This window comes from Jaculus jaculus, chromosome 18, assembly GCF_020740685.1.
Source record: "Jaculus jaculus isolate mJacJac1 chromosome 18, mJacJac1.mat.Y.cur, whole genome shotgun sequence".
Taxonomy (NCBI): domain Eukaryota; kingdom Metazoa; phylum Chordata; class Mammalia; order Rodentia; family Dipodidae; genus Jaculus; species Jaculus jaculus.
In genome coordinates, this window is record NC_059119.1 from 13,367,959 (window position 1) to 13,428,906 (window position 60,948).

Below are 60,948 nucleotides of genomic sequence, written 5' to 3' on the forward strand. Positions count from 1 at the left end.
TGAACATTTGGGGCTTGGTTATTACTGTAGCACAGTAACATGCTGACTTCTAATACATACCTCATGGATTGCTTTGAAGATCAAATGAGTCCATGGATGTATGATAAATAAAGCAGTATCTGGCACATACTAAGGGAGCAATAACTGCCAGTAAACTAGCTGTGTGATCGTAGACACATGCTTGACTTTCCTGAGCTCCATCTTCAAAACAGGATTATCAATAAGGTATATAGCTACAATCCCAGCACCCTGGAGGCTGAGGTGAGAAGTTGGAGAGCTTGAGGGTCCACTCAAAAAAAAAAAAGGGAAGTGTTGGGGTGGAGAGATGGCTCAGTGGTTAAGGTGCGTGCCTGCAAAGCCTGACAACCCTTGCCTCAGTCCTCATGTAGCCAGTAAGCAGAACAGCGTGAACCCAGGTCTGACGGACTCCTGTGGACTGGGTGACCATGACCCCCTGGGTGGTCTGGAGCCTTGCTCATGAGGAGAAACAGACAACCACTCAGCATCCAATAGACCAGGATCCAAAGTGCTTGTTGAAACCTCGGAGGAATTAAAGTGCCTCCCTTTCTCCACTTCCTCTCCCCAGACAGGACTCAGCACTTGCTTTGGGAGAGCCAGTGGGGCACCCCTTTGCTCGTGTGGTTCCACCGCAGGCCTGGCCCAGAAAGGAGAGAATTCTGCTCCGCCCAGCTTTGCTGGTTGTGTGGAAGGGGTGACTGGCTGCTGGCTTCCTCTGCCCCCTGCTGCGGGCAATGAGCAAGCGAGGCCGGGGGCGGGGTGGCGCCCGCCTTTCATCCCAGCACTCAGGAGGCAGGCGTAGGAGGATCACTGGGAGTTTGAGGCCAGCCTGGGATTACAGAGGGAGTTCCAGGTCGGCCTGGGCTACAGTGCGACCCCCTCACCTCAACATAAATAAATAAATAATAACTGAACAAGCAGAGCTGGAGAAGCATGTGTGTACATGCGTGTGCATGCGTGTACACACACTCACGCATGTGCACTCACACGCCTCTCCTCCCCCCATCCCTGCTCTTCCCCACCTCGCCACATCGTGTTGTCTCAGTGTTCATCTTTTTTTTTGTTTATTTTTATTTATTTATTTGAGACAGACAGAGAGAGAGAGAAAGAGGCAGAGAGAGAGACAGAGAGACAGAGAGAATGGGCGCACCAGGGCCTCCAGCCACTGCAAACGAACTCCAGACGCATGCGCCACCTTGTGCATCTGGCTAACGTGGGTCCTGGGGAATCGAGCCTTGAACCAGGGTCCTTAGGCTTCACAGGCAAGCGTTTAACCACTAAGCCATCACTTCAGCCCTCAGTCTTCATCTTTATGCTCGAAGGTTGAGGTGGGCAGGGTCCTCTTAGCCCCAGAGGAGGAGATTAGTCAGGAAGTTCTGTGGTCAGCGTGTCATGAGTCCAGGGTATCGCTTTCCGAGCCCCAGTTTTCCCATGTTTAATGTTCACACAATAGGAGAGAGGAGGGCATCTGGTCACATTTGTTTCCCATCCTTGCTTTGAGAGTCCCATTGTTCCAGAAATAGCAACAATGGGTAAAATGGTTTTAAAAAAAATTAAGCCCCTTCCCTCAACAACAAAATAAATAAATAAATAAAGGAAAAAGAGAAAAAAAAAAGAGATGATCACACTGAAAGCCTTGGGAACCAGCTCCGAGTATAAAAATGGCTGGAACACCAAGGCTGGCTGGGCCCATGGTCAAAAGCCAGCTGCAAGTTCGTTCAGCTGCTGTAACAAATGTGCCCTAGGCCAGGCATGGTGGCCTTGAATCCCAGCACTCAGGAAGCTGCGGCAGGAGGATCACAGTGAGTTAGTCACAGGTCAGTTCCACGGCAGCCTGAGCTAGAGTGAGACACTGCCTTCAAAAGGCCAAGGAATTAAATCAAAAAACAAAACACCCTCAAACTATAAGGTGGTATGATTATAAAGCAGAAACGTGCATTACTCTTGGCTCTGGAGGCTGAGAGCAAGAGCAAAGTGTCCCCACAGATGAGCTGTGTCTTCACATGGGGGAGGGACAGACGAGCTCTGGCGCTTCTCTGGCAGGAGCCACAATCATGAAGACTCGATCCTCATGACATAACCACGTCCCCAAAGTCTCCCTCTTAATACCACCAAGTTGGGGGGTCACATTTCAGCCTATGACGTCGGAGGCTCGAACATTCAGACCAGGCATCGGGTGTTTGCTGCCAGTGCCAGAGCCAGGCGCCTCTCCGCTCAGAACCCACGTCTGCCTTCAGTCCGTGAACCTCCCGGGTCCTCTGGTCTCACAACCAGGAGCCCCAGGGTGGCGACAGAACGCCTGAATGGTGAGCTCCTCAGAGAACAAAGCCCAAGCCTGGTCTAACAATGGAGAGGGAGAACGAAATACAAACCAGCTTCCTGTTCACAGTTAGTCTAGAAGCTACCATTCCAAATCAAATGAAGAAACGTGATGCTAAGACACCTGGCAAATTCAGCAAAAACAGATTTACTGGGGGGAAAAATAAATAAATAAAAGAAGTATGTTAGGTGGGCGTGGTGGCGCACGCCTTTAATCCCAGCACTCGGGGAGGCAGAGGTAGGAGGATCGCTGTGAGTTCAAGGCCACCCTGAGACTCTATAGTGAATTCTAGGTCAGCCTGGGCTAGAGTGAGACCATCTTGGCAAAATAAAGTGATAATAATAAATAAAACTTTAAAAGGAAGTATGTTTATTCTCTTCAGAGATCAATGAGGCATCATTAAAGAAAAAGAAGAGGCAGAAGCTACGACGCCTAAGTGGGAAGGAATGAAATTAAAAGAACAGTGAATGGGGGAGAAGAGGATCTTTGAGGTAGAAATATCCATTGAATCTAATGGACTTAATGAATTTTTTTGTTCGAGGTAGGCTCTCACTCTAGCTTTCATTCTATGGGCCCAGGATGGCCTCGAACTCATGGCAATCCTCCTGCCTTAGCCTCCCGGGTGCTGGGATTAAGCGTGTGCCACCAGTAATGCATGCTCTGGCTTAGACTCTCTTTTTCAAAATGCTTACCGTTTCGATGTATGTATATGTGTGTGACGTGTGTCCATATGTGTGACTGTGGGCACACGTGTGCCCACAGCCTGCACGTGGAGGTCCGAGGATGACTTTCAGGAGTCGGTCCTTATCTCCCACTTTTTTTTTCTTTCTTTTTAAAAATTTTATTACTTTTTATTTATTTGAGAGAAAGAGAGAAAGGCAGATAGAGAATGGGCGTGCTAGCCGGGCGTGGTGGCGCACGCCTTTAATCCCAGCACTCGGGAGGCAGAGGTAGGAGGATCGCCGTGAGTTCAAGGCCACCCTGAGACTACAGAGTTAATTCCAGGTTAGCCTGGACCAGAGTGAGACCCTACCTCAAAAAAATAAAAAAAAAAAAGAGAATGGGCGTGCCAGGGCCACCAGCTGCTGCAAATGAACTCCAGATGCATGTACCTCTTGGTGCACCTGGCTTTACGTGGGTACTGGGCAACCAAACCAGGGTCACCCAGGTCATTGCGCTTTGCAGACAAGTGCCTCAACCACCAGGGCATCTCTCCAGCCAGCCCCCTTCTTTATTTTTTGCTGTTTGTTTAAGACAAGATCTCACCACTAAATAACTGAGGCTGGGATCACAATCAAACTCCTTCTGCCTCAGCTTCCTGGGATTACAGTTGTAACTCAATATATCTGGCTCATGTGATGGGTTTCGTGTAGCCCAGGCTGGCCTTAAACTCGGAATGTAGCTAAAGATAATCCTATCTTCCCAATCCCCCTGTCGGAGCTTCCTGAGTATTGGGGTTACAGGCATGTGCCACCATAGCAGGCTGAGTTAGACTCCTGGGCTCAACTAAGTCTCCCGCTCTCAGCCTCCATTTCCAGCTGAGAACAGCTCTATGGGGCACTGGCCGAGACATGGTCTCTGGCGTCCCCCACGCCATGCCCGTGGTGCCAAGTTTCAGCTCGCCCCACCTGGTTAGGGTCTGTTCATTCACAGCCCCACCTCACCCGAAGGGCTCAGGGCTCCCCCCACAAGGGGACAGTGGCCATCTATGGGGGGTGGGTGAGGTGGTGGGGAGCATGGCTTTGACCATGTTCTTTGAACTCCTTTTCCCTGGTTTCTGGGGACTCGGGGGCCTCACTTTCAGAGACCTCATTTGGGAGCAAAAAACAGCCGTGCCTGTAACAGTGCACCAGGTCTCCCCCACGGTCGCTGTTTTCTTACCCAAGCCCTGGCACCACGAGTGAGGTCCAGGGCTAGATCAGGGGTGATGGGGTGCGGGGAGATAGCGAAGGGGAAACCTCTGCAGACAGAGCATTCTTTCTCAGCCCCAGATCCACGAGGGGCCAGGCTGGAGCCATGGGCGTAGACCCCAGAATCTGTGACCACCCACAGTGAGGGACATTACACACACACACACACAATTCTCTGGGTTGTGAATATTGTGAGATAATGGAGGCAAAGAGCTTAGAAGAGAGCTGAGTATTCAGAGAGAGCCCTCGGAACGGCTCGCTGATGGGGTCGGGGAGATGGCTCGGTCAGCAAAGCGCTTGCTGCACAAGTGTGAGGGCCCGGGTGTGGGTTCCCAGCACCCACATACAATCCAGGCATGGTGGTGAGTGCCTGGAATCCCAGCACTGAGGAAGCGGACCATAGGATAATCCCTCAGACTTGCTGGCTATGCAGTGTAGCCAAATCGATGAGCTCTGGGTTAAGTGAGGGACCTTTTCGAAAAACACAAGGTAGGGAACTGCTGGGTGTGGTGGTGCACACCTTTAATCCCAGCACTGGGGAGGCAGAGGTAGGAGGATCACCATGAGTTCGAGGCCACCCTGAGACTACATAGAGAATTCCAGGTCAGCTTGAGCTAGAGTGAGACCCTACACTGAAAAACAAAATAACAATAATGATAATAATCATAGGCTAGAGAAAGGGCTTAGCAGTTAAGGTGCTTGTCTACAAAGCCTAAGAATTCATTTTGAATCTCCAGGTCCTATGTAAGCCACACGCACAGTGATGTAAGCACAATGTCACACATGCGCACAAGGGGGCGCACGCCTCTGGAGTTTGTTCACAGCAGCTGAAGGCCCTGGTGTGCCCATTCTCTCTCTCTGCCTCTTTGTCTTTCTCAAAATAAATAATAACAATAAACATTTAAAATAATAATAATGTAGAGAGAAAGACCTCCAGTTTCTATCTCCAGCACACACACACTCACATACACGCACACTTGCACACACACACACACACACACACACACACACACATGCATGCACTTACCAAACAAAAAAGGCTAGCTAAACCAGGTGCAGTGGTGCATGCCTTTAATCCCAGCACTGGAGAGGTTGAGGGAGGGAGAGGGAGATCACTGTGAGTTTGATGCCAGCCTGGGTTCAGGTTAACCTCTGCTAGAGTGAGACCCTTCTTCAAGAAACCAAAAAACAAAAACAAAATATTTAATTAATTTATTTATTTCGGTTTTTCGAGATAGGGTCTCACTCTAGCCCAGGCTGACCTGGAATTCACTCTGTAGTCTCAGGGTGGCCTCGAACTCACAGAGATCCTCCTACCTCTGCCTCCTGAGTGCTGGGATTAAAGGCTTAAAAATATTTTTTAAATGTTAGTGCAGGGATGGGTTTCGAGAGTATAAAATTCTCACAGACTGCAGGAGGCCTTCCTTGTCCAGGCATGACCATCTCTCTCATAGTGGAGTGAATCAGTAGATAATGACACATGAGCCCCCCACCCAGGTCCCGTAAAGCCCAGGCCAGGAGTGGAGAGCCGGGGAACTCCGAGTCCCTGGGGCCGCAGCATGAAAGCCTCATTCCAGAAGCCCCTGCCCGCTTCCTCTGGCCTGGCACAGCCTGTGCTGCCCTGTGCCAGGGCACGGCTCACAAACGTTGGGAAGGGCCTCCGTGAGACTTGGGGGAGGCTAGGAGCGGAGACCAGCGGCTGTTGTGTCTGATACACAAAGGCTTCCTTTGTTGTTACTGAAAAGAAAACAGAGGAAGAGGAAGGGAGGGATTGGAAGGGAAGGGAAGGGATGGAAGGAAAAAACAAAAGAGAATGGAAGAAAGGGGAGGAGAGAGAAGAAAAGAAGTTCTTGTCTACGCCCTCCCCCTTCAGAGAGCTCCAGTCACAGACTAGCAGTCGGGGTGCTCTGGGCACTCCATGCCCCTGTCTGAAGGGTGCCCAGCTCTCACCTCACATCTCTCTATGGGGCACTTTTCATCAAAGCACCAAGGCACCAGCCCATTGTTAGCTACAGTGGGCATCTCCTTCACTCCTCCAGTGCTATCTGAAATGGAGCCTTTCTTGATTGAAAAAAATAAACAGGCAGGCTGGAGAGATGGCTTAGCGGTTAAGGCATTTGCCTGTGAAGCCTAAGGACCCAGGTTTGAGTCGCCAGGACCCCTGTAAGCCAGATGCACAAGGTGACACATGCATCTGGAGTTTGTTTGCAGTGGCTGGAGGCCCTGGCACACCCATTCTCTCTCTCTCTCTCTTTCTCTCTCTCTGACTCTCTTTCTCTCAAGTAAATAAATGAATAAAATATTTTTTAAAAAAGTTGTCCTCATAGGAGCTTGCTCCATCCACTCCACTCCACACATCGACCTGGTGTTGCAGTACCTCCGGGAATGGTGCACCCCCTCTGGGGAACTTACTGCTGGTCTAAAGATGGGCCAAGTGCACACCTTTAATCCCAGCACCAGGAAGGCAGAAGAAGGAGGATCACGTGAGTTCAAGGCCATCCTGAAACTACATAGTGAGTTCCTGATCAGCCTGGGATAACGTAGGACCATACCTCAAAATAAATTAAAAAATAAGACATAGATTATCTGGGGCTGGGGAGGTGGCTTAGCAGTTAAGCGCTTGCCTGGAAAGCCTAAGGACCCCCGTTCAAGGCTTGATTCCCCAGGACCCATGTTAGCCAGATGTACAAGGGGGCGCACACATGTGGAGTTTGTTTGCAGTGGCTTAGAGGCCCTGGCGTGCCCATTCTCTCTGCCTCTTTCTCTCTCTGTCTGTCGCTTTCAAATAAATAAATAAAAATAAACAAGAAACATGTTTAGAAGAACAAAAAGGTTCTTCTGGGCATGGTGGCACACACCTTTAACCCCAGCACTCAGGAGGCAAAGGTAGGAGGATCACTGTGAGTTTGAGGCCAGCCTGAGGCCATAAAGTGAATACCAGGTCGGCCTGGGCTAGACAGAGTCTCTACCTTGGGGGAAAAAAAAAATCCTAAGACACACAGAAGTGCCAAGAGCCCCGTGAGCCTCTTCCAGATCACCAGTAAGTGAGGTGCTAAGGAGCCGAGTCTCCTTCGCAGGGTCACACAGCGAGGACTAAGCCGACTCCAGTGCCTTTCTGTCTTCACAGTGGTCTAACCCACAAACCAAAAGACCCAGGAGCAACAACAAAACCAGCCGGGCGTGGTGGCACACGCCTTTAATCCCAGCACTGGGGAGGCAGAGAGGTAAGAGGTTCTCCATGAGTTCGAGGCCCCCTGAGACTACATAGTGAACTCTAGGTCAGCCTGGGCCAGAGTGAGAAGACTTTATGTCGAAAAAACAAACAAACAAAAAACCCTGATGTATTGCTTCAGAGGGAAACCCAGTGTGGGTTGGCAGCAGGGAACTTCAGGAGAATCGTGGCCCGCAGCCTGCCCAGGGCTTCTCTGCCTGGCCCCCAGCGCCACCATCCGAGAAGGACAAACTCCTTCCAGGCCTTTCCCCAGGGACTCCCAGAGGCGCTGGGAATGGAGAAGGAGTTTCTGGAGATGGATAAATGTCCTTTTCTTCTCCAGAAGGAAAAAAAAAAAAAAGAAAAAAGAACATGCTGTGTTGGTCTATATTTACTTAAATATGAAATTTATTTATGGAGCAAAACAGAGTTGGCGTTGGTGTTCGGTGCCCAGCAGGAAATAGTCTGGCTTGTTTTTGTCTCTTCAGAGTGCCACGTCCCTCAGTGACCTGAGCTGAGTTTTCAGAGATGGCAACCCAACCCACCATCCGGGGCACTTCATCCTCGACACTGGACGGTGTGCCCCGAGAGTGTGAGGTTGGCACTGCCCTCTCTGTCATCTCTATGGGCAAAATGGGGGCTCACACCAGCCTCACACCTCCCTCATAGATTAAAAAAAAAAGCTAGGTGGGGGCTGGGGAGACGGCTCAGTGGGTAAAGTGCCCGTCTCGCAAGCATGAGGCCCTGAGTTCGAGCTGCAAAGCCCGCGTACCAGTGCCAGGCGTGACGGCGTGCACCTGTGATCCCAGGGCTGGAGAGGCAGAGACTGCGGATCTCTGTGTCTTGCTGGCCCGATTGGTGAGCTCTAAGCTAATGAACGACTTGTTTCAAGAAAGGAGGACAGTGGGGCTGGAGAGATGGCTCAGCTGTTAAAGGCACTTGCTTGCAAAGCCTGCCGGCCTGGGTTCGATTCCCAAGTACCCATGGAAATCCAAATGCACAAAGTGGCAGTTGGGTCTGGAGTCCATTAGCAGTGGCAAGAGGCCCTGGTATGCCCATTCTTTCTCTCACTCTCATTCTCTCTCTCAACCTGCTTGCATATAAATAAATGTCTTTTTTTTTTTTTTTTTTTTTTGGTTTTTCGAGGTAGGGTCTCACTCTGGCTCAGGCTGACCTGGAATTCACTATGTAGTCTCAGGGTGGTCTTGAACTCACGGCGATCCTCCTACCTCTGCCTCCCGAGTGCTGGGATTAAAGGCGTGCGCCACCACGCCCGGCTTTTTTTTTTTTTTTTTTTGGTAGATGTCATTTTTTTTTAACCCTATTTTTTAGCTGGGCGTGGCAATACATACCTTTAATCACAGCAGTCAGGAAGCAGAGGTAGGAGGATCACTGTGAGCTCGAGGCCACCCTGAGACTACACAGTGAATTCCGGGTCAATCTGGGTCAGAGTGAGACTCTACCTTGAACAACCAAAAACAAAAAATTTGTTTTTTTTTGTCATTGTTTGTTTTGTTTTGTTTTTGGTTGTTCAAGGTAGGGTCCCACTTTAGTTCAAGCGGACCTGGAATTCACTATGTAGTCTCAGGGTGGCCTCAAACTCACGGTGATCCTCCTACCTCTGCCTCCCAAATGCTGGGATTAAAGGTATGCACCATCATGCCTGGCTAAAAACACTACTAATAAAAAGAAAAGGGGCTGGAGAGATGGCTTAGAGGTTAAGTGCTTGCTTGTGAAGCCTAAGGACCCCAGTTCAAGGCTTGATTACCCAGGACCCACATTAGCCAGATACACAAGGGGGCACACGCGTCTGGAGTTTGTTTGCAGTGGCTGGAGGCCCTGGCACACCCATTCTCTCTCACTCTCTCTCTATCTGCCCCTTTCTCTCTCTGTCTGTTGCTCTCAAGTAAATAAATAAAAATGAACAAAAAAATTTTTAGGGGATTACCATGGGATATTTTTTTATAATCATGGAAAATGCTAAAAAAATTTTAAAAAAATTAAAAGGAAGAAAGGGAAAAGGCCAGTCTGTAGGCCTTGCCTCAAAAATAAATAAATAAATAAATAAATAAATAAATAAATAAATAAAGATGGATAGTGCCTGAGGAATGACACCAAAGGTCTACACACACACACACACACACACACACACTTAAAAAGCAATGTAAAAAATTGGGAGTTTTCAACTTACAAAAAGTACCAAGGTAGCCTGGCGTGGTGGTGCACACCTTTAATCCCAGCACTTGGGAGGCAGAGGTAGGAGGATCACTGAGAGTTCGAGGCCACCCTGAGACTCCACAGTGAATTCCAGGTCAGCCTGGGCTAGAGTGAGACCCTACCTCGAAAAACCAAAAAGAAAGAAAAAAAAAATACCAATGTATGAATCTGTACCCATAGGTACAGAAAGAAACTATAATTTCCCTACCTGTAAAGCTAGCCACTGTCACATAGAAGCCAGTGAAGGGGTCAGTCCCCATCAAATCATCTCTTCTACTTCGAGCTGCCCGCTGAGGAGGATGTGCCTCCTGCCTCAGGCTCCCGTGTGCAGAAGCTGAGCAGGGCTCAGGCCCGAGACTCATACCACAGACAGCATGACCCTTGACCCAGGAAGTGTTCTATGCAAGGCCTCTAAATGTCATTTCTCTCCTTTGAACTTTACAACACCCTCAGGAAAGACAGCTTTAGCTCCATTTTGTGGATGGGGAAACTGAGGCTCTGAAGGTCATCCATGGGCAAGTCTCATAGCTGAGAGAGGTCAGAGATGGGACTAGAACACAGGTCTTCAGCTGTAGACTTGGTGTTGCAGTCTGGTTTGCATTGCTGTTAGAAATCACCCAACCAAGAGCAGCCTCTGGGAAAAAGAGATTTATTTTGGCTTACAGGCTCGAGGGGAAGCTCCATGATGGCAGGGAAAAACAATGGCATGAGCAGAGGGTGGACATCACCCCCTGGCCAACAGAAGGTGGACCACAGCAACAGGAGGGTGTGCCAAACACTGGCATGGGGAAACTGGCTATAAAGCCCATAAGCCCGCCCCCAACAATACACTCCCTCCAGGAGGCATTAATTCCCAAATATCCATCAGCTGGGAACCTAGCATTCAGAACACCTAAGTTTATGGGGGACACCTGAATCAAACCACCACACTTGGCTTGTCCCCGTGCCATGAAGCTTCTGAACTGGACACGAGGGTGACAGCCTCACCCCAAGGCCATCTCTGAAGCCCTCACAGGTTCTGACACAGCCTCAGTCTCCCCTTCCAGCAGCATGGGACAAATCCAGGCCCCTTGTCATTCGAGATTTCCAGGGAGGTTCTAATTTCCCTTCAATTGAACTCTGTACTACTATCAGTGTGGGAAGAGCCAAGAAAGGGGGCTGGAGGGACGGCTCAGAGGGTAAGAGTGCTTGCTGTACCTGCGTAAGGATCTGAGTTTGATCCCCCAGCACCCTCATCAAAAGCCAGGTGTGGGGCTAGAGAGATGGCTTAGTGGTTAAGGTGCTTGCCTGCAAAGCCTAAGGTCCCAGGATCGACTCTCCAGATCCCACATAAGCCAGATGCACAAAGGTGAGGCAAGCACAAGGTTTCACATGGCCACTAGGTGGCACAAGCGTCTGGAGTTAGATTTCAGTGGCTGAGGCCCTGGTGCTCCAATTCTCTCTCTCTCTCTCTAAAATAAAAACAAATTTTTAAAAAGCCTGGTGTGCCTATAATTACAGGAGGACTGCTGGAGCTCACTGGCAAGGAGATCTAAGGGAAAATGATGAGCTCCAGGTTCAGTGATTTTGACTCGATAAGACAAAGTAGAGGCCATGTGACATCCTGCTGTGGCCTCCCCACCCACCCCACATGTGTGCATATGACATGCATACGTGCACACACACACACACACACACACACAATTTATACACACACCAAAAATTAAGTTTTAGGGCTGGGACTAGAGAGATGGCTTAGCAGTTAATGCACTTGCCTACAAAGCCTAAGAACTCTTGCGTACAAGGGGGCGCACACATCTGGAGTTCGTTTGCAGCAGCGGAAGGCCCTGGTGCACCCATTCTCTCTCTTTCTCTCTCTAATAAATAAATTTTTAAAAAATAGGGCTGGAGAGATGGCTTAGCAGTTAAAGTGCTTGCCTGCAAAGCCTAAGGACCCAGGTTTAATTCTCCAGGACCCACGTAAGCACATAGCAGCACATGTATCCGGAGTTCATGTGCAGTGGCTGGAAGCCCTGGCACATCCATTCTCTCTCTCTCTCTCTCTCAGTCTCTCAAATAAATAAATAAAAATAAAATATTAAAAATTTAAAAGCCCCAGAGAGGATCAGGAATGTGCCTGGAGTCCCCTAATAATACACAGCAGGCAAAGTCTGGGTCCCCTGCCTTTGATCCAAGGCTTTCTCATCCGCACCTCCATGGCCCAGGCCTCAAAAGGAAGTGATGGCTGTGGGCAGGCTGCCACTCTGTCTTGAGGAAAAGCTGAGGACTGTGTTCTTCCCCCTAGGGAAGACCATTTCTGGTTAGGTTTCAAATGAGCTCTCAGAGAGGACAGGAAAATTACAGGGTGGAGTGGCCGGACGGGCCCAGCTGCCCACTCTGTCCCACGGGAGGAGATGGCGGCCAGCAAGCGGGCAACTACTAGCCGCAGGTGTACCTGGGGTCCTCAGAGCGGGCTGGCGGCAGTGAGATGATTCTAGAGAGATCTGTCACCCTGAAGGTGGTGACCTTCAGCTACCATCTCCTCTGCCTGGGAGCCCTCCTGCCCCTCCCTGTCAGGTCAAAGCCAAAGGTCACCTTCCTGGGCTGGAGAGATAGCTTAGCGGTTAAGCTGCTTGCCGGCCAAGCCAAAGGACCCGGGTTCCATTTCCCAGTGCCCACGGAAAGCCAGACGCACAGAGTGTGCCTGGAGTTCATTTGCAATGCTGGAGGTCCTGGTGTGTCCCGTTCTCTCTCTCTCTGCATTGATCTATCTGCTTCTTTCTCTCTTAAATAAATAAATAAAATATTTTTTAAATAAATAAAAAGTCACCATCGCCAGATGGCCTCCCTGACCTGTCCCATGGAGCAGGGCTGAGGGTCCCCTGGGCCCTTCTCCCCTGCCAGGCACTGATCATGTCTGGTGAAGTTGTTCTAAAAAGAATAGATGGGAGCCAGCCTCTCCATGGAAGGAAGGGGGCATATGGCTAAGGTTTTTTCTTCGCAATTTTTTTTTCTTTTTTTGGTTTTCTTTTTTTTTTTGAGTTTTCGAGGTAGGGTCTCACTCTAGCCCAGGCTGACCTGGAATTCACTATGGAGTCTCAGGGTGGCCTCGAACTCATGGCAATCCTCCTACCTCTGCCTCCTGAGTGCTGGGATTAAAGGCGTGCGCCACCATGCCCGGCCTTCAATATTTTTTTTATTAACTTCTATGGTTGTAAACAATATCCATGGTAATACCCTCCCTGCCACCCCCTACACTTTCCCCATTGAAACTCCACTCTCCATCATATCCCCTCCCCCCTCAATCAGTCTCTTTTATTTTGATGTTATGATCTTTTCCTCCTATCATGATGGCCTTGTGTAGGTAGTGTCAGGCACGGTGAGGTTGTGGATATCCAGGCCATTTTGTGTCTGGAGGAGCACGTTGTAAGGAGTCCTACCCTTCCTTTGGCTCTTACATTCTTTCCGCCACCTCTTCCGCAATGAACCCTGAGCCTTGGAAGGTGTGATAGAGACATTGCAGTGCTGAGCACTCCTGTCACTTCTTCCCAGCACCATGATGTCTCCTGAGTCATCCCAAGGCCGCTGCCATCTGAAAAGAGAAGGTTCTCTACCAGAAGTGAGAGCATGTGGCTGCATTTGAAAGGCGCTCTGTAAGGTTGGAGCACTGTGGGAACTGCAGGCAGGACATTTGCTGGTGACTGTCCCCCACGTTGCAGGTTTAACATCCCTGGCCCTTCTAGTGGTAGAACGCTTCTGCACCCAGTGGTGGCGGCAGCCAAGAAAGCAGCACATCTACAATCCTAGCACTCCGAAGGGGGAGGCAGGAGGATCAGGAGTTCAAGATCAGCCTCCGCTACATAGTGAGTTAGAGCTACCTGAGATCTCTAAAAAGAAAAAACATAGGGTTTTTTCGTGAAGGATGGCTTACTGGTTAAGGTCGCTTTTTGGCATATTTATGCATGCATGTCTGTGTGTGTGATGTGTGTGTTCACGTGTGTGACTGTGGGTGTGTACGTGCCACAATATGCATGTAAAGGTCAAAGGACAGCTTCGAGAGATGGAGGCCAGTGACGACGGAACCTCCGTTCTGCCTCCAAGCTTGCAGGACACACCGGTGAATGCGCATGTGCGGCTCTTATAACCAGCAAAAATAATCAACGGAAGATCCTCTTACATGAAACAGTGGTGCTGGAGAGATGGCTCAGTGGTTAAGGTGCTTGCCTGTGAAGCCTAAGGACCGAGGTTCGATTCCCTAGCACCCACGGAAAGGCAGCTGCACGAAGCAGTGCATGCGTCTGGAGTTCCTTTGAGGCCGCTGGTGGACCTGGCGCTCCCATTCTCTCTCTCTCCCTCTTTCTCTCCTCTCCTCTCCTTGCGAATAAAAAAATGCAATTTTAAATTAAAGAAAGAAAAATAGCATAAGAGTAAAAAACCTGAGAAGAGGCAGAGAGGTGAGGAGGGAAGAAGAAAAGAGAGAAGAGGAGGGATAAAGGAGGGAGGAAAGGGGCTGGGGAAATGGCTCAGTGGTCAAGGCGTTTGCCCCGGTTCGATTCCCCAGGACCTGCGTTAGCCAAACGCACAAGGGGGTGAATACGTCTGGAGTTCGTTCGCAGCGATTGGAGGACTAGAGGGCCTGGCACGTCCATTCTCTCTCTCTCTCTCAAATAAATAAATAAATAAGATATTTAAAAAAAAAAAAAAAACACCAAAACTCAGTTTAAAAAGAGGGAGGAAAGAAGGAAGAGAGGGAAGGATTGTCTGGTGAGACGAGCCCCCATCCCTAGCCTAATACCCAGCTTCGCCAAAACCCCTCTCAGGCCCACACCAGGGAGCATTGGCACAGCCCAGCACCTGCCTGCCACCTCCCCAGCCACATGGAGCTGGCACCCCCTGGCAGTCTGGCAGTCGTCCTCCATGGCCTATGAAGGCCCCCTTTTTTTTTCTGGTGGCTGTTTGTGTTGGGCCCTGTTCACTGCCAGGGCAGACTGTAGCCACTGTTGGTGGACACAGGAGAGGCCAGGGCTGCTGGCCATGGCTAAAGGGCTCTCTTTGTGGGTGGAAAGATGAGCAGTCCGGGCCCAGGGTCCTGGAAGCCAGCTGTTTCCAGTCTCCTGCTCATTCGGGAGGTAAACAAGACCCAGAGGAGCCTGGGATGGGGCCCCCCTGCCCCCCACCCTCCCCTGACCAGCCACATTCCAGAAGTGAACACACAGCCCCGGTTCTTTCTCCACCCACGACGTAAATCAGCGCTCCTTAGGCCGGCCACAGCCAGAGCCCCACAGCCTGCATCATGGGCACTGCGGGCACCGCGGGCACCCTGCTGCCTGGAAGTGTGGTCAACCTCTGCTCCCAAAGGCCCTGGGCATGGGGAGATGGACGCTGGGTCCCTGTCCAGTGCCACAGCTGGGGGCAGTTCCAGTGATGAAGCTGTCACTTTTTTGGTTTTTTTCCTATTTATTTATTTTGAGAGAGGAGAATAGGCACACCAGGGCCTCTAGCCACTACAAATGAACTCCAGGCATATGGGCCCCTTTTGTGTATTTGGCTTATGTGGCTACTGGGAATGGAACCTGGGTCCTTAGGCTTTGCAGGCAAATGAATTAACCACTAAGCCATCTCTCCCCAGCCAAAAGCTGCCATTTCTTTTTTTTTTTTACATAATTTATTTATTTGAAAGGGGAAAGAGCAAGAGTGAGTGAGAGAGAGAGAGAGAGAGAGAGAGAGAGAGAATGGGCGCACCAAGGCCTCCAGCCACTGCAGACGAGCTCCAGATGCATGTGACACCTTGTGCATCTGGCTTACGTGGGTTCTGGAGAATTGAATCGAGGTCCTTTGGTTTTGCATGCAAACACCTTAGCCATCTTGCTAAATTCCAGGTCAGCCTGAGCTACAGTGAGACCTTACCTTGAAAAATGAAAAAACAACAACAAACAGTAATCTGATAATTGCATTTAAGAGCTGGAGAGATGGTCCAGTGGCTAAAGTGATTGCTTTAAAAAAAAGAAAAAGCCTGATGGCCCAAGGTAAAGCCTGTTGTACAAAATGGCACATGCATCTGGAGTTCATTTGCATTGACAGGAGGCCCTGGTGTGCCCATTCTCACTCTCCTTGAAAATAAATAGTAAAGTTAAATTTAAAAAATAGGGCTAGAGAGATGGCTTGGCAGATAAGGCACTTGCCTAAGGACCCAGGTTCGATTCCCCAGGACCCATGCCCCTGTGGTTTCACATGTTGGAGAATTAACTCTTGGGTGGGTGGGGGGGCTGCTGCAGCTTTCTGCAGCTTTGCTGAGGCTGACCCAAGGGGGAAGGCATAGCCAGGCTTCACTATGACTCCACGAGAGGTGCAGAGGGGAAAAGAAGCCTGGCACGTAGCAGCAGTCCCAGCACTTGGCAAGTAGAGGTGGGGAGGAGTGATGAGGAGTTCAAAGCCATTCTCAGCTACACCGTGAGTTCAAGGCCAGCCTGGGTTACAAGAGATCCTGACTCAGGGGGAAAACAAAGACAAAAAGAACTTCTTTGTCACCTTGTGCATTTGGCTTACATGGGATCTGGGGAGTTAAACATGGGTCCTTAGGCTTCACAAGCAAGCACCTTGATCATTAAGCCATCTTCCCAGCCCTAAAACTTTTTTTAAAAATTTATTTGTTTGAGAGGCACAAACAGAGAGAAAGAGACAAAGTGAGTATGGACGTACCGGGGCCTCCATTCAGTGCAAATGAACTCTAGACACACGCACCACTTAGTGCATCTGGCTTCACTTGGGTACTGGGAAATCAAACCCGGGCCATTAGGCTTTGCAAACAAGTGCCTTTAACTCTTGAGCCATCACTGCAGCTCACATCTGTAAATATTTTAATATATATTTTTATTATTATTTATTTATTTGACAGAGAAAGAGGGAGAGAGCAAGAGAGAATGGGTGCACCAGGGCCTTCAGCCACTGAAAATGAACTCCAGATGCTTGCGCCCCCTTGTGCAACTGGCTAACAGTAATGGAGAATTGAACCTGGGTCCTTTGGCTTTGCAGGCAAGTTCCTTAACCGGTAAACCTTCCCCTCAGCCCTGTAACTATTTTTATTTATTTAATTATCTTTAGTTTTTTGAGGTAGGGTCTCACTCCAGCTCAGGCAGAACTGGAATTCACTATGTAGTCTCAAGGTGGCCTTGAACTCATAGACTCCTCTTACCTCTACCTCCAGGGTGCTGGGATTAAAGGTGTGCACCACCATGCCTAGCTTATTTTTAAATAATGTTTGCTTATTTTTATTTATTTATTTGAGAGGGACAGACAGAGAGAAAGAGGCAGAGAGAGAGAAGGAGAGAGAGGAAGAGAATGGGCACACCAGGGCCTCCAGCTACTGCAAACGAACTCCAGATGCATGTGCCACCTTGTGCATCTGGCTTACGTGGGTACTGGAGAATCGAACCTTGAACCGGGATCCTTAGGCTTCACAACCAAGCACTTAACCACTAAGCCATCTCTCCAGCCCCTGGCTTTTTTTTTAAAAAAAAATTTAATTATTTTTGAGACAAGCCCAACAGACTGGCCTTTACTTATGTGAGAGAGCAACAGTGAGAGAGAGAGAGAGAGAATTGGCATGCCAGGGCCTCCAGCCACTGCAGTAGAACTCCAGACATGTGCGCCATCTTGTGAGCATGTGCGACCTTATGTCACTTTGTGCATCTAGCTTACATGGGACCTGGAGAGCCGAACATGGGTCCTTAGGCTTCGCAGGCAAGTGCCTCAAGCACAAAGCCATCTCTTCAGCCCTGTAAATATCTTTAAGTAAGGCTGAGAGTAACCTTGCTTGTTGCAGAAGCACGAGGGCCTGAGAGAGCCTTTGTTGACATGTAAAATGCCAAGCAGGACCACGCCTGTCTGTTACCCCAGTCCTGTGGGAGGTGGGGGTGCAGAGACAGGAGAATGATCAGGGCTTTCTGATCAGCCAGTCTAACTGAAAACAGCAGCTCCAGATTCAGTGAGCGACTCTGCCTCAAAGAAGCAAGTGGGAGAGCTTGTCCTCTGGCCTCTGAATCTGCACACACAAATGTGCACAATCTTATGAAAAAGCTATCAAACAGCTACTGGTGACTATTTCTTTCTTTGTTTTGCAGTACTTTTGTGCTGCCTCTGGACTTGTTTGCCCAGCAAAGATTCAAATATCATGACGGGCTATCAGGTGTCATGGTTGGAGAGTAAATTTAAAAGCCAGGTGCAGTGCTTACCAGGAAATAGCAGCATTTGGGAGGCAGAGGCAGGAAGATCCGGGTTTCAAGGTCCTGCCTAGCTACATTAGCAAGTCTGAGATGAGCCTGGGCTACATGAGACCCTGTCTCAAAACACCAAGAAAGAAAGAAAGAGAGAGAGAGAAAGAGAGAGAGAGAGAGAGAGAGGGAGAGAAAGAAAGAAAGAAAGAAAGAAAGAAAGAAAGAAAGAAAGAAAGAAAGAAAGAAAGAGGAGGAAGGGAGGGAAGGAGAGATGAAGAGAGAAAGAAAAAGGAAGAGAGAGAATGGAGGGGAAACAAAAGAAAAAGTGGGGAGAGGGAAAACAGTTGCCATTAGCTTCATCCCAACCCTTCCTTGTGTCTCCCCCTTGGTACTTGAGAAACCTTTGCTGCTGAACCTCCAGTCCCCGGACACCTCTGGGCTTGGCTGCCAGAGATCTTTTTCTTTGTAATGTGTGATTTTTTTTTTTTAATTTACAACTTCTATACTTGCAGACAACAAACCATGGTATTTCCCTCCCCTCCCCCACTTTTTCCTTCACAACTCTGCTCTCCGCCATATCCCCTCCCTCTCTCCATTAGTCTCTCTTTTGTTTGATGTCATCATCTTTTCCTTCTATTATGCAGTTCTTGTGAAGGTATTGCTAGCTAGGCACTGTGAGGTCATGGATATCGAGGCCAAGTTCTTTCTGGACAGTTGTATGAAAGGAGTGGTGCCCTTCCTTTGGCTCTTACATTATTTCAGCCACCTCTTCCGCAATGGACCCTGAGCCTTGGAGGGTGTGATAGAGATGTTTCAGTGCTGGACGCTCCTCCGTCCCTTCTTAGCACCATGATGCCTTTTGGGTCATTCCAGTGGTCACCACCATCTGAAGAGAAGCTTCTCTAACCAGAAATGAGAGTAGCATTCATATATAAATATGAACATTAAGTGTAGTGCTCACAGGGCAATTTGGTGAGAGTAATATATGCATCTATCCAGACAAGATCAGGCTTTATACCCCTAAGGCTCATGACCTCCCCTGCCATAGGCTTTTGATTAGGTTTTCAGTACCAGGCGTGCATTCCCTCCTATAGAGCAGGTCTCCCCAGTCCAATTAGAGAGCAGTTGGTTTCCCCCAGAACAGACATGCCACTGTTGCACCCGTTTGGTCATTTGGCCTGTCTGGCCAAACCTGAGGCTTCCAGTGTCCCCTGTTTTCACCGCTGATGACTTCTGTCTCCCATAGGGCTGCATACAGTGCAGCTTTTTCCAGCTTTCAGTCAGTTGGTCTACAGGGAGAAGGTTTTTAGCTCAGCCCCAGCTTGGTTTCTCAGTGACCTTGCCGCCCATGCATGTGTAGTCTTCAGCAATAGGGTCTTGCCATCTGTTTCTGGTGGGAAATCAAGGACCTTGGCAATAGCTTGTAATGTTTTGGAGGCAACAGGGACCTCGCTGGCCAACAACTCACCGGATACCTTCCATCCCTGCTGGTTGCCAAAGATCTAGATTAACACAAAGTCCTGGAGCGCCCTCTTGTGGCTATTAGTAGAATTACGTAGGCCAAAGCTCCTTGAGCATTTTAGTTTACAGGTCACAGCTGGAGTGTCACAGGCCAAATTTGATCCATAGATGTAGTCTGTAAGAACACGTTTATGTATTACAGTGTGTTAGAAAGTGGTGGTGGTCCACACCTTTAATCCCAACACTCAGGAGGCCACCACATGCCTCCAACTCCTTAAAATTTTGAGGTAAGCATTCACCATGTAGCCCAAGCTGGCCTCAAACTTGTGAGCCTCCAGCCTCTACCTACTGAATGCCCGGACTACGTGGTGTGCAGCCCCGTGCCTGCATGCCCCTCTTCCCACCTTCCAGTTACAGCTTCTTGTCAGAAATTTCAACATGTTAGGTGAGTTTTGTAATTTTGTAATTTTGTACTTTATGTGGGATCAGAAGAGTCGAACATGGGTCCTTAGGTTTCACAGGCAAGCACCTTAATTGCCAAGTCCTCTTTCCAGCCCAATTACTGAAGATTTTTTGTTAAGTATTTATTTAAGGCTGGAGAGATGGCTTAGCAGTTAAGCACTTGCCTGTGAAGCCTAAGGACCCTGGCTCGAAGCTCGATTTCCCAGGACCCACGTTAGCCAGATGCACAAGGGGGCGCATGCGTCTGGAGTTTGTTTGCAGTGGCTGGAGGCTCTGGTGCACCCATTCTCTCTCTCTCTATCTGCCTCTTTCTCTGTCATGCTCAAATAAATAAATAAAAATAAATAAGTATTTATTTATTGCAAGCACAGAGAGACAAACAGATAGAGAGAATGGGTGCACCAGGGCCTCCAGTTGCTGCAAATGAGCTCCAGATGCACGCGCCACCCTGTGCCTCTGGTACTATGTGGCTACTGGGGAACTAAACCCATCACTAGACTTTACAGGCAAGCTCCACAAATGCTGAGCCATCTTTCCAGCCCTTATTAAGGGTTGTATGCACAGGAAGACCCTACTGTCTGGCAGTTAAAATGGGTCAGGGGGCTGGAGAGATGGCTTAGCGGTTAAGGTGCTTGTCTGTGAAGCCTAAGGATCTAGGTTCGATTCTCCAGGTCCCACATAAGCCAGATGCACAATGTGGCATATGCATCTGGAATTCATTTGCAGTGGCTGGAGGCCCTGGCGTGCCTATTCTTTCCTTCTCTCTTCCCTTCTCTCTCTCTCTCTCTCTGTCTCTAATAAATAAATAAAAATAAATCTTTTTAAAAAATGGGTCAGGCCCAGTCAGTGAGCCGCCGCCGAGGACTCAGCTGCCTCCCCCTCGAGCCCCCTCGCTTCCCGATGCTCCGTCCCCCCTGCCCGCCTTCTCCCGCAGCCGCCTTCCGCAGGCCGTTTCCACCGAGGAAAAGGAATCGTATCGTAAGTCCGCTATCCAGAACCTCCACTCTTTCGACCCCTTTGCTGATGCAAGTAAGGGTGATGACCTGCTTCCTGCCGGCACTGAGGATTATATCCATATAAGAATTCAACAGAGGAACGGCAGGAAGACCCTGACTACTGTCCAAGGGATCGCTGATGATTACGATAAAAAGAAACTAGTAAAGGCGTTCAAGAAGAAATTTGCCTGCAATGGTACTGTAATTGAACATCCAGAATATGGAGAAGTGATTCAGCTACAGGGTGACCAGCGCAAGAACATATGCTAGTTCCTAATAGAGATTGGACTGGCTAAGGACGATCAGCTGAAGGTTCATGGGTTTTAAGTGCTTGTGGCTCTCTGAAGTATAAGTGAGGATTTCCTTGCAGTGAGTAGAATGTCCCTCCTGTCCCTTGTCACAAGTTTAAAAACCTCACAGCTTGTATAATGTAACCATTTGGGGTCCGCTTTTAACTTGGACTAGTGTAACTTCATGCAATAAACTGAAAAGAGCCAAAAATAAAAAATAAATAAAATAAAATAAAAAAAATAAAAAATGGGTCAGGAGTGCTGGGAAGAAAGGGCTAGAAGTCCAGGTCACTGGCTGCAGTTGACCTACTGATGGGGCTGAGCTTGGATGTTATCCCTCAACAGTATTTATTAAACCACCTCGAGGCAGATGCTGGCCTGGGTGCTGGAGTGCAGATATTTTTTATAATATATAAATATAAATAATATTTTTATTTTTTATTTTACTTATTTGAGAGAGAGAGCATGCAAAGGGCAGGTAGAGAATGCTCCAGGCACTTGTGCTCCCTTGTGTATCTGGCTTATGTGGGTACTGGGGACTTGAACCTGGGTCCTTTGGCTTTGCAGGCAAACACCTTAACTACTAGCCATCTCTCCAGCATAAAGATATTTTTTTTAAGGGGCTTTCAGGAGTCCACATTTATCTGTACTCACAGCTAAGATTTTTTTTTAATGGAAAGGATAGGGAGTAAAAAAAGAAAACAAACAGCCAGGCAAAGCCAGAGGAGTCACTCGGGCCGTGATTAATTCCTCCTTCAAGGAGCTCTGAGAACACTTGAAATGCTTTTTTACGGGAAGCTCACTGACGATGAGGCGTGTCAGGGCCCATCACACAGGCACTCCGCTGGCATGTCCCCAAATTCCAGACTTCCTGAATGAAAGCAGGTGATCACCACAAGCCACACTGCTTGCCTGAAGGACTGGAGGCCACGGAGCCACATTTCTCAGAGAACCATGGGAACTGTCCTGAAATCCAAGATGCCAGACACCTGCTGTGGTGGTTTGATTCAGGTGTTCCCCATAAACTTAGGAGCTCTGAGGGCTAGGTTCCCAGCTGATGGAGATTTGGGAATTAACACCACCTGGAGGGAGTGTATTGTTGGGAACGGGCTTATGGGTGTTATAGCCAGTTTCCCCCTTGCCAGTGTTTGGCATATTCTCCTGTTTCTGTTGTCCACCTAATGTTGGCCAGGGGGTGATGTCCACCCTCTGCTCACGCCATCGTTTTCCCCTGCCATCTTGGAGCTTCCCCTCAAGTCTGTAAGCCAAAAGAAACCCTTTTCACCCCAAAGCTTCTCTTGGTCGGGTGATTTCTGCCAGCAACACGAACTTTACAGCAACACTTGCCAAGGGCCAGGTTCCCAAGCAGGCCTGTCAAGGTGGTCAGGTCTACTTTACTACCTGGTCTGTGCACTTCCCAAGGAGGTGGCGTTGGGTCTTGGTCTGAAAAGTCAGGAACTAGGGGCTGGGGCTCTAGCTCAGTTGGTAGGGTTGGTCTAGTGTGCACAAAGCCCTGGGTCTGATAAACCAGGTGAGATGCACACCTGTAATCCCAGCACTCGAGTGGCAGAGGCAGGAAGATCAAAAGTTGAAGGTCGTCCTCAGCTGTACAGTAAGTTTGAAGCTAGCCTGAGCTACATGAGACCCCCATCTCAATAATGAAAGGCCAAAACCCTGGCAGACAGACCCCAATTTGCTGTCAGCCTTTGCAAGCCTTTTTCTGCATCGCCATTCCACTGTCACCCAGACTCCATCAGCCCTTTGCAGTGAGTGTGCATGGCCTGAGGGGGCACCACCCGGCACGGGCAAGAGCCACATACATGGCCAGCTGAGGTGGCACATGCCTGTCATCTCAGCACTTGGGCACCTGAGACTGGAGGATCCCAAGTTTAAGGCCAGTGTGAGCTACATAGCAAGAACCTATCTCAAAGAAATAAGGGGCTGGAGAGATGGCTCAGCAGTGAAGACGCTTGCTTGTGAAAGACTAAGGACTCATGTTCGACTCTCCAGAACCCACATAAGCCAGATGCACAGTGATACAAGCACGCAAGGGGGCGCACGCGTCTGGAGTTTGTTTGCAGTGGCTGAAGACCCTGGTGAGCCCATTCTCTCTCTCTCCCCCTCTTTCTCTCTCTCAAATAAATTTTAAAAAAGAAGAAGAAACAAAGAAGAGGGAAAGAAAGAGGACTGGAGAGATGGCTTAGTGGTTAAGCACTTGCCTGTGGAGTCTAAGGACCCCAGTTTGAGGCTCGATTCCCCAGGACCCACGTTAGCCAGATGCACAAGGGGGCGCACGCATCTAGAGTTCATCTGCAGTGGCTGGAGGCCCTGGCACGGCCGCCTCTTTCTCTCTGTGTCCGTCACTCTCTAATAAATAAATAAATAAAAAGAAAGAAAAAGAGAAAGAAGGAAAGAAAGATGCCCACCCACAAGCTGGGCACGGTGGTGCATGCCTGTAAATCCCAGCTCTCAGGCAGCTGAGGCAGGAGGATCACAAGTCTAAAGTCATTCTCAATTACATAGCGAGGTCTAGGTCAGCCTGGCTACATAGTGAGTTCAAGGCCAGCCAGGGCTCCAGTGGTGAGATGAGCTCTATCACAAACAAACAAAGCCGCATTGACACATGCGTTCCTGTAGGCCAATCTGTTCCCCTTACTGGCTCTCTAGGATGTTTTTCCTCTCTATCTCTCTCTCCCTCTCTCTCCTTTCCTTTCTCCCTCCACCCCACTCCCCACCCCAAGAGGGCCTCGTGTACCCCAGGCTGATCTCAGACTCACTATGGAGCCAAGGATGATCCTGGATTTCCGACCCTCCAGCCTCCATGTCCCGAGTGCTGGGATTGCAGACATGCGCCACCGCACTTTGCTTATGCGGGGCTGGGGATCAAACCCAGGACTTTGGGTATGCTGGGCAAGCACTCTCTCTACCAACTGAGCCATGTCCCCAGGCCCTTCCTAAGCCAGGTTGGGCTTTTTTTTTTCACCTGTTTCTTTTTTCCCAGCTCCCACTCTGCTTCCCAGCCCTGATGAGCAGGGCTGTGTGTGTGTGTGTGTGTGTATCTGTGTCTTTCTCCATCTCTTTATCCTCCCACCACTCCATGCCCACTCACCCGTGTGGAGACAGTACATGGGCCCCTATTAGCTGCTCGGCAAGTGAGGAGCAGGACAGCGCGCCTTGGCTGGTACAGACCCTCTAGAATGGATCTCAGCGTCCTGGGATGAATGGACCCCTGGGTGAGAAAGCACAGGAGGACCCACTGGAACCAGCTGCTTGGCAAGCTAGGGTAGGAGGCTGTCCTGCCTGGGCTGTGGTCCTCACTGGTTACTGTCCCCGACTGTGACACTGTGACGTAACGTGAAGTACAGGTTGGGTGTGTGCCCCACATCAGATCCCAAGACCTTTGTAATTTCCTGGGTGAGACAAGTGCTTGACAGAGCTGAGGATGTGGCTCAGTGGGTAGGGTGCCTGCCTACTAGGTCAATGGCCTGGGTGCAATCCCTAGTACCACATTAAGAAAACAAAACAGTGGGGCTGGAGAGGATGGCTTAGCAGTTAAGGCGCTTGCTTGCAAAGCCAAAGGACCTTGGTTCGACTCCCCAGGATCCACGTAAGCAGATGCACAAGGGGGTTCATGTGTCAGGAGTTCGTTTGCAATGGCTAGAGGCCCTGGTGTGCCCATTCTCTCTCTCTCTCTCCTTCTTTCCCTCTTTCAAATAAACAAATAATAAAAAGGCGGAAATGAACCCATTAACAAAGGTGAAATTGATCAACCAGCTGAGTGAGCGAGAGGTTCGACTTGGGGTGGCGGACAAGGTGTCGTGGCACTCGGGGTTCAAGGACAGCGCCTGGATCTTTCTGGGAGGGCTCCCCTGTGAACTGACTGAAGGGGACGTTGCCTGTGTGTTCTCACAATATGGGGAGATTGTTAACATCAACCTTGTGCGAGACAAGAAGACTGGGAAATCCAAAGGATTCTGTTTCCTGTGTTATGAAGAGCAAAGGAACACAATTCTGGCCGTTGACAATTTGAATGGGATCAAGATCAAGGGAAGAACTATCCATGTGGATCATGTGTCTAACTATCGAGGGGCCCAAGAGTCTGAAGAAGCCTAGAGAGCTCCTTGAGAAGGGCCGTGGAGCTAACACGCCTCACCGAGTTCACCTGAAGAGTCTAAAGATTCCAAACCCATGAAAAAGGTTCAGAAGACCACAGGCTCAAGCTATATTTGAAAATGTGGACTTGGAGGTACGACCTCCCTGGGGGTAGGAGTTGCCGAGCAAGGGGTGAAAGAATTGCAGACCTGCTACGGGTTGGTGTGACAGTCTCAAAGGCAATACAAAGATAGGCCAGTTCAGCAGCAAGGGGCTTTGGGAAAGTGACGTTTCTCAGTTGAGCTTGGTGCGCTGTCAGCTTCCTAAGAGGGGTTCCCTACTGTGGGACTATGGGAGAACATAATACTGACAGTTTTATTCAGGCTCCTAATCCAGGGCAACTGAGCCTGTGGCAAGCTATTAAGCATTACGCAATACACATCACTTGATGGAAGAAGATAGAGGACTTTTCTGCTTTATAAGCAGAAGAGATCATTCCACAAATGTACTACTCCCTCAAATTACTAAATTACAAACATATGGTACCATTGCATTTATGTTCTAGAGGTTCTGGCAACAATATTTTGTTAATAAAACTGGTTCTCTGTGGATTGAAAAAATAATATAATATTTTTTTAAAACTTAAGGGCTGGAGAGATGGCTTAGCAGTTAAGGCACATGCCTGTGAAGCCTAAGGACCCAGGTTTGATTCTCCAGGTCCCACATTAGCCAGATGCACAAGGGGGCACATGAGTCTGGAGTTCGTTTGCAGTGGCTGAAGGCCCTTGCGCACCCATTCCCACTCTCTCTCTCTCCCTCCCTCCCTCTCTGTTTCCAATTAATAAATAAATAAAAGTAAAAGCTTAAAAAAAAAAACAACAGAGAACTGGAGAGATGTCTCAGTGGTTAAAAGTGCTTGGATGCAAAGCCTGATGGCTTGGGGTTGGTTCCCCAGTTGTGTAAAGCCAGATGTACAAAGTGGTGCATGCATCTGGAGTTCATTTGCAGTGGCATAAGGCCCTAACACACTCATTCTTTCTTTCTCCCTCTCTCATAAGTAAATGAATAAAAAAAATTAAAGGCAGGGCTGGAGAGATGGCTTAGTAGTTAAGGCATTACCTGCAAAGCCAAAGGACCTAGGTTCAATTCCCCAGGACCCACGTAAGCTAGATGCACAAGATGGTGCATGCATCTGGAGTTTGTTTGCAATAGCTGGATGCCCTGGAGTGCCCATTCTCTCCACGCCCCCACCCCCACTTCTTCCTTCTCCTCTCTCCCTCTGACTTTGTCTCTCTCAAATAAATAAATAAATAAATAAATTTTAAAGGCAGACATGGTGGTGCATGCCTGTGACCCCAGCACTTGGGAGATGGAGGTAGGTGGATCTGGAGTTTATTCTGGGTTACATATAACAAATTCAAGGCCAGCCCGAGCTTGCTTATCATGCATGAGGCACTAGGTTCAATCCCCAACATAGCATCATTTGGGTGTGACGGTACATGCATGGAATCACAGAGCCAGAAGGATCAGAAGTTCAAGATCATTCACAGGGGCAGAGTGAGTGCAAGGTTAGCCTGGTCTACATGAGAGTGTCTAAAACAAAAGGCAAAAACAGCTGGGCGCGTGGCCCACATCTTTAATCCCAGCACTTGGGAGGCAGAGGTAGAAGAATTACTGTGAGTTCAAGGCCAGCCTGAGTCTTCACAGTAAAATCAAGGACAGCCTGATTCTACACAGTAAATTCCAGGTCAGCCTGGGCTATAGTGAGACCCTAGCTCAAAATAAATAAATAAATAAACAAACAAATAAATAAACAAAGAAGCCAGGCATGGTGGCGCACACCTTTAAGATAGGAGGATCGAGGCCACCCTGAGACTACATAGTGAATTTCAGGTCAGTCTGAGCTAGAGTGAAACCTGCTCCAAAAAAAGATTTTTAAAAAAAAGGAAGGAAGGAAGGAAGGGAGAAAACTACCAGGATTGGAGAATGCTCAGTGGTTAAAGGCACTTGCTTGCAAAGCTTGACAGTTCAGATTTGATTCCCCAGTACCCACATAAAGCCACAAAGTGGCACATGTGTCTGGACTTTGTTTGAAATGGCAAGGGGCCTTAGAGTACCCATACTCATTCTTTTCCTGTCTGCCTCTTTCTGTCTCTCAAATAAACAAATAAAAGATTTTTTAAAAGCTATAAGAGTGAAGAGACAATTTGCACATAAAAGAGAATATTTGCAAATTACCTAACAAAGGATTAATTGTCAAAACATAGAAATAATTCAATAATGCAATCACATCTGGTTTTAAAATGAGGAACTGATCTCAAGATTTCTCAAAAGAAGATAGACAAATGGCCTACAAGTCTTTGGAAATTTGTTCAACATCACTAATCATCAGGAAATACAGGTCAAAGCCACAATGAGAAGCCACTTCATCCCAGTCAGAATGGTTGTGATTAAAAAGACAATATCCGGGCTGGAGGGATGCCTTAGCTGTTAAGGTGTTTGCCTGCAAAGCCAAAGGACCCAGGTTCAATTCCCCAGGACCCGTGTAAGTCAGATGCACATGGTGGTGCATGTGTCTGTAGTTCATTTGCAGTAGCTAGAGATCCTGGCGCACCCATTCTCCCTTTCTCAAATAAAATATTTTTTTTTAATTTAAAAAGAGAAAGAGACCATCCAAGCCAGACATGATGGTACAGCCTTTAATCCCAGCAATCGGAAGGCAGAGGTCAGAGGATCACTGGGACTACAGAGTGAATTCCATATCAGCCTGGGCTAGAGTGAGACCCTGCCTCAAAGGAAAAGAAAAAAGAAAAAAAAAAAAAAAAAAGACAACATCCAAGCCAGGCATGGTGGCACACACCTTAAGGCCGGCCTGGGGTAAAGAGTGACTTCCAGGCCAGGCTGAGCTAGAGTGACCCCCTGCCTCCAAAATAAATAAGCAAATAAAAAGACAACATCCAGGGGATGAAGAGATGGCTCTGTGGTTATAAACAAGGGGAGGGAGATTCCTTAATTTGCTAGATGAGAAAGGCGGGTCGTTAAGGCTTGGTCTGTGCCCGCAGGAGAGATGTATCCATCGGCATTTATGTCACTATGGATTGTGTGTATATTTGAGTGATATTGAATGATACAAACATTTGGAAGTCTTGCCCGGTTCTCTATGGATCAATCGGGTCCTTCCTCCCAGCCACCCCCCTCGCCAAGGCCTCACAAGGGACCAAATAACAGAACCACGCTGAGTACAGTAGTCTGAACCACAGGCTGTCATCTGTGGAAACTGGGTTTTTTTTTTCTTTTTTAAAAAAAAATATTTTATTTTTATTTATTTATTTATCTGACAGAGAAAGAGGAAGAGAGAGAGGGAGAGAATGGGCACGCCAGGGCCTCCGGCCACTGCAAACAAACTCCAGACGCATGTGCCACCTTGTTCATCTGGCTTATGTGGGTCCTGGGGAATCGAACCTAGGTCCTTTGGCTTTACAGGCAAATGACTTAAACACTAAGCCATCCCTCCAGCCCAACTTTTTCTTTTTCTTTTTTTTTTTTTTTTCTGAAAAAGGTTAAGAGGAAAAACATCAGAAATTTCCCAGCCGGTGGTGTTTATAAAGTTTTTTATTTTCCATTTTCTTAAAAATAACATTTGCTTTCCTTTATGCATGTGTAGAGTGAACTTGTTTCCTTAGGCTGAGCAATAGGCAGATGAAGACGACACAAGGCGGGGCCTCAGGTGGAGGAGGGGCATGAGGTGGGGAAGCGGGGCATGAGGGGAGGGGGTGCAGAGATAGGGGAGAAGGGGGGTGATCCAAGGGTTGCTTGAGTGCCCATCAACACACACACACAGGTCTAACACTTTGTTTTTCAAATTTGTTTTTTTCAAAGGACATCTAAAGTTACTGAGAGATACAATTTCAGCACTTAAATCTACAGACGGAAACCCGAGCACTTGACCACAACTCTTAACTCTAAGCTCAGTTATTGCACATCGGACGGACGGTTTGAGAAGAATGCGGGCTGGGAAGCGGTGTGCTGTGCCCGGGACAGACGTCTCCAGTCTCCTTTCGGAGCTCCAGGGCTCTCCGCGGGGACCACCGCCAGCTTGTGGCCCCAGGGCCACTCAGGTGTCAAAGACGTTTCCCACCCACCCACTCGGGAGAAGCTAGTCATGGAAAAAGCTAGTGAAAGACAGGATGGGTGGCCTGCCCTCTGACACCTGGCAGGCTGGAGTGAGACAGTCGAGGCCCAGTGGGTCACTGGAGGGACTGATAATTAAGATGTCCCATTGTCCTTCTCATCAGCTCGGCCTCCTTGCAAAGCTCCCAGGCCAGGCCCCATCCCGGTCGTTGCTGGGCTCTCTGAATGGTCTCTCAGGCACATTGATTTTCTCCAGCCCCGACCTACCCCATCTCGCACACCTTTTTTCCCCAGCACCCATGGGCCAAGGCAGGCCTGGGGCAGCCGAGGGCAGGTCTAGATCCTGACAAGAAGTGGGTCCGCTCTAAGTGGGTGAACCCTTTTCAACAGGGCCCTAATTCCCCTGCGCAAGTCAGGGGAATGGGAGCAGGGAGGTGCCAGGAGGGTCTGGACAGGCAACTTGGTTGAGGGCACAAGGGCTGCAGACCTTCCAACCTGTGACCTTGTTCCCTAGGGAACCTTAAACTTGACTGACCAGAAGCTCCTTGGAGGCCTTCTGGCCCACTGGGAACCACGGCTCTGCCTGCCTTGGAGGGGAAGTGGGGGGGCTGTATCTCAGTGGGGCACAAAGCAGCATGGGGGGGGTCTTCAGGGAAGAGCAAGGCCTGGACCCCTGCAAGCCCGCCAGGGGCCGAGTTCAGCCCCGTTTGCTTTCTCCCTGAAGGATATTTACAAAGTCAGAGAAACGTGTACAACCGGAAGACTCAGAGACACACAGAGCACAGACCCCCCCATACACACACCTCCCAGGAGGGGGGGCCAGTGGTAAGAGGAGGAGGGCATCCCTTCCTCTGCACGGCCTCCCACTCCAGAGAGCCCCACAGCCTTCCCAGCTGCCCAGGGATGCTCCTGAAGCCCAGTTAGGGCAAAGGAAGAACCGGACCCCCAGATCCCCATTCTTGGGAGAGCAGGAAGTTTCAGTAGCTCCAGGTGGAGGAGGAGGAGTTGCCCCTGGAGAGCGGAGGGGTGATGTGACTGAGCCGGGGACCAGAGGAAGGGCGCAGAGGCAGGGAGAGGAGGAAGGGGCTGGGGCTGTGCTGCAGGATGAGAAGCGCTTTTGGGGGGGTTTAGTGGAGTTTCCAAATTTTCCTCAGGAGAAGACTCGGAAGGTGTGGATTCCGGGGTGGCTTAAAGGGACAGACAGGGTGAGGCTCTTCCTTCTAAGTCCAGCCAACACTCGGTGGATGCGACCAGCCAATACCGGGAGATGCTGGGGACAGCCAGGCTGGAGTCTTGTCCAAGAAGCCTCAGCCACGGACCGCGCGTGGCCATCCAGGTTCCCAGCAGACAGGGGCTGGCCCTTGCTCTCCCACAACCACCGGGATGGCCTCTAGGTTCACACACACACACACACACACACACGCACGCACGCATGCACGCACGCACTGCACTCTCCATGTACAGAAAAGGCATCAGAGGCCCAAAACCAGGTAAGAAATTCTTCACACGTGTTAAGGAATTTGCTCAGAGAGGGAGAACTGGGCATTTCGGACAAAACAACAAACCCATAAGGAAAACCCACCGCGGGCATCATCTCATCTGGTATGAGGATAGCCCGCCTAGCCTGGAGATTTGGGGCACAGTAAGGGTGGTCTCCAGGCCTAGCACCACCCCATCCTGTCCCCTCTGACACACCGATCTCTTCTTGTACACTACAGGGCTTCTGAGCCTGGGAAGTTGGTCCACCGTGCCAGGGCAGCGCTTGGGGACTGGGGAGACAGAAGAAACCCCAGGAGCTAAGAGAAGTAGTGTAACAAATGGCCCAGGACAGCACTGCTCAAGGGCAAGATGACCTTGTCAGAAAACATGTTCTGGAAGCTTCTCCACTCAAGGTCTTGGGGACAAGTCTTTCTACTGGTGTGGGCAGGAGAAGAGCATTTTGTTAGAGGTCCGGGGAGGTGGGCACACATCTGCTGCTCCTGGTTCTCGGGCTCCCTAGGGTGGACAAGGGGGGTCTCCAGCGAGGGGATGGAGGCGGGAGCAGCGAGCCCAACTCTGGGCTTCACCAAGGGGAGCTGGTAAGGCTCAGCTGAGGGACCACAGCCCAGACCCCCGTGAGGTCACAGAAGCTGCTGGGATGGCCGCAGCCGACATCCAGGGACTCCCCCTTTCCTGCCTCCCCCTTTCCTGCCTCCCGGCTCCTTCTTGGCCATCTCTGTCATTCCGGCTTGGGTTCGAAGGGTGCCTAGTCCTTGGGAACGCAGCAGAGGGATAGGCTTGGCCGGTCACCCAAGGATGACAGGTGCTCACACCTAATTGGCCCAACTTTGGGTGAATCCCCTATCTCCCCTTTTGAGGGGGGAGAAGGGCAGGAAGGGATGGAGGGCAGGCAGGGATGGATGGGACAGGGTGGGATCCCAGGGTTTTGGGGTACAGCTGGAGGGACTAGGGGAAAGGGCTCATTTCACTGATTTTGGCCTGTCGGTATGTATATAAGTGTGTGAATGTGTGTACGTTAAAACCAAAAGCAAATGGAAAGAAAAGGACTTGGAGGAGATTGAAAGGGCCTCTGGGTGGCTCGCCGCCAAGAGTGGGATAGATCAAGGACACATCTGTGAGCACATGCTACACACACACACACACACACACACACTCACACTCACACTCACCCGTCGCAGTCACACATGCCACGCACGCCCACCTCCACTCCTCCCCTTGAAGCCAGACTCCTTCGCACTGACTTCCGGATCCATTCGCTAAGCTGCCTGCTGCTGTCCAGGTATCTGCTGGCCCATCTCCCTGGCCGTTGGCACCCTGGCCAGCCACGGCCACGCCCCCCCACCCCAGGGCCATCTACCAGATGTAGCCTCCGTCATCGGCCTCGCCGGCGTCGCCCTCCTCCTCCTCCGCCTCCTCGCCGGCCTCCTCCACCTCCTTCTCTTCTTCGTCCTCCCAGCCAACGCCGCTCCCAAAATCCCCCGAGAAACCCACGATGTCATCTGTGGCGGAGACAAGGCGGAGGCCGGTAAGGGGCCTTTGCGGCAGCTCTCTCCTCGGCGCAGGTCCCCAGGGGGCCTTAGGGAAGAACTCGCTCTTACCGCAGTCGGGGTTGCCACGCATCCGGGTGCCGCTCAGCTCCAGGCCCAGCTGGTCCACGCACCAGCAGTCGCCGCTGCTCTGGTCACATTGCGTCTTCCTGTAGTAGCCGTCCTCGTCACAGCTCGGGATGAAGACACCTGAGGGACACAGGACCCCGTGGGGTCAGAGCCTTGGTCCAGGCCATGGACTCTGGCACATTGTGGATCGAGCAAGGATATATTCAGCCGGGCTGGTGCTGACCCCAAGGAACCCAGATGCCCAGGGCTTATTTCTAATTTTTTTTTTTTTTTTTTTTTTGATGTAGGGTCTCACTCTAGCCCAGGCTGACCTGGGATTCACTATGTAGACTCAGAATGCCCTTGAACTCACTGCGATCCTCCTACCTCTGCCTCCCGAGTGCTGGGATTAAAGGCGTGCGCCACCACGCCTGGCTCCCAGGGCTTATTTCTGGAAACGGGAAACTCACATCCCTAAAACACTTGCGCAAGTCCCTGAACTTCTGCCCTTCCACCTGCCCACCAGATGTGTTCTGAGCGACTTCACGGGGGAAGAGATCCACAGAGGCCACCAGGGTGACACAAGGGACCGTAGCATGGAGGGCTCGAGGCACAGGGGCCTGCTTGGGGGAAGAGACAGCAAGACGATGTTCGCCTGGTCACGAGCCTCGCCAGCGTGATGCCATGTGTGCTTCTAGCAGTGGGTATTCTGTGTGCTGGACTCATTAATCAAGTGTCAAGCCGCTCTTTGTTGTTGTTTGTTTTTTAAATATTTTATTTATTTATTTGCAAGCAGATATATATATATATATATATATATATATATATATATATATATATATGTAGAGAGAGAGAGAGAGAGAGAGAGAGAGGGAGGGAGAGAGAGCGCACACCAGGGCCTCTAGCCACTACAAATGAACTCGAGATGCATGAGCCACCTTGTGCATCTGGCTTACATGGGTCCTGGGGAACCGAACCTGGGTCATTAGTCTCTGGCCCAGCCCTCAAGCCATGGTTGAGTAGCTACAAGGCCCTGTGTCACCTACCTCTCAGACCTCTGTCCCTTCCACATCACTCTCCAGCTGCCTTTCATGTGTCCTTTCATGCTGTTTTCTGAGACTCTTAAGCTTTTTCTTGCCCTCCATCATGGTATACTCAACTGGCTCATTCTCTCCCCTTGGGACGCCTCTAGAATGCCACCCTCCCCCCCATCAAAAGCACATCCTGTGACGTGGCGCAGGTCAGCTCATGCCCGCCTGCATTCTCCCCCAGCTCTAAGAACCAGTCTCAGTTGGAAGAGCTCTCTTATGGACGCGTTAATTTATGTGGTGAATGTGTGTGTGGTTAGCCTGTGCTCAGGCCTCACAGCACCCGGGGACCGTCTTGCCCATCAGTTCTGACCCAAGCTGTGTTTTTGTTCTTTTGTCTCTCCAGAGGTGGCGGTGGAGCGCATGAGTTAGCATCTCCCATAGAGGAACCCCACTCCAGCTTGACATTCCACACGCCTGTGGACGTGAGCTTGGGGTGGAGGGCTCTTGGATGCTCCTGAACCCCCAGTGTCAGCCCCAGCCATGAAGCAAACACCTACATAAACTTACTGAGGGGCAGCTGGGGAGATTCTGGCCCACCATACGGGTGAAACCATGTGTGGTCCTGGACCAAAGCCTCCTGTGGGTTTAGCACGTGCCCTATGGTTGGCTGGAACCTCTGGGCTTCAGAGTAACTCAGGGTAGTCTCCCAGCCTCCGCCTCCACACCCCTTCTCACCTGGTTTCTTCTTGGCTGCCTCTTGGATCTGTGTACGTTCCAGTTCTGCCAAGCAGGGGGGCTCTGTGGGGAGAGGCAGTCTCAGGACCAGCTCGGTATGCTAACTGTACCCCCACACTTAGGACCCCTGTAATATTTTTAATACTCCTTATTTTTTTGAGGTAGTCTCACTCTAGCCCAGGCTTAGCTGGAATTCACTATGTTGTCTCAGGCTGGCCTCGAACTCACAGTGATCCTCCTACCTTGGCCCCCCAAGTGCTGAGATTAAAGGCGTGCGCCACCACTATGCTCAGCTTTATACTCTTTTGAAAGAAGTCCTCAAAAGTGCATAAACTTCAGAATCTATCAAATCTAAGTCTGGGAGCCCAGGGAGAGAGCTTAGAGCCAACTGTTGGGAATTCAAGATGCCAAGTCCTTGGAGATATAGGGAGTGATTGCACTGGGAAGCCTCCAGGCCTAAGCATGTGGCCGAGAGGTGGCTAGTATGACACCCAAAGAGAACCCCAGGCCGGGGCAGAGCCCCCGAGTGGGAGGGAAGGGCAGGGCCACACTCACTCTCTCGCCAGAAGCAGAAACACCACTCGGCGGTGGAGACACGACCGTCCTTGTAGGTGTCACAGGAGTTGAAGAAGGGGCGAATGCAGACCTCGTACTTGTCCAGGTTGATGGCGCCCAGCTCGGTCTGGTCCAGGAAGAGGTCGGCACTGGTGTCCAGCTTGGAGAACATCCAGCCGATGGAGTCTTTGCAGCTAGCCCCCAGGCTTTTGTCCAGCCCTGGGGAGCAGGCCAGGGCTCAGCTGTGCTCCGCTCTCTGCTTTGTTCACAGCCCAGCCCTCTATGCAGGGTCAGCTCAGCCTGGAACCTAACACTGAGGTCTAGAAACTCAAGAACAGCCCAATGGGAGAGATGGCTTAGTGGTTAAGTGCATGCTTGTGAAGCCTAAGGATTCTGGTTCGAGGCTCGATTCCCCAGGACCCACGTTAGCTAGATGCACAAGGGGGGTGCATGCATCTGGAGTTCGTTTGCAGTGGCTGTAGGCCCTGGCATGCCCATTCTCTCTCCCTCTCTCTCTCTCTGCCTCTTTCTCTCTCTGTCTGTTGCTCTCAACTAAATAAATAAAAGTAAACAAAAAAAATAAATAAAAAAAGAACAGCCCAATGTCCTGGCCTCTGCTGTTGTATAGGACTGCATCTGAGCCACTCAAAAGCCCATTTTCAAAGCCCTTTTAGGGCTGGGAAGATGGCTCATCAATGGTTAAAGGAACTTGCTTACAAAGCCTGCTGGTTCAGTTCCCCAGTACCCATGTAAAGCCAGCTGCAAAAAAAAGTGATACATGGGGTGGAGAGATGGATAAGGCATTAGGGCTCTTAGCTGCAAAGCTAAAAGGCCCAGGTTCAATTCCCCAGGACCCACGTAAGCCAGATGCACAAGGTGGTGCATGCATCTAGAGTTCATTTGCAGGGCTAAAGGCCCTGGTGCACCCATTCTCTCTATATATAGATCTGCCTCTTTCTTTCTCCCTCTCATTCTCTCAAATAAATTTAAAAAATTTTTAAGTGGTACATGTGTCTGACATTCATTTTCAGTGGCAAGAAACCTTGGAATGTGTATATACACAGACACACTTGTGCAAATAAATAAATAAATAAAATTTTTTCAAGGTCAGATCTCACTCTAGCCCAGGCTGACCTGGAATCCACTATGTAGTCTCAGGCTAGCCTTGAACTCATGGTGATGCTCCTACCATGACTTCCCAAGTGCTGGGATTAAAGGTGTGTGCCGCCACACCTGGCTACATAAATAAACTTTATTTACTTTTTATTATTTATTTGCAAGAGAGAGAGAGAGAGAATGGGTGTATCAGGGCCTTCAGCTGCTGCAAACAAACTCCAGACACATGCGCCCCCTTGTGTGCATGTGCAACATTGAGCACTTGCATAACTGTGTCTGGCTTATGTGGGACCTGGAGATCCGAACATGAGTTCTTAAGCTTTGTAGGCAAGTACCTTAACTGCTAGGCCATCTCTCTGGCCCAAATAAATTTTTATAGTCCTTTAAAATTTCTTTTTCAGTGCTGGTGATTAAACCCAGAGCCTTGTGAATGCTGGGCAAGTGTTCTTCCCTGATCTATATCCTCAACTCAGAAAACAATATTTCTTTGATTTTCCCTGGCTGCCTAAGGAAAGTAAGTTCCTGTATTCATATCAGGAAGTCTTCCTACTTAGCTGGCCATCTGTGTACTTCCCATTATGGCTAGAGCTGACCTCCCCTTCTTCTGGGGCAAATGAAGCTCTCCTGAGGTTCTCATCGCTGGAGCAGGGACTGGTAGAAAGGATCGAGGTAGGCTGGCCCTATGAACATCTGTTTCCTCAACCCCTTCCCTCATCCCCCCTCCCAGGGAGAGGAGCAGCTTGGTACCACTGGCAGGGTTGGCTGCGCTGCCGGCTGAGCCATTCTGCTTGGAATTCTCATGGAGAAGTTGGAACCAGTCCCGCAGTCGATCCCCCAGGTCAGCCAGGTCCTGACCCGTGCAGGTCTCTGCAGTGAACAGAACATAGGAGAGGGTTGAGGATGAATGGGGATGGGGGAGCAGGCCCTGAGGGCTGGGCAACAGAAAGAGATGCAGGAGGGGAGGAAATGGAATCAGGGGCTTCCTCTCCAAGACTCTCCCCATCTCCCACACTGAAAGTCTGGCCTGGCTTCTAGTGGAAGGAAGGAATCCCTCCCTCTAACCTTCCCAGACAACCAGGGGGAAAAAAAAAAAGAAAAAAAGAGTGTGAAGGTCCAAACTTACTGCTCGGTTACCTACTCGGCAAACCTCTGCTCCCCATGGCACAACCCAAAAGGAGGCCCCCGGAGTGCCCTAGCACTGAGCTCCCTCCCCCAGCCCGGCCGTGGCCCCAAACTTTGCTTACCTGACTTGCCCTCGGCGGTGGAGGCGGCCTGCTCGGTGGGGCAGGGACAGGGCCCTTCGCATCTCACTGCCAAGTGCTTGTTGCTCAGGCATGCCTGCTGCTCCAGCTTACACTGCACGGGATAGCTCGGGCTGGATGACGGGGGCCCGCCCATGCGCCCTGCAGCCAGGGTCCCCCTAAGCCTCCCACCACGACAGCCACGGCGGCCTTGCCCACGAGTGGCCTCTTTCTAACCCTCCTCCTGTACAAGCCAAGGATGCACGGTAGGGCTGTGGGGCGTGAGGGGCAGTCCTGGCTATGGCCATGCCCTCCCCTGCACTCTCAGAATAGCTGTCACTGCCTGGTCCCTTCTGTCTCCCTCTCCTCACCTTGTGGCTTCACTGCCCCTGTTTTGGCTATCTACTGCCCAACTCTGGCTCTCATGGTCTGTCTTTATCCCCCCGCCCCCGACGCCTTTTGCCACAGTCCCAGGGTCCCTGCGCAATGGACTCTCAGACTCTCTCTCTCTCCACAGGGGCCTCCAGCCACCTCCAGGGGGTCTTCTCAGCGCTCTAGATAATAAACCCTGTCCCTCTAATCTCCTGCCTGTCTACGCTCCTGAAGTTGGTTTCTGAGGGCCTCTTCTAGTCCCCTGCTGCTGAAACATTCCCCTCCTGAAGTGGCTGTCATGGCAAGTCAGGTTCTTGCAGCACTTGGAAACATTGTCACCCTTGGGCCTTGACAGCCCTGGGAAAGAGAATAGCATTTTTCATGCTCAGCAGGAAACATCAAGGCCAAGGAGGCCCTGGGTACAACCCTGGGCCAATGAGCCGAGGTTGAAACTAGACCTACTAAAGACCTGTGCCTCCCCACAGCATAGTGTGGCCTTGACCCACAGCTTCTGCCCGTACCCTGGCGTGAGACACAAACGCGCCCCTTCCTCGCCCTCCTCCTCTTCCTCTTCTTCCTCTGCTCATCTACTGCTCATTCTGCCCTCCATCCCCCACTTCCCCACCCAACCCTGGGTCACTGCCTCAGCTACGGATCCTCATGCATCATAGCTGGGGACTTTTACATCTGCATCTCACCCAGGCAAGAGGGCCTGCCTTAGGCAGCAGTCTGTGTCTCCCGCCTAACTAAGCAGTCTTCTTGCTACTAGAAGCATTCTTTTTTTTAAAAAAAAATTTTTTTTTTGTTCTTTTTTATTTATTTATTTGACATAGACAGAGAGAGAGAGAGAGGCAAATAGACAGAGAGAGAGAGAATGGGCGCGCCAGGGCCTCCAGCCACTGCAAACGAACTCCAGATGCGTGCGCCCCCTTGTGCATCTGGCTAATGTGGGTCCTGGGGAATCAAGCCTCGAACCGGGGTCCTCAGGCTTCACAGGCAAGCGCTTAACCGCTAAGCCATCTCTCCAGCCCTAGAAGCATTCTTAACCGTCACCTGCAAGTCTGGGGTACTCGAGAATTTGTAAAATGTTTTCACAAATGTCACTTCATTTAGCCTCACAAAAATTCCCGAAGCTGGGAGGCAGAGGTAGGAGGATCGCCGTGAGTTTGAGACCACTCTGGGACTACATAGCGAATTCCAGGCCAGCCTGGGCTAGAGTGAGACCCACCCTAGCGCCTCCCCCCAACTAAAAAAAGTCCCCAACATGGCCTTTCCCACCATGTCTTCTTGGGAAGGCTGTGCCCGCCTGCTCACAGCGCCCTCTGCTGGCTGGTGACGTCTGAGTGGAAGCCCTCTCTTCACCCCCGCAACTAGCCTACTGGATATGCTCAGCAGCGCCACCTACTCTCCCTGCAGCTACGGGCCCACGTCTCTCTTCCAGGTCCTTCTTCCAACCTGCACCTGCCTAAGGTTAGGTCACCCCCTAGCTAGAGCTGCAGGGGTCCCTTCTATGTCCAGCAACTTGGTTCCGTTAAATACAGTAACTGAGCCCCTTCTCAGTCCTGGGGACTCTGGAGGAGGTCCCAGATGACTGGTCCTTCTCCTCCCGATGACTTTGGGGGTACACCCCACCTCCTCCATCCCACCTGGGACCAGGGCTCCTCACCACCGAGCTGTAAGTGTGGCCATCAGAGCCGCAGACCGAGGCGAGCTGGGCCATGTGACAGGGTTTGCAGATAGAGTCTTTGTTTCCATGGAGTTTCAGAGAGGGCTGCTTGATCCTGCAGAAGGGTGGAAAAGGGATGGAGATGGAGGTGCATATGAGAGAGAGAGAGTGAGGAGAGGGTCCAGGAGACTGGCTAGAGCATCTACAGTAGACCCTTCACCCTCATCCTGCCCACCATTCCATCACCCACCCCCTCATCAGACCCTCCTCCAGCTCCTAAGGAATGAACTGGATAGGACACAGACCCTAGCTCACCTTTTTGCAGGGAGCAAAGCCAGATCTGACTGCCAGAGGCAAAAGGTTGTCCCATTTCACGTGAGGAATCAGACCGCATTGGAGGTTATAAACTGATAGCCCATGAACCACATCTGGCCTATAGACTCATTTTGTCTGGCCACCAAAGGTGGTTATTGTGTGTGTGTGTGTGTGTGTGTGTGTGTGTTTAATTTATTGTTTATTCACTAACATTTGCAAAATAGGAGAGCTCACATAAAAATCTGCATTTCTGGGGCTGGAGAAATGGCTTAGAGATTAAGGCACTTGCCTGCAAAGCCAAAGGACCCAGGTTCAATTCTCCAGCACCCGTGTAAGCCAGATGCACAAAGTGGCACATGTGTCTGGAGTTTGTTTGCAGTGGATTCCCTGGCATGCCCATTCTCTCTTTATCTCTACCTGCCTCATTCCTCCCCTCCCTCTGTAATAAATAAATAAAAGTAAAAATTTTTTTTAAAGCCCTACATTTCTGGGCTGGGGAGATAGCTCAGTGGGTAAAGTGCCTGCCTTGCAAGCCTGAGGACCTGACTTTAATTCCCAGAATCCATGTAAGAATGCCAGGCATGGGCTGGAGAGATGGCCCAGTAGTGAAGGCACTTGCCTGTAAAGCCTAATGACCTGGGTTCAATTCCCCAGGACCCACATAAAGCTAAATGCACAAAGTGGCACTGCATCTGGAGTTCATTTGCAATAGGCTAGAGACTGGTGTGCTCATTCTCTCTTTCTCTCCCTCTTTCTGTTTCTCTCTTCTTGCAAATAAATAATTTTTAAAATTTATTATTTACTTATTAGAAACAGAGACAGACAGAGAGTGAGAATGGACACACCAGGGCCTCTAGCCACTGCAAACAAACTGTAGACATATGCACCACCATGTGCATCTGGCTTACGTGGGACCTGGAGATTCAAGCCTGGGTCATTAGGCTTCACAGGCATGTCCCTTAACTGCTAAGCCATCTCTCCAGCCCAAATAAATAATTTTTTAAAAAACAATTTTTTATAAAAAAGAATTCCAGGCACCGGGCATGGTGGCACACACCTTTAATCCCAGCACTGGGGAGGCAGAGGTAGGCAAATCGCCATGAGTTCGAGGCCACCCTAAGAATACATAGTGAATTCCAGGTCAGCCTGGGCTAGAGTGAAACCCTACCTTAGAAAACAAACAAACAAAAAGAATGCCAGGCATTGTGGTGCGTATTATTAATTCCAGAATGGGCGTAGGAGTAGGGGGACAGAGACAGAAGGATCCTGGGGGCTCGCTGGACAGCCAGTCTAGCCTAACTGGTGAGTTCCAGGCCAATGAGAGAGGCTGTCTCAAAAAAAGATGGATAGGATGCCTGCAAGAATGAATCTGAAAGCTGGGCATGGTGGCACATGCCTTTAATCCCAGCACTCAGGAGGCAGAGGTAGGAGGATCGCCATGAGTTTGAGGCCACCCTGAAGATACAGAGTGAATTCCAGGTCAGCCTGGGCCAGAGTGAGACCCTACCTCAAAAAGCAAAAAAACAACAACAAAAAAATGGATCTGAGGTTGCCCTCTGTCCTCCACATGCATGACAAACTCATGCACCCACACGTGTGAAAATATACACACATCACATGCAGCAAAAAAAAAAAAAAGTCAGAATCTGGCCTTTCATAACAGACGTCACACCTAACACCAAGCTCTCTTCACGTATCCCAGGACCTTTCCGGCCCCTCACGTACTAAGATTGCAACCCCAGGTCTGGTCTTCTGTGATTCAGGGGAGAGAGGAGGAACACGAGACTTTTTCTGAGAACCTTAGAGCCAAGGCCCACCTTGTCCTTGGGCAAAGACTACCTGAAATGCCCCTTCCCCCTTCTTCCCCCGTAGGCCTCAGAAGCTGTGACCTTCATTCAATCTGTTGTGCTAGAGAATGAAGGAACCTTGGACTGCCTGGGCTAACTTATTTGTCTCAGAAGCCCAGACACTTGGGTCCAGAGAGGAACTGTGGCATTCCCTGGGTCCCCCAGTGCTTAGTCATTGTGCTCAAGGTGCGGCTTCCCCTTGCTCTCCCTTGGATGACCTGCTTTAAGGAACGCGAGCTGTCACTCAAGCCTCTCATGACATCCAATGACTAGAAACGGAGGCCTCCAACCAACAGCCAGGAGCTGACCTGCAAGTGGCTTCTCCAACCCCAGTCGGCATCTTGATCGTGACCTCACCACAGAGCCTGAGCCAGAGCCTAGAACCACTCCTGAGTCCCCGACCCTTGACAGACCTTGGAAAGGTGCGCCATAGTGCATTTTGGGGCTGGAGGGATGGTTTTAGTAGTTTATGCGTTTGCCTGCAAAGCCAAAGGACCATGGTTCAATTTCACCAGGACCCACGTAATCCAGATACACAAGGTGGCACATGTGTCTGGAGTTAGTTTGTAGTGGCTGGAGGCCCTGGCGCACCCATTTTCTCTCTTTCTCTCTCTCTCCCTTCCCACCTCTTTCTCTCTCAAATACATAAATAAAAATAAAATAGTAATAATAATAATAGTGTGTTCTTAAGCCAGATGTGGTGGCACACACATCTTTAATCCCAACACTCGGGAGGCAGAGGTAGGAGGATCGCTGTGAGTTCGAGGCCACCCTAGGACTATATAGTGAATTCCAAGTCAGCCTAGCTAGAGTGAGATTCTACCTCAAAAAATAAAATAAAATAAAATAAAATAAAATAAAATAAAATAAAATAAAATAAAATAAAATAAAATAAAATAAAATAAAATAAAATAAAATAAAATAAAACAAAGGTTGTGTGGTCTTGCTGTAAGCCACTACATTTTGACAGATGTGTTTCTCAACAGCAGAAGCCTAATGCGTCAGGGTGGGGGTGGAGGTCCCGCCCCAGCCCCCTCACCTGTGCTCCAGCTTTTTCCGGCTGATGCACATGGCCCGCTGGTAACCCTGGGCTATGCACACCTTGTGACGACTGCATTTCACCTTCTGGCATGGGTCCTTGGTGGTGTCCAGAGCTGTGAGGGACACACAGTCAGCACGCTGATTACCTAGGAAAAGGACTCCCTGGGCCTGGCTTCTGAGCCCCTGGGAGCCTCTCCTTCTTGAGAGCCAGACTTCAGGGCTGGAGACATGGCTTAGTGGTTAAGGCACTTGCCTGCAAAGACTAAGGAGTCAGGTTTGATACCCCAGTACCAATGTAAGCCAGATTAACAAGGTGCCACATGCATCTAGAGTTTGTTTGCAGCGCTGGAGGCCTTGGAGCTCCCATTCTCTCTATATAGATAGATGATAGATAGATGATAGATAGATAGATAGATAGATAGATAGATAGATAGATAGATAGATAATAGAGAGATAGAGATAGATAGAGAGAGAGAGAGAGATACCTGGCCCTCTCTCAAATACATAAATAAATTTTAAAAAAAATTTTTTTTAATTTATTTATTTATTTATTTGAGAGCGACAGACACAGAGAGAAAGACAGATAGAGGGGGAGAGAGAGAATGGGTGCGCCAGGGCTTCCAGCCTCTGCAAACGAACTCCAGACGCGTGCGCCCCCTTGTGCATCTGGCTAACGTGGGACCTGGGGAACCGAGCCTCGAACCGGGGTCCTTAGGCTTCACAGGCAAGCGCTTAACCGCTAAGCCATCTCTCCAGCCCTTAAAAAAATTTTTTTAAAGCCAGAGTTCAAGACTCCAGCCAAGCTCTCCCGTCCTCACAGATGGTCGTCCGCTCCCTCTCCATGCCCCACCTGGGAGAGGCACGCTACCTTCATCTCCTTGCCGACTGTCCGCCCAGCTCTTGATGTAGTCATCCTGGAGAAGGACAGAAGGACAGGGGAAAGGCCAAGTCAGCCCAGAGCCCAGACTCAGCTGCCAGACCCTGGATGGGAGAGGCCTGGGCCACTCTTCCCACATGCCACTGGTGTCCCCCCCAGGGGTGGGGGGCAACTGCTGCCTCCCCAAAGCCTCTCTCCCCCAGCCCCACAGCTGGGACCCTTTCCAGCCTCTCCTATGTGGCTTCCCCCGCCCCCCACAAGGAAAAAGGAATCGGGGAGCGGCTTGAGTGTGGGCTGTACTCACTTCTACTTCCTGGAGACAGGATGCATGGCAGCCACGGGAAATGAAGGAGAGAGAGAGAGAGGGAGACAGAGAGAGGGAGCTTCAGTACAAGGCCCATCCTCAGACTCCAAGGCCCAGGGCCCCCACGGTCTCATGTGGCTATGGCACGAGGCAAACAGCCTTCCATGCCACGGCTCCCTGATCCTTGCTCACACTGATTGGAAGCCCATATTTCTGCAGATTTACACTGGGTCCTGGGGTCACTAAGATAGGGCCCATGGCCTTGAGAGAGTGACAAACTCAAGCCCAGCCCCAGCCCCAGGACAGATGTCGCGGGACCTATACTGCCTGGGAAGAGTGATTCTCATGCCTGTGTCCTGGGTGTCCCAGCAATGGCACCCTTGTCTCTCCCGCCAGGGCCCCTTCCCAGGCAGGTACCCTTGCTTGTGCCAGCCCAGCCTGCAAGGGCAGTGGGAGGAAGGGCCTCTCTTCCAAGCTGAGCTAGCTTTGACTCAAGGCCCCTCTCCTCCTGCAGAGCTCAGACGGTGCTCATAAAGGAGGGCTGGCCGTGCCAATGGTAATGGCTTCCCTGGCTATAGCAGAGTCCAGCAACCCTCCCTGCACGTCCCATGAGAGGAAGAGGCCGGAAAGTACAGAGGTAGAAAATGACATGACCCAGGTGCCACCATCTCCACCACAGCCCTTTCATCCTGCTACATCACGGGTCTCAGACCTGAGACACCTGGGGACCTTCCGAGTCTACTCCATCCTGTGGCCCATAGACCCCAAGGTCTCCCACGGGCCTATCTCCCAGGCACGGAAGCCCCACTGCCTCTGGCTTCCTCCTTTTCCCCTTTGGGGTAGAGAAGTTTGCTGAAAAACCATAAATAGCTTCCAGAGTGTCTAAAGGAAGCTCTGATAGGCAGGTAGGGGGAGGCTTCTGGGCCCTGGAGAATGGTAGTGCCAAGGAGCCAGCCACTAGCCTCCTACTGGGAGAAGGGACATGAAAAGCCACGCACAGCATGCACCCCTCCTTAGCACTGTCCCACTCCCCATCAGGGATGTACAGCAGTGGAGGTGACAGAGGTTACACTGTGGAGGTGCTCAGCTGCCAGGCAGGCCTGGGGAAAAGGGTGTGGGGCTCTGACACAAAAAGGCGCCCATGTGCGGGGCACAATGGAGGGGGTACCCTCAAGGGCTTCGGAAGCCCCAAGGTCCTGGACCTCTGAAGCCTCCTCTGAAAGCTGGCAGGCATGAGCCCAGCAGGGGTGAGGACCACCAGAGCGGAGCCAAGCAGGCCGTGTCACCACAGAGGGAGGTGACCTGCCTAGAGGTGTGTAGCTGAGCGTACACGCGTGTAGACATTCACGCAGGCCCAGGTGCACACATGCGTGGCTACGAGCATGTCTCATATGTGTGTGTAAACTCATGTGCACACACATCATCCCTTGTACATTGGAACGTGCACGTGTGCACATGTACACACAGCACTGAAACCAAGGATACTTGAGGCCATCCACCAGTGCCAGATGGGTTTTGCCCAGAAATGAAGTAACGAAACCCACTTCTGTGAGCAACCTCCAGCTTTCACACTTGCCGCTGAGGCCCTCCCTTGGGCTCAGCCTCTCTTCCGTTTCCCCAGGGAGGAGGAGGGTGGAAAGGGATGGGCGGAAGAGCAGTGGAGGCCCAGAGAGGACCGGGCTCCCAGGAGGAGTGAGGGTCTGGCCGTCCCCTGTGTATCTGCATCTGCCACATGGCTCTGCCCACGCCGGGCCCCTCACAGCCTGTTCCCTAGCCCTTGGGCCTGGCAGCTGGCTGGAGGAAACGCTCCAGAGAAGCCCCGCGGCTCAGGGCTAGCGGACTCCAGAGGTAGCAGGCACAGTGTCCCCCACTTGCTAGTGCCTTGTAAGGCAAGCTTAGTTCTAGCCTTTCTCCATAAGGGTCTCGGGGTGCTGGGGTCCTCTGCCCAAGCCCATGCCACCAAAGGTGGAAAATGGACAAGCAGCTGAGGCCAAGGTTTGCAAGGATTGGGACAAATGTAGACCCCAGCCTCTATCAAGGGGCCTCCCCATGGGCTCCCACCCTTCCTTGGCAAGAGAAAGGGGACGAGGTTATGAAGTTGGGGGGAGGGAAGAACCTGTAATTCCAGCACACAGGAGCTGAGCCAGGAGGACCAGTTTAAAGCCAGCTTGGCTGCATCTCTAGATGTAGACCCTACTTCAGACAAAGGGGACAGAGTAAGTGGCTGGAGTTTGGGAGACAGACATGAGCCTGCTGACCTCAACCACCCAGAGCCATGCCTCCCATCACCTCCCTACCTGCCCCAGAACTGAAGGGGGAGAGGCCCGAGATGCTCCTTCATGCTCCCCCCACCCTGGGGTGCCAGTCGAGGGCTCACTCTCACACTCCGACCTGACCCTGCTGCCTCACCCTGTGGGGTGCCAGTGGACACCCGGGCACTCAACAATGTGGCTTCTCCAAGTTTAAGACCAAGAACGTGTGATTAGAAACGGAATAGTAGAGACGACTTCTAAGAACTTAGCAGCTGGACTGCTAAGCATCTGATGGTGGCTTAGTGGTTAAGACACTTGCCTGGGAAGCCTAAGGACCCATGTTCCACTCCCCAGATCCCACGTAAGCCAAACACAAGTGCAAGGTTGCCCACGGGCATAAGGTGGAGCATGTGGATGGAGTTTGACTTCACTGGCTGGAGGTCCTGGTGCACCAATTCTCTCCCTCTCTCATTAAAAACAACAACAACAACAAATAAGTCAGTCTATTGGGCTCACCTCAAAAAAACAAACAAAAACAACTCAGCCACCCCAAGAAGGGAGGAACCTCTTTGCTAACTCAGCTGGCAGAGGTGGGCCCCTGAATAGGAGTGCATTCTGGGGTACAATCAAGTCACACTGTGGGGTGGAGGAAGGCCGGGTGCTTCTGGATCTCCAGCCCCTCATTCCCAGGTGAGTAAAAGCTACCAGCCAGAGGATGAGGACAGAGGCTCTGAACTCACCTAGGCAGCTCCCCTTCCCCTTGCCAGCAGCACCCTAAGCATGCTCCTGGCCTGGAGAAGCATGCTCCCCCATTCCTGGAAGAGCTCATAGGAGCACACCCCACATCAAGGTTGTCATGTCAGCAAAAACATTCAGATTTGGGTGGAGAAAATGAGGGTGAGAGAAGAAAGATGAGAAGGCCCTGAAAGTTGGGGGGAGAAAGGGCACTGTGTGAGAGTGGGGACCAGTGGGGGTACAGGGAGGGTTGTTTCCCACAGGAGGTTTTGGGGGGAGAGAGGACCCAGACAGCCTGTGAGCAGCATGGGAATGGCCATTCTGGGTGAAGCCAGAACACTTAGGGGCCCCTGAGGTTGGGGTGGGGGCGCACCGCCATCTATAAGCTGAAGGTGGCTGTGGCCCTTGTGAAGGATGACTTGCCCTGCATCAGGACTGTTTAAAGCACCCAGGAGGGCTCATTAGCAGTTATGAGAAATGGTTTGACCAGGGCACAGGGGTCTTCTTGGGAAATGGGAGACCTGGGGTTCTATCCTGGGATCCGTCAGCACAATCAGATTGGCTTCCAGAGCTCCTTGACAGAAGAGGTTCGGGAAGCCCTTCTTGCCTGCACTGGAGCCAGGGCCAGCCCACAGGACAGGTAGGTAGGGACCCTGAGTTGTAGTTAAGAGGGAAGCATGTTGGTCTGCGTGATTTCTACACTCGGCTAGGACCGCACAGCAGACAGGCGAGGAAAACTTCAGGGACAGACAAATGCACTATACGTTTTAACGCCAAGTGCTCTCCAAGCACTCCCACGTTCACCATTAAAATATGGAAACTGGGGGGCTGGAGAGATGGCTTAGCAATTAAGCGCTTGCCTGTGAAGCCTAAGGACCCCTCAGTTCCCCAGGACCCATGTTAGCAAGATGCACAAGGGGCGCACGCGTCTGGAGTTTGTTTGCAGTGGCTGGAGGCCCTGGCGTGCCCATTCTCTCTCTCTTTTCCTCTCCCTCTCTTTCTCCCCTCCTCTCTTTCCTTCTTTCTCTCTGTGTCTGTCTCTCGCAAATAAATAAAATAAAATAAAATAATTTTTTTTAAATGTGGAAACTGGGGCTCAGTGGGTAAAGTTACTTGCTTGCAAAGCCTGATGGCTTGGGTTCGGTTCCCTAGTACCCATGTAAAGCTAGATGCACCAAGTGGCACACGTATCTGGAGTTCATTCTCAGTATCAGAAGATGCATAGCTGGGGACTAGGGGCTTGGGGGCTGGAGAGATGGCTCAGTAGTTTAGGGACTCACCGGCAAAGCCTGACAGCCTGGGTTCAATTCCCCAGTACCTACATAAAGCCTGCATCTAGTGCTTATTTGCAGTGGTTGGATGTCCAGGCATCATCATTCCCCCCCCCACACACACACACCAGTGGCTAGAGGCCCTGGCACGCCAACTCTCTCTCTATCTGCCTCTTTCTCTCTCTCTCTCAAATAAATCAATAAAATATTTAAAAAAAAAAAAACAACTCTTCCTTGATTCCTTGAAGCCTCCAAAAGGTGACCATCTTTTCACCTGTGCCTGGCCACAGGCTCCCATCGGGGAAGGTTTCAGCAGGCACAGGCTGGACCTTTGCCTTCTCCACCTGGAACAGGCGTTCAAATCCCCACAGGGATGTCTGTCAAAACCAAGCTCAGGCATCCTCTTTCGCACCCCACCCACACGCATGCCAGGTTAGCTGGCCTTGGGGAAGTCTGTTGTTGCCCTGGTGACAACCACCAATGTCACTGTTTCTGCTTCACTCTGCTTCAGGTACTTGACCAGTTTCTTCCAGGGGAAAAACACCATGTAACCTTCACCTTTCTCTGCCCAGCACCTAGTACGTGGTAATAATCATGCTAGTGACAATAGCTAACGCCTTTTCAGGGAGTTCCTTGGGGGAAGCCTTAGGCTGGGTACTTTCCACCCACTGCTTTATTGACTCTTTTTTGTTTTGTTTCGTTTTGTTTTTTCAAGGCAGGGTCTCACTCTAGCCCAGGCTGACCTGGAACTCACTATAGAGTCTCAGAGTGGCCTCGAACAAACAGCGATCCTCCTACCTCTGCCTCCGGAGTGCGCCACCACGCCCGGCTCTTTATTCACTCTTCACGCTAAGCAACTCTAAGCGAAACTTACTATCCCTATTTCTCAGGCGATAAAATTGAGGCCCAGAGAGGTTAAGTCACGCGGCCAATTGCATGACAGAAGAATATGGGCACCCAAGACTGTGATTTTACAATCGATGTCACAGGTGGAACCAGGAGGTGCGGGTCCCAGCTCAACCCCAGCAGCTTGGGCTCCTACCCAAGTCCGCAGCCAGGAGAGGAAGAGCTGGCAGTGGGGAGGGAAGACACTTGGGGGGCGGGTGGCTCCCTTCTCTTTCCAGAAATCCCTTCACCGCCCCTGGTTCTGCAGGTTTGGAGCTAACCCATCTCCTGCTTTGATCTCTGCGGCTCAGCTCAGTTGCCATGGAGACCAGCCCACTGCGCCAAGCTGGGGGGGGGAGAGATGGAGTGCGCAAGCCTGGTGGGCTTAGGGGGCACATGCTGGGTGTTTGCGGGGCTGTTTACTTCCTGTCATTTTAATTAGCACCCAAATCACCCGCTCACTTCACAGCTTGAATTAACCCGGTCTCGCCCAGCCTCCCTATCTGCTGTGGGCAGGGGCAAGGCAAGGAACCAGGCGATGGAAAGTCCTCTTTTCCCCCGGTCCCTGGGCAGGTCTCTAGACACTGACCTTCAGTCCAGCCCCCTCCCCCAACCACAGCATGAAGTCAGGGCTCTGGGTTTGTGCCTGGCCTTGCCACTAAGGGCCAGTCAACTTCGTTGTCTAGGAAACAGGATGCCCTCACTATGTTCTGCAAAGCAAGATGCCCAGATGGAGGGAACCCTCGGGTACCTGTGATGTACAGACACAAACCTTGACCGCTAAACCTGTGCTTTCTGGCACACACAAGGGCTGGGGATAGTCACAAGGAGCCTCAAATAAAGACATTTGCCATTGTCCCCCAGTAAAGACATAGCCAGGGGCTAGAGAGATGGCTCAGTGGTTAAGGCACTTGCCTGAAAAGCCTAATGACCAGGTTCGATTCCCTAGTACCCACGGAAAGCCAGAGGCAAAAAGTAGCACAGACATCTGGACTTAGTTTGCAGCAGCTAGAGGTCCTGGTGTGCCCATTTTCTCTCTTTATTTCTGACTCTCTCCTCTCTGTCTCCCTCTGCTTGCAAATAAATAAATAAAAATATTCTTGGCAGAGACAGAGAGAGAGAGAGAGAAAGCCAGAGCACATTCATAGGACAAAGAGAAAAATCCATTGCAAGACTTTAATAAAACACAGGTTTTCTAACCCTGCCATAGCATTTCCTCGTTTTTCTCAATAGATCAAGAATCTCCAGTAGTGGAAGTGAGCCAGGCCTCACTCCCGCTCCAAGAAGCCCCAAACCTAGCATCATTCTCACCTCATCTGGAGTCCAGGAAGCTATTGCTGGAGGCACGCACCCCAGAGAGAGCCCAGGGTGTGTGTTTCGGGGGGGGGGTGTCTTATGTGGGGCCTTCTCCTGCCCTTCCCAGGAAAGCATCCACAGACACATGGGGAGGAAGGAGCCAGAAAGGGGTGAGGAGGGGTGAGGTCAGGAGGCTGCCTGGGGCTCCCTACTGAGTCCAGGCACAGCCTCATACCCAAACAAAAGGCACCTGAGAGGCAGCACCTGTACCCCCACTCCCTCCGTGGGGAGGGCCACTCAAGGCAGGCTGGGAAGGGATGTCCTCTCTCAGAGGGGCAGTGAGGCCTGGACAAACAAACGGAGTTAGGCATCTGGAGGTTGGCGCCTCCCACCTCTTCTCCCCTGGCAGGAATTTCCTTGGAGGGTAAAAAAAAATGTGTTTATCATTACTCCCTGCATACCGGCCTGGGCTCAGGTATGCCTGTACCAACACCCGTGCCAATGCCCAACGAGGCTCAGGGCCGGACCTCCCACGACTCCAGCGGCATCTGGGTGGCTACCCCAGAACCAAGAGTCCTTGCTTCCTGCTCCTAGCAGTGGCCCCTGCTGTCTCCACATCGTAAAGGGCAGCAGACAGGCCGAGGGGCGAAGCGTCTGGGGTTCTATTCAAAGTTGTCTCAGGGCTTCAGTTTCCCTGCTGGACCATGGGGGTGGCCAGGACTGCAATGCCAAGATCTCCGAGGAAGACCTCGGACAAGAGCTGAGGGAGTTTGGGCCCTGGGGGGGCGGGGGGGGCGTGGAAGAACACTGAAGCACGAGAGGAGCCGGGGTCTCAGGCACGGGCCTTCAGGAGCTCTCTTCATAGGCAAGAGGTGGGTACTGACAGCTGGTGATGCCCCAGGGGTTCTGCCCCCGTGGGTCGCGCAGATGGAGAAAGGAGAGAAGAGTGGAAAAGGAGCCTGTACAACTCCAGACCCTCCACCGTGTCCCCAGGGGCGAGGGAAGGTGGGTGGCTGACTTTGAACACACGTGACACGCAGACACGGGGGTGGGGGCGGGGGCTGAGGACAGAAAGGCTTGAGATCATCTTCCTTCCCGCCCTCATTCCCTCCCTTTCTTTTACAAAGGGATCGCCAATCGGTGTCCATTCCAAGGTTGTGGCGGAGGTCAGAAATAGGAAGAGAGGTCTGGAGAGATGGCTTAGTGGTTAAGGCACTTGCCTGTGAAGCATAAGGACCTAGGTTTGATTCCCCGGTACCCACATAAGCCAGATACCCAAGGTGGTGCAGGCATCTGGAGTTGGTTCACAGTGGCTAGAGGCCCTGGCATGCCCATTCTCTCCCATCCTCCTTCTCAAGTGAATAACTAAGATAAAATAAATAGGAAGAGAGGCTGGACATGGTGGTGCACGCCTCTAATCCCAGCACTTAGGGGGCAGAGGTAGTAGGATTGCTATAAAAAGCAATAAGAAGAGAATTCCCCCAATAACAACTCCATGCAGAGCCCCAGTCTCCCTTAACCTGGTATCCTAAACATACCATGCTGCTGGTTAGCAAGGCCCGGCAGAGGCTCAGGAGACCGTGGGAGGGGATGGGACCCCTCCGGGCTGCCGCTTTCCACAGCACGAGTATTTCTGGGAAGCACCCACAGGGCGTCAGACAGCCCATAGACAGGATGGAAAAGCACACCAGACAAGTTTATGCCCAGATCCTGCCCTGAGGGGGCTTCACGATCTTGTCAGAGGACTGACAAACACATTACATGTGCCAGCAGGAGGGCCCTTGAGATGGGGAGCCTGCAGTGTCAGTGATGCCCTGGGGCAGCACCCATGTGTGCCAAATGAGCCTGTGACCAATGAACCCCAAGCAAGCCGCGGAACCAGAAACATAAAGCTGGCGACACTGACCCAAGGGCCACAGCTGGGCCCAGCCCTGCTCACTGAGCCGGGCATGGTGACGTCTGCTACGTTCTGTATCCAGCGGCTGCGAAGATGGCTCGGTGATTAAAGGCGCTTGCTTGTAAAGCCTGCCAGCCTGAGGTTCAACTCCCAAGCCACTCACATAAACTGGATGCAAAAACTCGTGCAAGATGGGTGTGGTGGTGCACGCCTATAATCCCAGCACTCGGGAGGCAGAGGTAGGAGGATTGCTATGAGTTCGAGGCCACCCTGACACTACATAGTGAACTCCAGGTCAGCGTGAGCCAGAGCTAGACCCTACCTTGAAAAACCAACCAAACCAAACCAAAGCAAACAAAAAGTGGTGCAAGCATCTGGTGCTTGTTTGTAGCAGCCAAGAGGACTTGGCATGTCCAAACACACATAAGTAAATAAATAAAATAAAATTTAAAAGACAGGTGTGGTGGCGCATGCCTTTAATCCCAGCACTCGGGAGGTGGAGGTAGGAGGATCGCTGTGAGTTTGAGGCCACCCCGAGACGACATAGTGAATTCCAGGTCAGCCTGAGCTAGAGACTTTACCCCCCTAAAAAAACAATAAATAAATAAAATTTGGGGGCTGGAGAGATGGTTCAGAAGTTAAAGGTGCTTGCTTGCAAAGCCTGACAGCCTGAGATTGATTGCCTAGTGCCCATGTGAAGCCAGACACTCGAAGTGGCACATGTGTCTGGAGTTCATTCACAGAGACAAGAGGCCTGGTGTGCCCATACTCACTCTTTCTTTCTCTGCCTGCCTCTTTTCCTCTCTCTCTCTCAAATAAATAAATAAATAAATAATTTTTAAAAAAATACATAAAATTTAAATTTTGTATCTGGCCTAGGCTCCACACCCATATGTTGCCTGTCCACAGCTCAAACCAAGACCCATGTGGGCCCTGGGAAGAAACATACAAATACTATGTTCTAGGCAGCATGTCTGGGTCTCGTTCAGACATATCGTGGAGACCCTAATCTCCACTGGGATGGTATTAAGAGGTGAGGCCCTTGGAGGGTGGCTAGGTTTAGATGAAGTCATTGGGGCACAGTCCCCATGCCAGGCTCAGATTCCACACGAGACGATGAAGAGGACATAGCCAGAAGACCGCCTGGACCAGACAGCGTGTTGGCCAGGGCCTTGGTCGTGGATCTCCCAGCCTCTAGAACCGTGAGAAACACAGCTCTGCTGCAGAAGCCAGCCCATCTATGGCACCTCCTTGCAGCAGCTATGAAGCCCCAGCCTCACATTTGCCCCAAGGTGCTAGAAAGCCCTATAGCTCAAGTTTTTCTGGCCTTAGCCAATATAAATCTACCCTGCCCTGGCCACAGATCCTTCCTCAAGTAGAAAAGAGAAGCTCTTCCTTGACTTAAAAGATTTACCACCTAGGGCTAGAAATATAGCTTAGTGGATAAGGCACTTGCCTGGGAAGCCTAAGGACCCAGGTTCAATTTGCTAGTACTCACATAAGCCAGATGCTCATGGTAGTGCATGCAGCTGGAGTCTGTTTGCAGTGGTTGAGGGCCCTGGCATTCCATCCTCTCTCTCTCACTCAAGTAAATAATAACATTTCAAAAGAAAAGAAAATAAATAAAAGCATGAGCCACCATACCTTCCCCCCCCCCGAAAAAAAGATTTACCACCTAGTCTAAGGTGGGCAGGGGATGGGAGGAGGGAGATGTGCCAGTGGAGGGGTTCTTATGCCACCTGCCCAGAGCCACAGACTGCTCAGGGCTCTGTGGATGCATTAAACCAATGAGAAGGTCAAGGTTGAGAGAAGCAGAGCAGCTGTCCCACGGTCACACAGCTAGTCCGCCCTCCCAGTAGAAACAGGAGCAGGGTCGGAGGCAGGCCAGCTCTCCCACGCCTCAGACAACTGTGACCTTCTAGAGAACGGGGTGGTGTTGGTTTTCAGTCCCCTAAGGACTTCTGGAAGATAAGCACACCATAGCCTCTCTAGGCAGCATGCCTCTCCTGCCCCTCTTTTCCCAGGCTCTCTGCCCTTCACCATGCCAGCACTGTCCTGAAGATGTCCGCCTCCAGTGGGAGAGGAATGGAGGAGGCCAGCGAAGGATCCGCCGTCCCCTAACCCTTGATTAAAAAGAATTCCTTCTGACCCACTTTTGGGTGCTCACACGCCCACACCTCCCCATAACGCCTGTGCAGATCACCCCCACACTCACACTGGTTTTAGGTATGGGGGATAACAGGAGTAGAGGCTTACCAGGGAACCCCTTTGCAGCCCTTCCTTGCTCCCAGTCTATTGGTGTGCACAATAGACACGGAACGGCACGCAGACAGCAGATCCCTGAGGCAGCCCCGGGCTCACCACGAAGCCGGGCGTACACACAGAAGATGCTCGGATCTGAGCTAGCAACTTCCTAAGTGTGGGCACTGGAGGCGGGCTAGTGGCCAGCCCCAGGAGCGATGCTTCATAGGGTGGCTTTCCATACCCTCTGGTCTCAGACAAGAGGCTTTCACGGGCACATTTACATCAGCCTCCCAGCCTGAAGATGAATCTCGGAGGGCTGACGTGGCATCCCAGCATCCCATGGGCAGAACCTGACTGAATCCAGGCCAAGCTGTCCTAGCACTCTGTAGGCACCCCCCCCCCCCCCCGCGTCTCTCCCAGGGGAGAGCTGCCTGGAAGTGTCGCCAGGCCTGGGTGAGGAGCACACTGTTGAAGACACAGGGGGGCTTTGGTCCCCTTCCAAGGAGTTTCTGCTCTTGCGTAGATGGCTTAGTAGTTAAGCACTTGCCTGCAAAGCCTAAGGCCCACAGTTCGAGGCTTGATTCTCCAGGACCTACGTAAGCCAGATGCACAAGGGGCGCATGCATCTGGAGTTTGTTTGCAGTGGCTGGAGGCCCTGATGTGCCCACTCTCTCTCTCTCTCTCTCTCTCTTTGTCGCTCTCAAATAAATAAGTAAAAGTAAACAAAAAAAATTTTTTTTTAAAGAATACAGACAGGGGCTCTTCACAATACACCCTTCCTCTCCCATTCATGACTGGTGAGGCCTGGTGTATCCTGAAATCAAGGCTGAATAGCATGCCCTGGGTTCAAATCCTGGCCCCAGCTGGGGCCTTAGCTCACTTGGTAGAGTGCTTTCCTAACATGCACAAAGCCCCAGGTTCAATCTCCAGCACCCCATAAACTGGGTGTGGTGGCTCCAACTCTTGGGAAGTGGTGTCAGGAGGATCAGAAGTTCAAGGTCATCTTCAGGTGCACAGCAAGTTAGATGCCAGCCTGGGCTACATGAGACCCTGTTTCAAAAAATGAAAAAGTTCCCAACCCTGCCACTTCTTAACTATCAGCTCTTGGGTAATCCCTTCTCCGTGTTTCTGTTTCTTTGACCATACGATGGGTAGACCGTCAAGGAACAGCTTTCTCATGGGTCACAGAGAGGTGCAGGAGTGAATGTGTACTGGGACGGCTCACTGCCGCCCTTAACTCAGTGTGCATTAGCCATGTGCCTCTGGGTGCCAAGCACTATGTTAGACACAAACATAATTTAAAAAAAATTTTTTTTTTTTTTTTTTTTGTTTTGTGAAGTAGGGTCTCTCTCTCTAGCCCAGGCTGACCTGGACTTCACTATGTAGTCTCAGGGTGGCCTCAAACTCATGGTGATTCCCCTATCTCTGCCTCCCGAGTGCTGGGATTAAAGGCATGCGCCACCACGCCCGTCTGATAATTAAAATTGAATGGAAGCAGAGTACAAACCGGAGAAGCGTCAAGCCAGGAAGAAAGAGAACAATAAGTTCTTCCTAGCCAAGCTCTTTGGAACCTGCCCTGAAGATGTAATAGAATGGCCATCTTGTCTCAAGTGCCCATCTCCATGAGACGCTGTGTTCCAAGACCTGCAGCCAAGTCTCACCCAGCTCCACCAGGAGTGAATTAGGAGATGGGAGCACTGGCACCTGGGGAGCAAGGCTCAGACACGCCGGAGACCACCCTGCGTAGGGCACAGCCCACCAGCTCCTCCAACGCAATCCCATCCTCCCTGGCAACAGACCACTGGGCATTAGAAGAGATCTACAAGCCCAGAATGCGAGAGCCCTGTGCCCATCAGGGGAGGATTACTCCGCTAGCAAATCCTGCCTCCCTGATAATCCTAGTGCTCAGAGCAAGAATGCTAAGCTAATGCCCTCCTCAACAGGCCAATTGCACATGCCTTCCTCTTCCTTGCTCCCCTGACCCCTGCGACACGGCTCCTCCAGGTTTCCCACTCATCTGTCTCCCATTCACTGAAACGGTTCCCTCGTCCACTCCACTGACACCCTGATCCTACTTGAAGAGAATAGCCCACCTCTTGTGCTCTTCTCCCTCCCACCCAGGCAGCTGGAGACCTGCACCATCTGTGCAGGGTCAAGTTCAACCCGGCAACCCCTTTAGGGGGTTCACAAGAAATCCTTTTTCTCTTCTGTGAGCAACTGATCTCTGCGTATTTTCAGAAGAGCTGGCCTGTTGGGAATGTACGTAAAGATCTACGCTATGGTGTCCCATTGGAGGCCCTCCAGTCCTCAGGGTGAGAAGCAGAGGTCCACTGGCAGAGGAGGAGGAGACAAGTCCGTAGTCCTGGCAGAGTCCCAGCATACAGGGCCGAACAACTCCAGGGGGCGCCACCCACACTTTGGCAAGGGTAGAGTTACACAAGCCCGGGGGCTCTGAGCTAGCAGCCTCCTTCTTGCCTTTCTGCAGAAGCTGCCAACAGAGTCCCCATGGCCCAGCCCTCCTGCCCAGCTGTCTTTGTCCTACTTCTCCCTGACCCTGTCCTCCTACACAGCGTGGCTCCCAGGGATGAGGTTTTAGAGAAAAATCTGCTGGTCCAAAAAGTGGGAGGCTCAGGCTCGGTCTCAATGAACACATGCCCTCAAGCTTTCCATGAATCCTGCAGAGATGGCTCCTGCATTTTCAAGTCTTTCTTCTGATGGGGTGGGGAGTGGGGGTCCTGTTGGCACTAAGACAGGGAGACAGATGGGCAGCTCTGAGCTGGGGGGGTCAAGTCAGTCAGTCATCTCTCTACACCTACTGGGTTGGGCTACCAGAAGCAGGTGGAGCAAGAAAGGTGGAAGGAATCGTATTTTTTTTTTAAACCCTCGCTGTTTCTAATGAAGTATTTCTTTTTCCCTCTGACCTTCAGCAGTCCCCGTTTGAGCAGATCAAACAGCTAGCGAGTCGGAGGGAGGCCCGACCAGTGACACACCGGTTCCTTCCCGGAAGGGCCAGCCTGCTGCCGCCCCCTCACCGCTGGCCCGCAGGCAGCAGCGGTAGGAGACTGCGCTAATCTGGGCTGGGCCTGCAGGTGCCTCCGTAGGCCTTGCTGGCCTGCAAAGATGGAGATCACGGGGTCCATTCTGGAGTCCCAGCCCCTCAGCCTCTGGGGACCTGGGGCGAGGGGTGGGAGCGGTGGGTTCCCCCTTTCTTTCTACCCATGCCATCCTGCCCAGTTTGACTTTGGAGAGTCTCTCTGCCTCTTCCCACCGGGTGTGGCTGAGTGCCTTGCACAGCATGTGTGTTTTAAATTACATTTCTTAAGGTACTTGTGGATGCAGGGTAAGAGAGAAAGTGAAGGCAGCCGCGGTGCGGCTTGGGAAGTAGTGGCAGGTGGACCCAAAGGGGAGATCCGGAGAATGAGGGATAGGAAGAACCTGATGGTGGCAGAACAGGCTTTCCGAGGTCAGGGTGGCAGCTAGCACCAGGTCTTGGGTGAACTAGGTATCTGGGCCCAGCCCCCACCCACCCTCCCTCCCAAGGTGCTCAGGGACCAGCCCCGCCCTCCCTTCCTCACCCCTGCCCACGCCACCCCCACCCCCCACTCCTGGTCGGCCCCAAGGCGGGCAGGGGAGACCCAGCAGGGACACGCCTCCGATGTCCCCTCTTATCTACAGGTGCCGGTAGATAGGGCTGCGGTGACCCCGGTCCGCAGCCGCCTCCCCGCCCCCACCCGCAAAGTTCTGTCCAAGGTTAAGCCTGAGGTTGGGGGTGCGTCCTCCAGAGACCTTCCCCCTCCTCCAGCCCAGTTTCAGGGTCCTCACTTCTGCTTCTCACGCCCCTGGGCTGGGGACGCGTCCCCTCCGGTTGCCAGCCCTTCCCCGCCCCCCCAGCCTCGCCCCAAGGTTGGTCCAGGAAACTCAGCCTAGGTTTCATGTGCTTGGGGACCCCAGACTAGCCTCTGGCAGTCACCTGGAGCGGGATGGGGGGACCTCGGGCATCTTCACCGATGCCGCCTGCCCTCCCTCCCCACCTCATGATGGACACACCTTCCACCATCTCTTCCCCATTTGAAGGCTGGAGAATTCGCCAACACTACCCCCCCAACCCCCTCCGCTACTCAAAGCCACCCCCGGGGGCCAAGGTCCCCTTTTCTCTTCTGTCCCCTTCTTCCAATGCCCAAGGTGGGCGGAGAGGGCACCCACGCGAGACCGCGCTACCTGCCCCGCCGGCCCGCCCCACCCAAATCCGCGCCCACTGCAGTGCCCTGAATGTGGAGCCTGCAGCATCTACCCGGTTGGGGCCGGGCCCGGGGTAGGGGGTGGGTGGAGGGGAGGGGTGACAGGCTAGGCCCACGATCCGAGGCTCTGGTCCTTGCAACGGGGCACCTCATCTCCGTGCCAGGCCGCCGGGCAGATCCTGCCGGAGCGTGCGTTCCCCCCCCCCCCCACCCGGAGTGTCTCCTCGCTTGGGACTCTTCAGGAGGTGCAGGACCCAGGGGGGAGGTGGGGGGATGGGGAGGCCCCCAGGCCGGTGTCCGCGGGGACACCCGGAGGGTTGCAGGACTGGGTCTGTAGTATTTCATTCTGGGCGCAATGGGCCCGCTCGGGTGGTGGTGGAGGGTCTCGGCTCCCAACCTTCCTCCCCACCCCGGGGCCCGGGCCCTCCGCGCCCCTCCGCGCTCACGTCTCGGAAGCGGTTCCAATGCTTGATCTTGCCGCTGTACTGCGAGATGGACGACAGCCATTGCTCGTCTTCCATGAAATTACCCGGGGTCTCGCCCTCCTTGAGCCCCTTGGCGTCGCCTTCGGCCAGGGCGGCCACCGCGGCGACGACGAGGAGCAGCAGCGCCACTCGCCCGCAGCCCGGCGCGCGCATCGTGGTCTCGGGCTTGGACCTGGAGGGTCTGGACTTGTGCGGGATCTTCGGTGCTTCCCTCCGCCCGGCTGGCTGCCGTCCTCCTCGGCCCTCCTCCGGCGGCTCCGGCTCCTGCGGTCTGACTCTGGTGACTGACCGAGGGGTGGGTCGAGGCTGAAATGTGACCTGGTTAGGAGATGCACTTGTCTGAAAAAGCCCAGCGCTGGACGCGGAGAGGGAGGGAGGGGGAGAGAGGGAATCAGGGAGGCTGCGCCAGCAGGGGTTGTGTCTGTAACTGTAGCATCACGTTTGACATCATCATACCTGGTTTAAAAAAAAAAAAAAACCCAGAAGTGGGGGTGTGTAGGTTTCAAAGCGAAGCATTGGATCCGAACACCCAAGCCGGCCAGCCCAGCACTCAGGGAGTTTCAGACCAAACAAGCAAAATCTCGAGATTTCTGCTATCTATCCAAGGGTGGAGACCAGAAGGTTATTGGGAGGGGGGGCATAAGAGGGTGGTCTCCCCAGGGGCGATAAGCTAGGAAAGAAGACCCAAAACTCTCCGGTTACAAAGCCACCCTTGGGCTCAGGTGTCTAAAAGGGAATTTGGCCACAGACAGTTTTTTTTTCTTCCCTCTCCCATTGCCTCCCACCCCCATCCCCAAGGGGCCTGCGCCACAGCCCTGACAGCTGGCTTCCTGCGAGTTACGGCTCTAACGGTAATGGGTGGCTTCCTTAAGACAAAAGCCACACAACAACTGGCTGACTCCAAACTATTGCTTCCCCAGACCCGCGCGCACTTTTCCAGGAGAGGCTGGGCACGCTGAAAGGCTGGTAAGACAGGGCCAGATGTCCTCCGCCCCCAGCAGCTGTTTAGGGGCTGTCACCCCTTTTGTTAGCTCTTTCTAGAGCATCCCTAAAAAGCTAATGTCTGGTCATTTCATCTGCCTGAGGCTGCAAACCTAGAAAAGGCCCATGGGAGCTGATCGCGACCAGGGGCTGGGGTGGGGGTGGGGGAGGGGTGTCAAGACAAGGTGGGAGGAGGCTAGTTTTTTTGGAGGTGTTTAGGTTTCTGTTAAAACTGTGACCTTCGTCACTGCCTATAGAAATGTGTTGACTTACCACAGGCGAAGACCGGAGGCTGGGCACAGGCCCAGGATCAGAGTAGAAATGGGTTTACATTACAAATAAATTGAAGAAGAGGAAACAGATAATCAGGCAGGATAAAACGTGGAACTTCTGGGACCCAAGCCCTAGATTGTGTTTTTAGAAAAGACTTGGCTGCTATGATCTTTGGGGAAAAAAAATCAAAGGCAATAAGAACATGATTTTAATCAGTAGGAAAAAAATTTAAAAAAAAAAACACAAGTTGAGGTTCAGTCACCCTGAGTCTGGTGTGCCTGGGAACACTGAATGCCTTAGTGGCTTGTGCTGGGGGCCCTTGGGAAAACAGAAAACAATAGCTCCCTTCCTTATTTTCTTGGACTTAATGTGGTGTGTTAGCAGGCCCTGGCCACTGATATCTTCATCTCACAATAGATGCAGAGACCGCCGGGGGTGGTACAGTGGTACTTGATAGTGGACAGCTCAGCTCAGGGTGTGTGTGTGTGGAGAGAGAGAGAGAGAGAGAGAGAGAGAGAGAGAAAGAGAGAGAGAGAGAGAGAGAGAATGAATCCCATTTCCTATGTATAAATGACACGCTATCATACATGGCTATGAAACTCAAGCAAGATGATATAGCAAGTACCTGGGGACAGTGGACATTAAAATAAATGAGTTATTCCCTTGGATTGAAAAAAAAACTATGATGTTATCAAAACTTGCCAACTTTCCTCAACACCTCAATCCTAGGCTTTGGGTTATTTTTTGAGACAGGGTCTCACGTATTCCAGGCTGGCCTTGAACTCCCTACGTAACTAAGAACGTTGAACCTCTGATCCTTCTGCCTCCACCATCTGAGTGCTGGGCTTACTGGCGTATACCACCACATCCTGTTTATTCAGTGCTAGGGATTGAATT

General features: G+C 51.4%; 2 protein-coding genes and 1 pseudogene across 3 annotated transcripts; 2 read left to right on the forward strand and 1 right to left on the reverse strand.

Annotated features, from left to right (window-relative positions):
* Positions 1–19,487: 19,487 nt before the first annotated feature.
* On the reverse strand, positions 19,488–59,221 carry Spock2 (SPARC (osteonectin), cwcv and kazal like domains proteoglycan 2). Of its 2 annotated transcripts, XM_045137814.1 has the most exons (12): positions 58,759–59,221; positions 43,495–43,503; positions 43,182–43,227; positions 42,312–42,426; positions 39,111–39,225; positions 37,076–37,187; positions 36,579–36,698; positions 34,716–34,934; positions 34,161–34,223; positions 32,398–32,535; positions 32,157–32,298; positions 19,488–19,504 (listed from the first exon to the last, which is right to left on the reverse strand). In XM_045137814.1, coding segments are annotated over exons 1-12 (1,272 nt in total). In that variant the 5' UTR covers positions 58,951–59,221; the 3' UTR covers positions 19,488–19,503. The 2 variants fall into 2 exon arrangements, with proteins under 2 accessions (XP_044993749.1, XP_044993748.1); XM_045137813.1 differs by lacking the exon at positions 19,488–19,504 and having other exon boundaries at positions 28,763–32,298.
* Positions 19,768–21,281, forward strand: LOC101595230 (eukaryotic translation initiation factor 1). The gene is given in 2 exon segments (XM_045137749.1): positions 19,768–19,774; positions 20,629–21,281. Coding segments are annotated over 2 exon segments (492 nt in total). The 3' UTR covers positions 21,114–21,281.
* On the forward strand, positions 24,815–27,989 carry LOC101605032 (annotated as a pseudogene).
* Positions 59,222–60,948: the final 1,727 nt, after the last annotated feature.

Bases quoted from the DNA above. Each gene is read 5' to 3' on its own strand.
- Spock2 (XM_045137813.1), bottom strand. From the start codon at position 58,950: ATGCGCGCGCCGGGCTGCGGGCGAGTGGCGCTGCTGCTCCTCGTCGTC. The intron at 34,224-34,715 runs GTGAGTGTGGCC...CTCTCCCCACAG, and splicing joins TTTCTGCTTCTGGCGAGAGA to AGCCCCCCTGCTTGGCAGAA. The intron at 32,299-32,397 runs GTAAGAGCGAGT...TCTCCGCCACAG, and splicing joins GCGTGGCAACCCCGACTGCG to ATGACATCGTGGGTTTCTCG.